We start from the raw sequence: 72,089 nt of genomic DNA, 5'->3' as shown, positions 1-72,089 counted from the left end.
TGGATTGGGGGAAGAACTGAAAGAACAGGATAGGAAAGGAAACCTAGACTCTTCTGAATGATGTTTTGTGTTTTGACTTTGGAATCGTGTTTTATGCAACTAAAAAGCAAATATTAAAGACAGGAAACAACAAGTGTTGTCAAGGACATGGAGAAAAGGGAACCCTTGTGCACTCTTGGTGGGAATGTAAATTGGTGCAGCCACTGTGGAAAAACAGTATGGAGGTTCCTCAAAAAATTAAAAATAGAATTACCACATGGTCCAGTAATTCCACAATTCCACTTCTAAGTATTTACCCAAAGAAAACAAAAACACAAATTCAAAAAGATCTATGACCCCTGTGTCTATTGCAGCATTATTTACAGTAGCCAAGATATGGAAGCAACCTAAGTGTCCACTGATAGGTGAATGGGCAAAGAAGATGCGGTATGTGCACACACACACACACACACTGGAATATTACTCAGCCGTTTTAAAAAGGGATGAAATCTTGCCATTTGCAACAACATGGATGAACCTAGAGGCTATTATGCTAAGTGACATAAGTCGGACAGAAAAAGGAAAATACTATATGATTTCGCTTACATGTGGAATCTAAAAAGCAAAACAAAACAAGTGAATAACAAAAAGCAGAATCATATCTACAAATACAGAGAATAAACTGCCAGTTGCCAGAGGGGAGGAGGGTTGGGAGATGGGCAAAATGGGTGAAGGGGAGTGAGAGGTACAGGTTTCCAGTAATGGAATGAATAAGTCGTGGGAACAAAAGGTATAGTATAGGGAATATAGTCAATGGTATTATAATAGCATTTTATGGTGATGGTAGCTACACTTACGGTGAGCATAGCAGAACATATAGAATTGTTGAATTACTGTGTTGTATACCTGAAACTAATGTAACATTGTGTGTCAACTATACTCAAATAAAAAAATATTAATCAAAAGGACAACAGAACAAAAACCAAGGTTAAATCAAAAATGAATTGAAACAAATTGAACCTAGCTAGATATCTAGTTGGTAGCATAATCACATGGAGAATTATTTTAGGTAACTTTAGAGTATACTGTTTTGACATTTCATCAGTGGAATAATTCCTGAGATAAAAAGAACCATAAAGGAATTTTAAACTGTATTAATTCATCTTATTAATAGTGATATCAATCTTTTTATTTTGAAACTAATGCATACTCGACTCATATTAAGAGAAACAAGTAAGTACTTTTGATCATATCATTAAGATCTTTAAAGTGAGAGAAAAGATAATACAAATATAAAATCAGAGACTTTAAAATTCCTCTAATCTTTAATTTGATTGATAGTATCAGCATGAACTCATATTACTTTTTTTTCTTAAAATATGCATTTCCTGTCCCACCCACTGAAAAAGCTGAGAAGCAGTGACAATCCAGGAACAGTGAAACCCCTGGTGCCCAAGTTACTGTCTTTAAACATCATTCCCCACTAAAAGCAGTCCGAGCCATTTGGAGAAATAGCTAATTTCAGGTCTTGGGCAGGAACTGTACAAGATGAGCCCAGAACTTCTTGTCACCCCTTAATTATAAGGAATCATATCAAAAGGATGCAGGGCCAACTTCAGGAGGTCCCCACTACCCAAAGGCAGAATAATTTGAGCAACAAAATATGAAAATGATTACATGGAGTAAAATATGTTAAATATACAAATATTCAGGAACTCATAATGCTCATCTTTGGATCAAAATTGACAAGTAAAGGGAAAAATTAAACATTTATTCTGCCTTTCCTGTACAGACTGTTCTTTACAGTCAGCAAGGGAAGTTCTTCACAACAGAGGAATCAAAGCTAATAAATGCAGGGAGAATAATAGAATTGCAAAATCACCATTTTGCAACATTAAGTGAAATAATGGATCTAATCAACAAACATTAATGTCTGCCAAAAACATTAAGTGAATTGTTGATGAAGAACTTTATAATAGGGCCAGGCTGACATCACCTTGGACCCACTGATCAATCTTAACATCTTTAAAATTAGGGGAAGCATGTCCCGATACTGTGTAATGGGAATTATGCAGCATCACCTATGATGTATCCTTGACCAAAAGAAATTGAACCTGAATCTTATCTAGCCTCTACACCTCACTATTGGTTTACACAAAATATGAGGAATAGAGGAACATGTTAAATGACATCATAAGAATAAAATCATCCAGATCTAGAATGTAGAAAATTTTCAAGTGTAAATGATCCATTCTCTTCAATAAATAAATGGCAATGAAAGGGAGGGCCTGAGGACTGTCAGTGATTAAAAGGGATTTAAGATACTTATCAACCAAGTCTAATGTGTGGACCTTGTTTGGATCCTGTTTCAAACAAACTACCTGTAAAAAGAAATTTTTTTTGGACAATCAGTGAAAATTAAACATGGACTCTATCAGATGATATTAAGGCATTATTGATAATATTGTTGGATGTGAAGATGGTATTATAGTTATATTACTGTTTGGTTTTTTTAAGTCCTTATCTGAAATGCCTACTAAATATTTAGGGGTGATATGGCATGATGTCTGGGAGGTACTTTTGAGTACTCCAGATCTACCCAAAAAAATAAAGTGACGATCAATAAATAAGTAACAGAGTTCATGACTATAGAAGCTGGTGATGGGTGCAGGTGGATTCATTGTGCTGTTAATTCCTTTTATATGTATTTCCATAATAAGTTTTTTTTTTTTTAAAGCCCTCCCATGAGATTAGCCCAGATTAGCTTGCATCATTATAGCAGTACCTTCTCAGCAATCTTTTATTAGGTTTTAGGTGAGAGACTTGGTGTGTAGGAATGTGTATTTGTGGATCTCAAGGGGAAAATAGTTTTTTATTAGAGCTTAACTATAACATCTTTTCATCCAGTTAAATTCCAGAAGTCATAAAATTACTTCATAGAAAGAAAGAACCTTGCTTAGAATACTGTTGTTAACAAGCTTACACACCAAAATACACTGACATCATACCCTTTTTTTTTTTTTAGACCAAGCCACCCTGGTTGAACAAGTAAAAAGAGTAAAAGAAATTGAAGCCATTGAAAGTGATTCTTTTGTTCAGCAGACATTCAGATCAAGTAAAGAAGTCAAAAAGGTAAGTTTTCATCCAGACATTATGAATAAGCCTTTAGAATCCCACTGAGGAGATGCTTTATTAATGGATTTGACTTAAATGTAAGTGCTTCTTCTAACAGATAGATGAAGTAGGGTGAGCGAGTGTCAGCGTGTTATTGAGAGAGAGAGAATGAATCAGTGAGAAGCAGTTCAAGTTTAACTTGTAAAAATGTATCTGATGCCATTTTTTATTTTAAAATTCACTGAGAAGACAAAGTAAAATGTCAACAGTTCTAAAGCAGTAATATGCATTTCATGAACATATAGTTTTCTTTTCAAGTGTCTACATCTACTTTCTGAATTGACACTGCTAGAGAAAAGTTAGAAGAGAGCTTTAACAATCCGATTATTACCCAAATAGTAACATGTGTCTGCACTCTTTGCCCAGATTGGTATCACTTATTCAACTCCAGTAAAAGGAGTTTTGATTGGCGTTTTATTTCTGTTGAATATTGCATGTATTCTTTCAATTATTATCAGGACCACCTTTAGGAATCTGTTCCTTTAGTCAGAAAAGGCATTCTACTGTGAGATACATGTATTCTTTAATAACATACATGTAGTAAAGACATGGTATTGTTACCCACTTATTCAAAAATATTCTACAGCTGTAAATATATTAATGACTGTATAGCATCCTGCTGACAAATTTATCATAATTCATTTATTTTTTTCCTCTGACACTAGATAATTTAAGTAGTTGTAAGCTTGAAAGTATTAATACATGTTTGTAAATATCCATTATTATCAATTTTTCAAGATGGAGTTACTCACTTAAGGTTAATATTATTTATTTCTACACATGTTCCCAAAATCATCCTCCACTAACATCCCAATCCAGATTCTGCCCACAAGTCCAAGGAGAGATCTGCCTCTCACACCATGGTTAACACCAAGTCCTTTTTCACATTTACTTACCTGCTAGGTGTAGTCAGGCAAAAATTGACCTTTTGTCCTCCTATTAGCATTTCTTTTGTTGCTTGTGACATGAACATCTTTTCAGTTACCATACACTTTTTAAATCTTCCTGGAGAAGTGACTCGAGCATGTGCTGATGCCTGAGTGTGCAGCACCAGCCATCCCTGGTTAACCCGTGGTCCCTGCCTTCATTTGCTGATTTCATTTGAACTTTTTGTAAAAGTTTGCCACCACAACTCCTAAAAAATGGTGGAACTGTAAAATGGACATCCATAAGTATAGTTGCTCATTTTATTTAATATCTTACTCTTGAATATCTTGCATATTAAAAGGTCATTCATATGCCCCCAAAGAATTGTAATTTACTTTTAAATTTACTTTCCTAATATTTGTTTTCTGAGGTTCACCCTGACTTCCCAGCTCTCACTGGACTCAAGATAAACAGCATTTTCTTTCTGTGGAAATACTTATTCCTCTCTAGTTAATATACCAGGTTTTCCTCTAAACAACTTTTTCCCTTTTGATACTAATTATTAATAATAAACTTATTTTTGGGCGCCTGGGTGGCTCAGTCAGTTAAGCGTCTGCCTTCAGCTCAGGTTATGGTCCCAGGGTCCTGGGATTGAGCCCCTGGGATCGGGCTCCCTGCTCAGTGGGGAGTCTGCTTCTCCCTCTGCCCTTCCCCCCCCTGCTCGTGATCTCTCTCTCTCAAATAAATAAAATCCTTTAAAAAAATTTTTAAAATAATAATAATAATATACTTATTTTTATTTCCATTGTTTTTCCTCCAAAATACTGGCAGCTTCTCCAATAACTAGCAAAACCAGCAATGAGCAAGGAAATTGATCAGAAGTGTACCTGATAAAGAGGAAGGAGGATGGGGCTTTGGGCTCAAAGAGATCTGAGTTTGAATCTTAACTCTCACACTTCCTGCCATGATTTATGGTCTTTAGCAAGCTTCTCAACTTCTTCATCCCTCAATTTCCAAATCCATAAAATAGAACCAATAATACCTACTTTTTGGAGTTGTTGAGGAGTAAATATAATGAGTATCAAATATCTAACATGGTTCTTGATCCCATAAATGCTTATTTTTAAATAACATCCTCTAGCACCTAAATTATTCTGTATCTAAGTACATTCTGTAAACTAAGCATAGCGCTTAAAAACTTCTACTGTAGGTGCTCAGTCTGTTTTTGTTTTTGTTTTTTTTTTAAGATGTATTTATTTGACAGAGAGAGACACAGCGAGAGAGGGAACAAAAGCAGGGGGAGTGGGAGAGGGAGAAGCAGGCTTCCTGCAGAGCACAGAGCTCCATGCAGGGCTCGATCCCAGGACCCTGGGATCATGACTTGAGCCGAAGGCAGACGCTTAACGACTGAGCCACCCAGGAGCCCAGGTGCTCAGTCTGTCTTAAGTATCAACACCTTACCCCATTTACATTTTTTAATATTCCCCAAGTTTCCATGCTCACCAGTAAGGCAGACCTCTTGCTGAGAAAACAGAAAATCTTTAGATCTGGTTTTACCTTAAAAGTCTTTTGAAAGGTATAAATGTAAAATATCTGTATATTTCAATTCCAGAATTAGTAATGTTTTCACCTCATTGTATCCCCTAGAAAAGTTTTGAAAGATTATTTCCCCTTAACCTCTGAAGGTTATTAATCTTAAGCTAACTGACTAAATCCAAGAGAAAAAAGTCTTCTTCCTCAATCTCTAATAAAAGCCTGTATAGTTAAATGGCTTTCCATGGGACCAATATAAAGGAATTTCACCTATATCTCTGATCAAAGGGACCATCATTATTAATTATTTTAATAACTAGTTTCTGTTGTTTCAGTGTTCAATGCCAAGTTGGAATTTTCACTCACCTTCAATATAGCTTTTCTTGCACTTCTAATTCAGATGCCACCTTTAGGGATAGAGAGGATTAAGATGAAATAGGGGCCTCTAGGGGCACCTGGGTGGCTCAGTTGGTTAAGCATCTGACTGTTGATTTCAGTTCAGGTCATGATCTCAGGGTCGTGAGATTGAGCCCCACGTGAGGCTCTACACTCAGTAGGGAGTCTACTTGAGATTCTCTCTCTCCCTTTCCTTCTGCCCCTCCCCCGCAACACATGCTCTCGCTCTCTCTAAAATAAATAAATAAATCTTTTTTAAAAAAAGATGAAACAGGGGCCTCTCAATTTCATAAGGAATGTTCATGAATCTGTGCAAGAAAAACCTATCTACTGTTTCAGCTGTCTTTTAAAAGAGGTGGCCCTTAACAATAATTCACACAAAGAAATAAAATCAATTCTGGAAGGCCTTGAGCTGGCTAGTTCTAGATTGGATAAGTATGAGGGAGAAGCAAAAGCAACCTAGAAATATTAATCCAGCACTGTGAGTTGAGCCACTTAAAAATGTATGTAATTAAAATATTTTACCAACATTTATTTCTTTCCTCTAAAATTAAAACCAAATAACAATAAATCTTAGGTTTAGCAGTTAGGAAGCAGTGGTCAAAAGCATGATATGTAGGGTCAGACAGATGCAGGGTCAGGTCTGATTCTGTCATTTACTGGCTATGTGTCCTTAAACCACATGATAACCCCATGGCTCTCTTATCTTAAAAGGGAGGTAATACCCCTGGCAGAAGTTTTTATAAGGATGAGCAAGATACTTTACATAAAATAGTTAGCCAAGCACCTGACACTCAGGAAATAAAAGCTGTTATTATTCTTCCTCTCCCTGCTTCTGCTCCACCTCTTCCTCTTCCTGAATGCTCAGGGCTGCATTTGTCTCTGGCTTCCTTAAAAGGAATTGGAGATGCAAGGATTCTCATTTTGGTTGGGTCACAGCTTGTTTTATGTAATTTTTTATGGTTTATAGACCCTACAATTCTCATTGGAAACTTGGTGACCTATTGTATTCCTAAGCAAATAATTTAAAAAGTACTTTACAGCTTTATGTAGTAGCTTACTGGTTTAGTGTACAGACAGCAGCTTTGAGCCAATTTGTTTCAGCCCAGCATTTGGAAACATTAAAGCATGAAGCAAATGTTGTAAAACAATGTTGTAACATAGCCCCATTTTGTTTTTTATATTTAAATAACTTGAAGTGACTAAAATAATAATAGCTACCAATAATACTAGACATTTAGCATATGTAAGTTATCTAAAATCCCAGTAACCTTTATTTAAAACTAAGCAAGCTGAGGCTCAGCAAATTTTATTACCCATGGTCAAAGTGCTAATAAATGACAAGAGCATCCACACAAAATTTATTCAACTCCAGAGCCCATGTTTGTTTTTACTCATCCAATGTCTCTCATAATTGTGAACTCAGTGCACGTTCCCTATTGAAGTATAAAGAAAGCATTCACTAACAGGGGAGTATGCTTAAAAAAAAAAAAGAAGAAGATGGCATTTACCTTGGTGAATGTACAACAGTCTAAAGTATTAGCCATCTAACACTGGACTTTTATTAGTCACTGCATTTCAAAATGATCAGAAAAGCAGTGATGGGCCAACAGTGAATAAATTTACACTCAACTGTAATATAAAACAGAAGGCCAATTTATTAGTTTAGAAAACGGTATCCCTTTCCAGTTTCTAAAATGTCTGTGTCTGCAATATAAGGTAGCGATTCAGGATGCCCAAGAAGCTGAATTATTTATCAGGAGATTACTTAGCAAAAGGAGGTAAATTATCTTGAGGACCATTTCACCCAGATCATGGGGAGATAGGAGCTATCCCTGATGCACAGCAAAGACTAACTCTCTTGAGGACTGAATTACTCATGACCCAGGTTTCAACATCTTTCTCTTCTGGACAGTTCTACACACATTGGCATAAATTTTATATCTTTGAAAAAGGCTTCTCTATACTAACCACCCCTTCAGTTGATAGAGTCTTTCTTCAGCTGTGTGAATTCCACTAATTAAGCTAAGGAGCGGTTACCAGAAAGTGGCTATTTCCAATAACATGCTAGACATGTGTCTCCGTCAACATATATAGATTTAACAGGTTAACTCTCTGCAATCATCTCTCTCTTGTGTGAGTAGATAATTGGTAGTTCCTGCTATATCATCTTCAAGAACCAAGATGCAGTTTGTTTCCAAACTTCTGTCCCAAATAAGCTTATTGCCAGTTATTCAACCCTAAAATAGTTGTAGCTGGCAGACACCCCGCTATGTTCAGAAAGAGGATAAATAACCCTAAAGCAGCAGGGTCTAACTTACTCTTTTACTTGAAGTACATTTTAAAACAAGTTTTCCAAACTGAACCACCAGGTGGCAGTGCTACTCAAAGCCAGATACTTGATAGTGGCCATGTTGTGGGTTTTTTTATAGTCAAAATTTCTCCAACAGTTTTCCTCACTTAAATAAAGAAGCAGGGCGCCTGGGCGGCTCAGTTGTTAAGCGTCTGCCTTCAGCTCGGGTCATGATCCCAGAGTCCTGGGATCGAGTCCCACATCGGGCTCCCTGCTCTGCAAGAAGCCTGCTTCTCCCTCTCCCCTTCCCCCTGCTTGTGTTCCTGCTCTCGCTGTCTCTCTCTCTGTCAAATAAATAAATAAAATCTTTAAAAAAAATAAAAAATAAAGAAGCAATTGATGATTCCTGTCATATATTTTTTAATTATCCACTTAAATAGTAACTTCCATGCTCTGGTCCTAATCTCTGAAAACTTTACCTGAAATGTACATAAGCACTTCTCCAAGAAAATGTTAATGTACCGTAGGTATAAACAGAATGAGACCAGTTCACTTTTATAATAGAATGTTATCTCTGCCGCCTGAATATGTGCGATCCACATCTTTGGCAACTAGAATAACAACACTCCACAATTCTTCAAGGCAGTTCAATACTGCCAGTCTCCTAGCTGAGCCCTATCAAAGCATGGCTAAGACAGGCAGAATGACATGCTCTTCTGTTCTCTGCATGCAGCATAGACCAAAAAATGATGTCTGGACGTCATTAGATTAGCATACTTCCCACCTTTCCCTATGCAGAATGTTGGGCTTTACTGATCTACGTCCTCCGTTTTATAAAGGGTCAGTATAATATCATACAGGGCTGTAGGCCTTCTAGGCCTAGTATGTTGGAAATATAGAAAGGTTTGACACCTGGGGGTGGAGGTGGGGGGAGTATTGGCTTCAAAATACAAGAAGAAAACTGCCAGATTTAACAGTTATTTTTTTAAGTATCTCTATGTCCCTTGTTACAATGTGATTATGTCTTTATTTTGATATCTATTTGTAAGTTATCTGTCGGTTCCATTAGCAAAATGTGATCTCCACTTGGTACAGGGAACATACCTATTTTACTCTCCCTTGTGTACCCAGTGCTTAGCAGTTAGTAGCACTCAATAAATACTGAAGATGGATATCCAGTTCTAAGATAAATCATTCTAAGAAAGGATTAACTAATTTGTGTAGGTTTCATTTTCTAGATGTTTTTCCCAGTGACATCTGTTTTACCCTTCACTCAGAGAAGTAGATGTTCAGAAGTAGCTACATTAAAAGAAAATGGAGGTTCAAAAAGTACACATATAGAACCAGTAGGTGTAGAAAAAAGGCCGAGTAGTGGAATTGATCTCCCAGTCATCTTGGGTTTTTTTATTTTAATTTCCGATTTCAGCTTCTCATCTAGTCCATTTCATGTCATTCCTGCAGCCTTGCTGCTGATTAGCCACTTCCCTGGCCTTTTCCTTTCCCAGACAGGGAAGTATGGGAATTAGCGCAAGAGAGCACAGCATGACTGGCCTCTTCCAGGCAGCAGCAGTGATTTCTCGGTCCTCGCATCCGCAGCCCTGAGCCCAGCGCCTGGCACTAGTATTCCATGATGGAATATTATCATTCAGCAATAAAATCGAATGACGTACTGATACATGCTTCAGCCTTTCATGGAAGAACCTTGAAAGCATGCTCAATGAAAGAGGCCAGTCACAGAAAACAAAACAAACCCACAACAACAAGAAACTACATAATGTATGATCTTTTGTATGAAGTGTCCAGAATAAGCAAATCCATAGTGACAAAATAGATGATATGCATAGGGATGGGGAGGCTGGGAGAAATGGGGAGCAGTGACTGCTAATGGGTATGGGGTTTTGTGGGAGGAGGATGAAAATGTTCTGAGGTTGCTTGTGGTGTTGGTCGCAAAATTCTGTGGATATGCTGAAAGCTATATGAATTGTGATATGTGAATTATATCTCATTGAGGCTGTTATTTAAAAAGCAAAAACAGGGTGCCTGGGTGGCTCAGTCAGTTAAGCGTCTGCCTTCAGCTCAGGTCATGATCCTGGGGTCCTGGGATCGAGCCCCGCATCGGGCTCCCTGCTCAGCAGGAGTCTTCTTCTCCCTCTCCCACTACCCCTCCGCCCTGCTTGTGCTCTCTCTCTCTCAAATAAATATTTAGAAATAATAATAATAAAAATAAATAAAAAGCAAAAACAAAACCTTTGAATTTGCTTTTCATCTCTAAAGAGACCAAATGAATGCTGGAGATTTGTTGCTTGTTTTGACTAATAGAATTTAGATTTATGAAATGTGTTTTTCTATAGTATAGACACCTAAGTCCCAATTTCTCAAGACAAACATGCTGATCATAAAAAAAAAAATCAACATTTTCTCCATGTTTTTGTATTTTTTTGCCTGTTTTCAGAATTTTTCTTACTCATCACCCAGGGTCTTTTTATGATTAGTATTATCTCAAAGGAGACTAAATGAACAATTGCTATTCCAAATAAAAAATATTGTTAAGGCAGAATTTTAATTATATATTGTGATCTAATTAATAAAACATTTATGTATCATGTTTCAGTCCGTGGAGCCTAGTGAGGTGAAGCATGCAGCTGCGACATCGGGACCAGCAACAGTAGTTCCTGACCCTCCCAGTAGTGAAAAAGAAATAGACCCCAGCAGCATCCCCACTGCCATCAAGTACCAAGATGACAATTCTCTGGCCCATCCGAATGTAAGATCCTTAGATCTGAAGAATGTCCACTGAAGTCTACTTGACTGAAATGAATTCAAACTGTTGTCATTTTGTGCTGATGACAAAAAGACTGTTGGAGGAAATGGATTCATATATTCCTATTTGCTAGAAATAGGCAGCTGACCCCCATCCCTTAGAGCAGTTACATGGATTTGAATCTGGTATGATCCAAATCGTGTTGTCTGACTTTTAGAAGTAGTCTTCCTATGCTTAACAAAAATAGGCAAAAAGAAGAGGTTGGTTGGTTTTTTAAATCTGGCACTAAAAGATCTACTTCTGCCTCAGCTCTCATTGGTTCATTGAACTGAGCCTGTCACGGACATCGTATTTTACCATCTACTCTGAAGTCGTGTCATTCCGCTGTGTCTCTGAGAAAAAGCGTAGGAAATAAACTTCACAAAACACGGCATAAAATTGTTAACAAACAATGTTGCTATTACACTTTTTCTCCAAGACTTTCTAAACATTATTAATTCCAAATAGATTATCTTCAGTTGAGAAGTCACCAAAAGTTAAACAGTATCCAAATCTTGTGCTGAAAGATGTTTTCTGTAAAGGTAATTTATGTTACATAAGGTCAAATCCAAGTTATTGGCAAACAATAACATTTTTCCTTTTTCTTTTTCTTATTTCAGTTATTTATTGAGAAAGCTGATGCTGAGGAAAAGTGGTTCAAGAGATTAATTGCTCTCCGACAAGAAAGGTTAATGGGCAGTCCTGTGGCCTAAGTAATATATATATGGTTGAATTAACAGTAACATTGGAAATGTAGGTTTTTAAATCCCAATATTAACTTTTTACTCTTAAAAAGTGGTTAGCTGATTATGTGAAAAGGTAATATTTCATTCATTTTTCATGTAGGCTTGAATATTTGTTGATTTGAACTTAATCAAACATTGTGAATATTAAAACTAGTGTAAAATTTAATGCATGAAAATATCATACTGTTAATAAAGTTAATCCTAAAAATATCAGTGGTAAAATAAATGGTACACAGTAGTGTTTGAGTAAAACTGGAAAAATATCAAGTCGTCATTTAAGGATACAATTTTGATTAATCATGCATATGTAAGAATCAAACTATATGCTATCCATGTGAGATTTCATCTTCCATGTATTATGAAACCATTTTTGAATCTTTTATTTCACCTTATTGTAAAAATTTAGGCAGAATAAAAAGCACTGTAAACAATCTAAGTAGAATGAGCATGTTAATCCTAGAGGAAAAAAATATTTTTTGAAAAACGTTTCTTGAAAATTAAATAAATTGACAATTTATTGCTTAGAGATCAGCATTTACTAAGTGTTCCTTTTAAAAATGTTAGCAGATCCCAGCTCATTCCTCTAGAAACCATATGTTCATGGTAGACCTCATCAGTTGACCAAATACCCATGATGGGGAAATCATTTCTGAGAAAGCTGGTAAGAGCTCTCACTTCAGTCTTACTTACCCAACTGCTATTCCCTACAGAGGAAGCCAGCTAATTGTAATTTTGATAAAGCTATCTGTCATTGTAGAATACCTTTCTCTAGTAGCTGAATGAAAATCAAGTATGCATTCCATACTAAACATGCCAGAGATAAAGATTTCTAGGCCTTGCCTTACGAAACTAGTTTTCAACAGCTGACATGAATATTTCCCTTCTCTTTTGTTCTGTTGTCTGGTCTCACTCTAATTTGGTCTCTATGAAGACTGTGCCTTGGAATACAAGATAAACCTGTAAAGTTTTTAGGAGATTACCAATATATAGGACAGTTTAAAGCCATCTTTGTTATATTTCTGGAACTACTAAAATTCTAATTTCTGTTAAAAATTTTTTAAAAATAGGGGCGCTTGGCTTAGTCAGTTAAGCATCTGCCTTCAGCTCAGGTCATGATCCCGGGGTCCTGGGATTGAGCCCCACATTGGGCTCCTTGCTCAGTGGGGAGTCTGCTTCTCCCTCTCCTGCTCCCCCTACTTATGTTCTCCCTCTCTCTCTCTCTCTCTGTCAAATAAATAAATAAAATCTTTTAAAAATAAGTAAAAATTTTTTAAATATAAAGATTCCAGTTGCAAAAGGTATGGAAAATAGACTGATGACAAAATACTTGTTTTCATATAAACATGGTTCACATTCTAAGTAGGTGCTAGTGGTCTTTTCTTTTCTTATCTTTTCTCTTCTTTTTTAGCTGTAAGTAAAAGTGCCCAGCATAAACTCAGGTTTATGTGATCATTAATATAGATACACACATTTTTAGTGACTAAAAAAGGGAAATATTTTGTATTTCATTCTTTGCATAACTTGTAAACAGTAAAAGGACTCTCACTCTTTTGGAAAGTGTATTTTACAAGAATATGGGTTGTCATTTGGGCCACTAGTTATTCTCCAGAGAACCTGGAGTAGGCATTTTTTTCCAGTATGCCTGATCCTCCTTACCTATAACTAGTGAAAATATTGTGATCTCTGTTAATTATATTTAACACCCATGTTCCTTTGTGGCAAGTAGCCCAAATACAGAAGTTTAAATTACAGTTGACTTGTATTTTAAAGCTAAGTTTTTCACAGAGATGGAGAATCAAGTTATTTTTTTAACTAACTAAACTTTAGTCCCTGCAGGAACTCAATAACTATTCCCCTCCTTCCTGATTTCCACTATGATTCATTTTAATGTATTATTAACTTCATTTGCCTACATTCCTGTTGAAGACTACAATATTACCACACAAGCCAAATCAAATTTAATGAGAAAGACTTCAGAGAATACTATCAAATCTATCACCATACTCAAGCTAGGTGATGCATGCTGGCCTTCTTTAATATCCTAATATAATGAGTCTGTAAAACACAACAATCCCTTCAATGTCACTTGACTAATGATAACAATTTGGACTTACATGAGACCTTGGTGTTTATTGAAATGTTGACTTCATACAAAATAATGAGTGCTCGTAATATAAGTTGGGTTTTCATTTCTGACTACATTCTTAGGGAAAATGGAATAAGAACATTAAGTCATTCAACCTTCTTCACTTCAGCATCCTCACCTGTAAAATGAAAATGCTAAGAGTGGACCTGCCTTCTTTGATTTTTCAGCAAAATAACATAAAAGAATGCCCTTCATAGAAAAAGTATTCCGTTTATGCCAAGATAACATTTTAGCATGCTAGCCATCTTAATGAAATATGGAACAAATAGTTGCACGGGTAGTGGTTTGAAAAGCTGCACCCCAACATCAGTGTACTCATTATGTATGCTCTTGAAATGCCATGGTCAGTGGATTCCATCCCAGCTTTGTCCCCAGCTTTCCCTGATCTCCCTCCCTGCCAGGAACACAGGAAACCCTATTTTCTCTGCAGTGAATGACCTATATCTTCTACTTACTTGAAGGATCTCAGGTCTTCTTCAAATTTACCTACTTATTCATTAATCTCTTTTTTTTTTTTTTTTTAAAGATTGGGCTGGGCACCGTAAGTGCAGTTGGGTATACACAGGTGAATCTAGTGGGGATCCTGCCTCCAAGAGGCTTAGTTATAAAGCCCAGACATGTATATAACATAAGAAATACAATACTTAGTGGCAGAGGAGAGGATATTGTTGCAGTGAAAAGAGAAATTACTCCAAGTTAGAAAATTACGGAAGACTTCATGGAAGAAATCACAACTGATGAAGAATTGAAGGATAAGATGGCTCCTGGAGCCACAAAGACTCACAGCCATCCTCCTCCATTTTCCTAATAGTCGCCCTAGAAGGTTGGGAACTATCACAGTTCTAATCCAGAGAAGAATCCCTCTTGTGAAAGACCCAAGTAGCCCTGTCTCTCAATCTTATGAAAAGTTCAGGCAAAATTTGAGGTTCCTGGTTACCCTTTGGCCTTCTCTGATCATTTCTTCCTTTTGGTGGAAAATTGGATGAATAAGCCAACCCTTCATTTGGCCACAGGCATCAACAATCTTGTATCACCACGAAGATGACGTGAGCCGAGACATGCAAAGGTAACTCAAAGGAGACTTTCAGGACCTCTGAGAAAGTATTGCACCTGCCAGTAAGGCCTTGCACAGCTTTGTGGATCCCTGGGCGCTCCCCGGCCCTCTTTGTTTTTCCACTGGGTACTGTGATAGAAAGCATCATTTTGGAACTAAAAGATACAGTCCACCTGTCTGTGGTTAGATCCTACCCCAAATTTTTCCTTTCATTTGGGCATCCAGTGAAAATCCGAAAGTGAACAAATAAGATAGTAACAAAAGCTGGAAATGAAACAAGACAGGTAACATTTTTGATCACTGAACTATGGATGAATTGGTCTGGAATTCTTGTCCCCATGTTACTCCTTCCTTCCCCCTTTTCCCTATCCCAATTCATTGTTGAGTATTACAGAAGGAATTTTATTTTTTTTTAAGAATTATTTATTTTAGAGAGAGAGCAGGGGGGAGTGGCAGAGGGAGAGGAAGAGAGAGTCTTAAGCAGACTTTGCTCTGAGCACAAAGACCCTGAGATCATGACCCTGAGATCTCGACCCTGAGCCAAAACCAAGAGTCAGATGCTTAACCAACTGTACCACCCAGGCGCCCCTACAGAGGAATTTTAAACCAGCTCTTGAGCGTTACTCAATTGATACAGTACTTGAATTATTTAGAAAGTGTTTAAATGCCATCCTTTAAATGTAAGCCTGACTCCTTGGAACTCCGTCATGGAATAATGAAAAAGCATGTCATCTTCACAAGAAAATACTTGAGTCTTTACCACAGAACAGGAGTAAAAATAAAGGTAAGAAAGAACACTTTGTGAATTCTCTAATCATCTTCACCCTTTATTACAGGGATGGACATTGGTCAGTATATTTAACTGGTGGGGTTTTTTTCCTAAGTCAAAGAAAATGCTCTTATCATTTGTATTTCCAAGTTATTTTTGCTATCATTGTACCCCCAGGATCTAGCCCATTCTTGACCACAAAGAAAGCTCTCAGTAAATATTTTCCAATGAAAGAAGAATGAATTTGCCCATGTTGAATGAGCAGTCTATTTAACAGTCTGGTTATTTAAATTACTTAAGCTATTTGGAGCCAGTATAAAAAAATAAATAGGTGTCTACGTATATACCAAAAGAATTATAAGTACAGTCTCAAAGAGATGCTTGCACACCCATGTTCATAAAAGCATTATTCACAATAGCTAAAACATGGAAGCAACTCAAGTGTCCATGGATGGATGAATGGATAAGTAAAATGTGTATACATACAATGGAATATTATTCAGCCTTAAAGAGGAAGGAAATTCTAAACGAAATAAGTCAATCAGAGAAAGAAAAATACCGGGGCGCCTGGGTGGCTCAGTCGTTAAGCGTCTGCCTTCAGCTCAGGTCATGATCCCAGGGTTCTGGGATCGAGCCCCGCATCAGGCTCCCTGCTTGGCGGGAAGCCTGCTTCTCCCTCTCCCCCTCCCCCTGCTTGTGTTCCCTCTCTTGCTGTGTCTCTCTCTGTCAAATAAATAAAATCTTTAAAAAAAAAAAAAAAAAGAAGACAAATACCATATGATCTCATTCATATGTGGAATTTAAAGAACAGAACAGATGAGCAAAGATTAAAAAAAGAGAAAGAGACAAACCAAGAAACTCTTAACTATAGAGAATAAACTGATGGTTACCAGAGCGGAGGGGTGGGGGGGGGAATGGGTTAATCAGGTGATGCGGATTAAGGAGTGCACTTTTGATGAGCACTGGGTGATGTATGGAATTGCTAAATCACTATATTGTACACCTGAAATTAATATAACACCGTATGTTAACTAAAAAAGGAGGAAGGAAATTCTGCAGTACCCTACAACATGGATGAGCCTTGAGGACATTATGTTAAGTGAAATAACCCAATCACAAAAAGATACAAACTATTATGATTCCACTTGTATGAGTTACTCAGAGTAGTTAAACTCACAAAGACAGAAGGCATAATGGTAGTTGCGCAGGCTGGGGGAGGGGGAAATAGGGAGTTATTGTTTAATGGGTAAAGAGTTTCAGTTTCATAAGGTGAAAAGAGTTATGGGATTGGATGGTGGTGATGGTTTCACAACACTGTGAATGTATTTAATAACACTGAACTGTAGACATAAAAATGGTTAAGATGGTAATTGCTATGTATATTTTACCACAATAAAAAAAATCTATCCTAAATAAATGTCATGGGTAAGTACAGAGTACATAGTACCTTTCTGTTGCGTTTGGGGCTACAACAGTGGGGTAGAGTTTAAGCAAGGATCTTACTAGTTCTACACTAGACCAGACTTTCTGGTGTAATTTTTTTGTATTGCTTAAATAATATTTCAAATGGTGTGGCTGTGGTCATTAAGGGTCCGCTGGCTCCTATGATTGCTGTCCTTGCAAGCTAGAGGCCAGTGTTCAAGAAGTAAAGGCTACCAGTATAGTAATACACCACTGTAGACTCAATAGTGTACCATTTTATTTTTAGATCTTGAGAAGGAATGGCAAAATGATCCTGCTACAGCTCTCAGGCAGAATGATGAACTGAACTGACCCTCTCTTAGCATCTTGTAACTTGATACGTGGGCTGAAATCCCACAGTGTAAAAAATGTAATAGAGTGGAGGCTCCCTTCATAATCTTTTTAAAAATGAACCGCTAAAATCCCATGTCTTATGTAAACTCCATAACTACAGTCTATCTACCTGTGAATGTTCCGCAAGAATTATGCCATAAATTAAAATGGAATTGAAAACATAAATGAGAAATAAATGTTTTCCAAATACCAGCACAATGAATGAATGACTACTGTGAAAAATTCCTAGATTTTTTAAACAAATCCCGTAACTGGATTATTTATTTAGCACCATTGTAGCTTCTCTGTCTTCTCTTTCTGCTATAGTACGTCTAGTTGGCCTGGAGAAGAAAACTCATACTATTAAGAGTTTGAAAAAAATACTCTTTTCAAAATGCTGGTATTTGAATCTGCTGCAATCTCAGTACGTGAGGTGAAAATGGAAAGTCATCCAAAATGATCATCTCCCATAAATATAGTTTTCTGCATGTTTAAAATATTTCATTAAAATTTGTGGACCTGCCATAGAGCATAATCAGCACCCCAAGTCCTGTGTTACTTAACAGCTGTTCCACCGGAAACACTTGAAGGCGAATGCCTATTCACATTAACACTGTTCCTACAACCACGCTTGTGTTTCAGAGGTCATGTGGGCTGCTTTCAGAAAAAGATGCTCAGAGACTTTTAACTTCCCTTCTTTATAATTAATAAGAGGGTAACGAATATGTTAGCATTCACCATAGCTTAGAAAATACCAGAGACTCCATTTTTATTTGTTGTCCTTAAGTTGAAATTCCAATCTCTAAGTATTCTCATCTTGCTATAATAACTGTGCAATGTAATTCCCAAGAGATGTTGTTCGATTAATTTCTAAATCCCTTTGAAAGGCATTTAAGCGGGGATGGGGGGATGGGTTAGCCTGGTATTAAAGTATTAAGGAGGGCACGTACTGAATGGAGCACTGGGTGTTACATGCAAACAATGAATCATGGAACACCATCAAAAACTAATGATGTATGGTGATTAACATAACATAATAAAATAAAATTTTTTTAAAAAGGCATTTAAACAGACCTTAAACAGCTTTGGAACAGTTATTAAAATATGCTTTTTCTCTTATTTTTTTAAAAGCTACCTTAAAATTCTCACAATTTATGATAAAAATTTCTGTCCTTTTGCCAGCAAAGACAGCAGAACATTAAAATGTGTTTTTAGGGGTGCCTGGGTGGCTCAGTTGGTTAAGCGGCTGCCTTTGGCTCAGGTCATGATCCCAGGGTTCTGGGATCGAGCCCCACAACAGGCTCCTTGCTCAGCAGGGAGCCTGCTTCTCCCCTGCCTGCCATTTCCCCCTGCTTGTGCTTGCTCTCTGTCTCTCTGTCTCTCTGTCTCTCTCTCTCTCTGTCAAATAAATAAAATCTTTTAAAAAAATGGCCTTTCATTAAAAAATAATAATAAAATAAAATGTGTTTTTACTTGGGGAGTTAAAATATCAATCTAATGTTTAAATGTCACTGGGAGATTTAAATATTGGATTCTAGTTCAAATGTGCAATGTGTATATTAAATGTGAATGGCCACTATTTTATTAAACTAGTTCTGTTTCTCAATACTTCAAAGTGTACTCAATCTTCATGTATATGTTCTCTATAAATTATATAATTTAAATATGCCAGCTAGCAAATGGTCACATAGAATTTATTAAATGTGCTCATTTGCTAGCCTTGTATAAATACAGGCAACATCAGCCTGATAAAAGAATAACGAGAGGCAACCCACAGAATGGGAGAAGATATTTGCAAATGACACTACAGATAAAGGGCTGGTATTCAAGATCTATAAAGAACTTCTCAAACTCAACACCCAAAAAACAAATACTCAAGTCAAAAAGTGGGCAGAAGATATGAAAAGACACTTCTCTGAAGAAGACATACAAATGGCTAACAGACACATGAAAAAATGTTCATCATCATTAGCCATCAGGGAAATCCAAATCAAAACCACATTGAGATACCACTTTACACCAGTTAGAATGGCAAAAATGGACAGGGCAAGAAACAACAAATGTTGACGAGGTTGTGGAGAAAGGGGAACCCTCTTACACTGTTGGTGGGAATGCAAGTTGGTACAGCCACTTTGGAAAACAGTGTGGAGGTTCCTCAAAAATTTTAAAATAGAGCTACCCTATGACCCAGCAATTGCACTACTGGGTATTTACCCCAAAGACACAGACGTAGTGAAAAGAAGGGCCATATGCACCCCAATGTTCATAGCAGCAATGTCCACAATAGCCAAACTGTGGGAAGAGCTGAGATGCCCTTCAACAGATGAATGGATAAAGAAGATGTGGTCCATATATACAATGGAATATTACTCAGCCATCAGAAAGGATGAATACCCAACTTTTACATCAACATGGATGGGACTGGAGGAGATTATGCTAAGTGAAATAAGTCAAGCAGAGAAAGTCAATTATCATATGGTTTCACTTATTTATGGAACATAAGGAACAGCATGGAGGACATTAGGAGAAGGAAGGGAAAAATGGGGAGGGGGAATTGGAGGGAGAGATGAACCATGAGAGAGAGACTATGGACTCAGAGACAAACAGGGTTTTAGAGGGGAGGGGGGATTGGTTAGCCCAGTGATGAGTATTAAGGAGGGCACGTACTGCATGGAGCACTGGGTGTTATATGAAAACAATGGATTGTGGATCACCACATCAAAAACCAATGATGTATGGTGACTAACATAACATAATAAAATTTTTAAAAAATAAAAATAACATAATGGAAGTTGTATCAAGAATTAACCTTTTTCTTTTTTTTAAAAGATTTTATTTATTTATTTGACAGAGAAAGACACAGCGAGAGAGGGAACACAAACGGGGAGTGGGAGAGGGAGAAGCAGACTCCCTGCCGAGCAGGGAGCCCGATGCGGGACTCGATGCGGGACTCGATCCCGGGACTCCAGGATCATGACCTGAGCCAAAGGCAGTCGCTTAACCAACTGAGCCACCCAGGCACCCAAGAATTAACCTTTTTCTTAAGTGATATCTTCAACATTTTTGTGACTTGAGGTTATTTCATTAATTAAAAAAAAAAAACAAAAAAAAACCCAAAACCAGGAAAGTCAAGTCATCCATATGCAACCAGTTTTTGTTAGGCTGCTGCCCTGCCCCTCCCCCTCCCTGCCAGGTGGTCATTATTAACAGTCCTTCCCAGCCCTGCCCTATGTTTAAACAAATACATCTCTGTAGAGATACTGATATATGGGCTCTCTTTCCAGACCATGGAAACAGATTGGTCTGCAGTTAACTTTTTCCCCTGATATTATGCCTTGGATAACTTTCTGAAGCTGTACATCTGTGCGCCTCATTCTTTTTGAACGGCTGCATAGATTTCCTAACAGTGGACCTGCTAAGCCATAGCGTACGTACCTTTTGTATTTATACTGCAGTAGCCACAGTAAATAAACTTTCAAATTAGATTATTTTACGCAAATTAAGATTGCATCACTCTCTTCTTCAAATCATTTAAGAACTGAAAAGTCACCTTATAATTAGGATGCATTTTATGCAGCCAGTTCCCTCCATAGTCCCCCTAAAATCATTGGTCACGGTGTCCCAGGAGGCTGACCTTTATAGACTGCAGCACCCGGTTTCCCTTGCGCTCCAGCCTTTGGCTGGGTTCAGCCAATAGGCGGCACTGGCAGGAAGTCAGAGGAAGGAGCAGAAAGAATTGGGTATCTGTACCTTTGCTGGGCCATATAGCTGCTTTCCTAAAGTCACAGCTCTAGGAGGCTAATCCCTTTCCCAAGGGTGCATCTCTCACCATGTTCTAGTCACAGCTCCTTCCTCCTGCCCCTCAGACCTGGGGGCTGGAAGTTTCCTATAGCTACTGCTCCCTGATTGGGGCCCTTAACCCTGTCCACATCCCTGTATTTAATACCTTCATTAAACGCTTTTGCCTATGTCATCTGTTTCCTGCTGAGACCAAAGCTGATAAAATTATCTTCAAGGGCAGTGTATCAATTAGGATTAATTAAGTATAGCCATTTCATAACAATAGCATAACAACAATAGCAGCAACAAACAATGGCTTAAAGAGGAAAAATGTTTCTCTCTCAAGGAAAAGACATTTAAAGGCAGTTATGATGGAGTCATATGTCAGGGACTGGGGCTCTTGTTCCACCATCTTCGGTCGATGGCCACTACCACGTGCTTCAGTCTGACTGAGGCTGTAGCTAGCATTCTCACATTCCACATGCCCACAATGCAGGCAGCAGAAAGGATGTCCTCCCTGCCTTTTAAGAAGACTAAGAAGTTAGGGGCGCCTGGGTGGCTCAGTAGCTGAGCATCTGCCTACGGCTCAGGTCATGATCCCAGGGTCCTGGGATCGAGCCCCAGATTGGGTTCCCTGCTCCGCGGGAAGCCCACTTCTCCCTCTCCCGCTCCCCCTGTTTGTGTTCCCTCTCTCGCTGTGTCTCTCTCTGTCAAATAAATAAATAAAATCTTAATTAAAAAAAAAAGACGAAGTTAACAGAGACCTGGAAGTTTATATCAACACCAACTGAAACTTAATCAAATGACTGCTCTCCTGTTGCAAAAAAGTTTGGGAAATGTAGTGTTTTAGCTCGTCAGAGCAGAAAATACCCTGATAATTATGAATCAGTCATAAGATAATATTTCCTTTAAAAATACAGTAAAATCCTGAAACAGACTTAACTTTAGAGAAGAAATTGATGGTTACCACAGGGGAGGTGGGTGGGGGAGGGGGGGAAAAGCTGATGGGGATTAAGGAGGGCACTTGTCATGATGAGCACTGAGTAATGTATAGAATTGTAGAATCACTGTATTGTACACCCAAAACTAATAAAACACCGTATGTTAACTATACTGGAATTATAATGGAAACTTAATTAAAAATAAAAATATAGCTAGCAAAATCCTGAAGAAACCCAGCTACATAGCCCATCTACTCATTCAAATTTCCACTAATTCAGAAAACAATTTCAAGGAATACTGCTGGGTGGCATGTTCCCTTTCCCAGCTCTCCAAAGGCTACTAGACACCCTTTTCATGAAGTTATATTAAGCAGGAACAGCAATAGTTTATATGTAAACATTTCAAACACCACGTGAGTGGCATTTAGATGCTGAGAATTCCTAATCACTACTGTTCTTTAGCTTTATTCCAGGCTGATACTAATCAGTTAGGGGTGGTTCTCTGAGCCTGCATGTATCACCTTTAGAGAGATGTGGCACGCATGTTTCAGCTTGACTTTATGTCGTCCTGCTATGATCTCTTGGGTGAGGATCCAGGGAGGCACCAAGTCATCAGTATAACTCTCTGGTGCCTGACCACCTCTTTATACATGTAAGTAGTTCCCATGTCTTTATTCAACTTTGTCTCCTTTAAAGGAAAGGGAAAAAAGACCCTTTCATTCATCTTATATTGTAAGCACATGGAAAATGCTGAATTCAATTCTAATTCTACATTTACCAAGCAACCTTTGATCAGTGGTTTCTGTCTTCACCAGCAGGGGCATGTCAACAAATATTGTAATTTGCTAAAGATTGAATTAACCAGGTGCATGATTGTGTATGAGTGAAGCAATAAATTTGAATTTTTTAGCCTGCTCTTACTCCTGAGGAGCCAAGAAAAACTAAGGTAAATGAGAGGCATAGTCTGCATCTTTCTGTCTTTAGAAGAAATGGTTGAAAACAGGTCTCCTAATGCTTGTATCAAGGTAGCAGATCAGCTAGAAATTAGGGGCAGAAGCCCCAACTAGTAACAGAGGTACATTTGCGTGGAGCATGCCCTTGCTTATATTTCTGGGAACCAAGTGAGTCAGCAGAAGGGGATGACAAGAGAGATAGATGAGAACCTCAACTCCAACATGTAAGCCAGAGATAGCAGTAGGTAGTAGACTATTTGTTATATGCTGTGATGGCTTTAAAACATGTCTGCAAATTCTTTGATACTTTTCCCATTGATAGGTGGGGGGTCTAAGTCCCCTTCCTTGAATCTGGGTCAGTCTTAGTGACTTGCTTTTAACCAAAGAATGCATCAGAAGTGGCCAGCATAACTTCCAAGGCTGGTTCAAGAAAGGCCCATGCCTACTTCCCAGGATCCTAACCCCTGGAGCCCCGAGCGGCCATTAGAAGAGGACCAACTACCCAGGAGCTGCCCTGTTGTGAGAAAACCCAGGCAATATGGAGAGTCCCCAGGTTGGTGTTCGGGCTGACAGTCCCATCTGAGGTTGCAGCCAACACCCAGCATGTGAGTGAAGACATCTCCAACCTCTGAGTTTCCCTAGCTGAGGCCCAGAGGTAAGCCATCATCATTCCCCTGTCTAAATTCCTTACCCATGGACTTTATGAGTGTCATAAAATGGCTCTTTTGTACCACAAAGCTTGGGGGTGGTTTGTTGCACAGCAATAGTAGTCAGAACACCAACCCTATGGAGCCAGTGAAAATCTGGTTGAACTAAGCACGGATCTTTACATGCAAGTCTTCTGGAAGCTGGCTGATTGCCGCTGTTGAGGCCACGTGACATGGTATGGGCTTGTGTTGTCTACTGAATCGACTCTACTTCCTGAATCTCTGTTCCACCACCTAGTAAACAGAATTGGGGAGGGCGCCTGGATGGCTCAGTCCATTCAGCAGCAGACTCTTGGTTTCAGCTCAGGTCATGATCGCAGGGTCATGAGATTGAGCCCCAGTGGGGCTCTGCACTCAGCGTGGAGTCTGCTTGAGAGTCCCCCTCTCCCTTTCTCTCTGCCCCTCTCCCCCAACGCATGCATGTGAGCCCTCTCTCTCAAGAAAGAAAAAAAGAAAGAAAAGAAAGAAAAATTTAAAAAAAAACAAAAAAAACCCAGAATGGTAATTCTTATCTTGCAAAGTTCCTGTGTGGATTAGAGTTGTATGTAAAACACTCAGCACAGTGCCTACCAAAGAACTAGAATCAATTAAAAAATAGTTTAAAATTGCAATGCTATAATTTTCTGATTTTGTGTTCCCTGTCATTTCACTTAGAATGAAGCTTTACTCTCTTGTGAGTGACGTTATCCTATAAAAGCCACCTCACCATATCACCATATACAGCTGAGTCGGACAGACAAACCTATAAGAGTGTTTGTGTTAAATGATAAGTATAATTAGAAAATGAGAGTGCGGGTGCCTGGGTGACTCAGTTGTTAGGCGTCTGCCTTCGGCTCAGGTCATGATCCCAGGGTCCTGGGATCGAGCCCCTCATCGGGCTCCCTGCTCCGCGGGAAGCCTGCTTCTCCCTCTCCCACTCCCCCTGCTTGTGTTCCCTCTCTCGCTGTGTCTCTCTCTGTCAAAAAATGGATAAAATCTTTAAAAAAAAGAAAAAAGAAAATGAGAGTGCCATGTAAAAACAAATACAGGGTTATTTAGCACACTTAGCTAGAAATCAGCGTGTCCTGTAAAACTGACTGCCATGCAGAAGATTGAATGAACCATAATCATCAAAATGAGAATTAAAAAAGAAAATTAATTCCCAAAGGAAATCACTGTAGATCTCATTAGTTCAGGAATAACCTACCTTAGGACTTTAATTAAAAATAATATTTATTCCAAATAAATGAGTGCTGACAGGTTTCTGCAGAATCCATAATCTTGGTTATGCTAAACCTTCTTATATTAAGGCAGACATCGTTAATCTCATCTGAGATGCCCTCCAGTCTGACAGCTCTTACAGCACTGGGGCAATGTCTTGCAGCAGGCCTTTTTATCTTCACAAAGGAGTTCTAACTCATGCAGATACCTAATGTAAAAAGGTCTAGGCAATTAGAGACATCACTCTGAGATCTACACTGGCATTTTATCACGTTGGAAAGCATCGCATAATGAGTTTGTTTTCAAACGGAGGCCAATATCCCAACCCTACCATCAAATTAACAGTGGCTATTTTATTATTTTCTTTATTGCTACAATTCTTTTCTTCCAGAAAATCATCAGGTGTTTTATAAAAATGCATAGAATATGGCAAGATAAAAGAGAAATTTTAACAAATCGATGAAGAAAATAGGGCAAAGGAGGGAATGAGAGTAGAAAACGTAGGAAGAAGTTAGAAGGAATCAGGTTAATACCCAAAAAGCCTACTGTAAAGTTTATAAAGGTATGCACTTTCAACCAGTTTGTTGTACTCCATTATGACAGCCCTGAGAAACTTATAACAGCTCTTAAAGATGGTTTCTTAAGAGCCTAGAATATATGCCCAGAACGAATATAAAGGCCCAAAGGAGAAAAAATGAAGTAAAAGAAAGAAAATTCTAAAAATAATGCCTAGTAAACTTTTTGTCTAAAACCTATGGCTTGGGGCGCCTGGGTGGCTCAATTGGTTAAGCGTCTGCCTTCGGCTCAGGTCATGATCCCAGGGTCCTGGGATCGAGTCCCGCATTGGGCTCCCTGCTCGGTGGGAAGCCTGCTTCTCCCTCTGCCACTCCCCCTGCTTGTGTTCCCTCTCTCGCTGTGTCTCTCTCTGTCAAATAAATAAATAAAATCTTTAAAAATAAAAAATAAATGGATGAAAGACCTAAATGTGAGACAGGAATCCATCAAAATCCTAGAGAACACAGGCAGCAACCTCTTCAACCTCAGCCGCAGCAACTTCTTCCTAGAAACATCACCAAAGGCAAGGGAAGCAAGGGCAAAAATGAACTATTGGGATTTCATCAAGATAAAAAGCTTTTGCACAGTGAAAGAAACAGTCAACAAAACCAAAAGACAACCGACAGAATGGGAGAAGATATTTGCAAATGACATATCAGATAAAGGGCTAGTATCCAAAATCTGTAAAGAACTTATCAAACTCAACACCCAAAGAACAAATAATCCGATCAAGAAATAGGCAGAAGACATGAACAGACATTTTTCCAAAGAAGACATCCAAATGGCCAACAGACACATGAAAAAGTGCTCAATATCGCTCGGCATCAGGGAAATCCAAATCAAAACCTCAATGAGATACCACCTCACACCAGTCAGAATGGCTAAAAATAACAAGTCAGGAAATGACAGATGTTGGCGAGGATGTGGAGAAAGGGGAACCCTCCTACGCTGTTGGTGGGACTGCAAGCTGGTGCAGCCACTCTGGAAAACAGTATGGAGGTTCCTCAAAAAGTTGAAAATAGAGCTACCCTATGACCTAGCAATTGCACTAATGGGTATTTACGCTAAAGATACAAATGTAGTGATCTGAAGGGGTACGTGCAACCCAATATTTATAGCAGCAATGTCCGCAATAGCCAAACTATGTAGAGCCAAGATGTCCATCGACAGATGAATGGATAAAGAAGATGTGGTATATACATACAATAGAATATTATACACCATCAAAAAAAAAAAAAAAAAAACAAACCGAAATCTCCAGGGGCACCTGGGTGGCTCAGTTGTTAAGCATCTGCCTTCAGCTCAGGTTCCTGGGATCAAGCCCCACATCAGGCTCCCTGCTCAGCGAGAAGCCTGCTTCTCCCTCTCCTACTCCCCCTGCTTGTGTTCCCTCTCTCACTGTGTCTCTCTCTGTCAAATAAATAAATAAAATCTTAAAAAAAAAAAAAAAGAGGGCGCCTGGGTGGCTCAGTTGGTTAAGCGACTGCCTTCAGCTCAGGTCATGATCCTGGAGTCCCTGGATCGAGTCCCGCATCGGGCTCCCTGCTCGGCAGGGGGTCTGCTTCTCCCTCTGACCCTCTTCCCTCTCGTGCTCTCTGTCTCTCATTCTCTCTCTCTCAAATAAATAAATAAAATCTTTAAAAAAAAAAAAAGAAATCTTGACATTTGCAACAATGTGGATAGAACTAGAGGTATTATGCTAAGCAAAATAAATCAATCAGATAAAGACAAGTATCATATGATCTCACTGATATGAGGAATTTGAGAAACAAGACATAGGATCATAGGGGAAGGGAGGGAAAAATGAAACAAGATGGAACCAGAGAGGAAGACCAACCATAAGAGACTCAATCTCAGGAAACAAACTGAGGGTTGCTGGAATGGTGGGGGGTGGGAGGGATGGGGTGGCTGGGTGATGGATACTGGGGAGGGTATGTGCTATGGTGAGTGCTGTGAATTGTGTAAGACTGATGAATCACAGACCTGTATACCTCTGAGACAAATAATACATTATATGTTAAAAAAAGAAGAAGAAGAAGAAGAAGATAGCAGGAGGGGAAGAATGAAGAGGGGGTAAATCGGAGGGGGAGATGAACCATGAGAGACTATGGACTCTGAGAAACAAACTGAGGGTTCTAGAGGGGAGGGGGCTGGGGGGATGGGTTAGTCTGGTGATGGGTATTAAGGAGGGCACGTTCTGCATGGAGCACTGGGTGTGATACGCAAACAATGAATCATGGAACACTACATCAAAAACGAATGATGTAATGTATGGTGATTAACATAACATAATAAAATTTTTTAAATAAATAAATAAATAAATGAAGGCAAGCTATGGCTCCCCTATACATGCTGGCCGGTGACAAATATTAAGAGGGAAAAGAATCTTGGAAGCATCCAATCACATTTAGTTTACCAGATTATTTTTATATGGATAAATGGGTTTTTGAAATTTTATTACATACATTGCTAGATTCCAATTTTTCCAAAGCAGTACAGGGAGGACAGTCTTCAATAAATAAAAAATTGGAATACAAGCGGATAGGGCACAGACAAGATGATTTCAGGTCCACTTTAAGACTGAACAGAATTAGAAAGGTAATATAGCACCCAGAACCTGATAAATTTACACTAGACTTTCACAACCCGGATGAAAACATTAATTTGTAATCTAAATATCCTGTAGAAGGAAACTACTGCCTCACGGCCCTGATATTTTAAGATCCGGACAGCCAGCGATGTGGTGGTGACTGGTGTCCATTCACAAAGGCCTTTTGTGAGGAGTCAGGACACTTCTCAGCTCTCACCACACAGGACTCACTGTCAACACAGTCCTGAGGTACGTTCAGAAGCCAATATGTGGATGTCGCTGGGCTCGGGTGTCCTTTCATGCCATGAAAACTCACTCTCTCCGTAACTAGATCACAGACCGAAGCCTGGGGGCCAGATTCAGCCCACAGGCTTGTCTTATTTGCCCTGCTCAGGTATTTTGTTTTTAATTAATTGCTAACTTTTAAAAATTGGGAGATTTCGTGTGAAATTCCGTTATTACCAGTGGGCATGAATTTCTGAAGCGCAATCATCTGGAGCTGAATAGCAGTGTCCCCCTTTGCTGGAAGCATGTCCCACCAGTGCCCTGCTGTGCACCCCTGCAGGAACCCATAGCTATCCGGCATGGGGACAAGAATGCTGGTCCTTGGGCCAGACTCCTGGATGTGTGACCTTGAGCAAGCCCTTCCTCTTCTGTGACCCTCAGCTTCCTCTCATGTAAAATGACCGTAATCATAGTGCCCATCTCATGAGATTGTTCAGGGGATTGAGGGCGTTAAAACATGTAAAGCACTTAGAGTTGCCAGACACACAGTGGTAACCAATAAACGTCTGTTGTTCTTTTGATTATTAATTCTTAGCATCTTACCGATCCCACTTCCCTCATGCATATTACTTGCCTGGCCTCTATTGTTGTTTTTGACCCCAGCTCTAGGTATAACCCCGCCCTCAACTGGAGGGAAAGGAGACAGTCCTACTAAGTGCTAGCACAGGTTCGCCTGGTGTATTAATAAGAGCCCAGAGTCTACAGTCAGACAAGCTGGTTGTTTTTTTGTTTTTTTGTTTTTTTGGTTTTTTTTTGACAGAGAGAAACATAGCGAGAGAGGGAACACAAGCAGGGGGAGTAGGAGAGGGAGAAGCAGGCTTCCCCGCGGTGCAGGGAGCCCGATGTGGGGCTGGATCCCAGGACCCTGGGATCATGATCTGAGCTGAAGGGAGACGCTTAACGACTGAGCCACCTAGGCGCCCCCTGACAAGCTGGTTTTCAACCCCAACTCCACTACTTCCGCTATGTCCTTAGATTACTTAACTCTCTAAAGCCCATGTTTACTTACTTCTGTAATATAGTAATGGAACTGTCATGAATCAATGGGCGTAGCACATAGTAGGTTTCAGCGTTTCAGCTTTTATTATTAAGAGCAGCAGACCACAGCATCCTCCCCGGGCCTGGGTCACTCAGTTTCTCCCAGTGGGCTGCCAGGGCCAGTCAGGAGTGTGAGCCTGGCTGGAGACTGTGTCCCGCGGGGGTTGCCAGGTAAGGGAGATAGGAATTAGGAGAAAACCAGGTATAGCTTGGAGCTACTCATAACTAACCCCCTGTTGCCCTTTATATTGTTACCCCCAAATATATACCCCAGATAGCATTAAAACTTACATGGCCTTGAAATTAAAAACAATTCGGGCGCCTGGGTGGCTCAGTTGGTTGAGCGACTGCCTTCGGCTCAGGTCATGATCCCGGGGTCCTGGGATCGAGTCCCACATCGGGCTCCCAGCTCGGCAGGAAGCCTGCTTCTCCCTCTCCCACTCCCCCTGCTTGTGTTCCTGCCCTCGCTGTCTCTGTCTCTGTCAAATAAATAAATAAAATCTTTAAAAAAAAAATTAAAAACAATTCTTCTAAGATGGAAGCAGATTTTTTTTTCTACATTTCAAATAAAAAAAGCGTCTAAGCATATGACAAAGGGATGAAGGCATTTCAAGTTCTTAATGTTTTCCAAAATAATCCCTCAACCCCTAGACAGACTTCTCAAATCATTGCCTTCACAGCGGGACATCCACCCACAGCTTGAATTCTCTCCAAATCTTATCAAAGATTTAAAAATAACTTTTAAAATAGCACTGTAGACAGTCACATTAAACAGTGTCTGAGAACAGATGACCTCAACAGTATTTCTTAAAGAATACTTTCTACTCTTCAACTTGTTTTAGGCTCAATGATTCTAAAATTTTTCATTTCTTAGAAGAAGCAAAAAAGTGTTTCTTCTATCCACAAAAGAAACAGAGACAGTCACGAACATGAAAGTGTTGACTCAATAGGAAAATCCTCCTTGTGAAATTATTGCCTGTAGAGAAAAGTTTTCCGAATCTCAATGACAATAAGATTAAAAAATAGCTGAATGTTAAATCAATTTTTAAATTTTTTTTATTTTATTATGTTACATTAATCACTATACATTACATCATTAGTTTTTGATATAGTGTTCCATGATTCATAGTTTGCATATAACACCCAGTGCTCCATTCAGTTTTTAAAACTAATCAAGACATGGACAAGAATGATCATATCAGCTTTATTCTGAAAAGCCAAAAAAAAAAAAAAAAAGCTAGAGAGAGAGGGGGGAGGGAGGAAGAAAAAGGAACAAAGAAAAGCAACAAAAATTGATCAATAGTAGATAAGTAACTTGTGGTAAATTCATATAATAAAATACCACACAGCAATGAAAAAGAATAAAGTACTGCTATATGTAACAAGATGAATGAATTCTGCAGACATAATGTTAAGCAAAGGAAACAAATCTCAGAATACTGGTTACCTTTGAGAGAGATTGGGAGGGAGCTTGAGGGAATTTTCTGGGGCACTGGAAATGCTTTATATCTTCAGCCAGATGGTATTTTCATAGGTTTATTTGTACATAAAAATTTACTGAGCTGTACACTTAAGATTAGTGGACTTTATTACATTTAAATTATACCTCAATTAAAAAGTAAATTTAAAAAGTGAATCAGGCTTTGGATGTGTTTATCAACTACACGTGGGTCCTTTATGGGCTCTGTAGAAAGTTTCAGTTTTGTCACTAAAAAAAAAATTAATATAACATATTTGTATTTTACATTGTCATTAAATTTCTTTGTCTTTGGAGTAAAAGTCTGTGTTTTATTCATTAAGTAACACTTTGGGGGGGCCTGGGTGGCTCAGTCAGTTAAGTGTCTGCCTTGGGTTCAGGTCATGATCCTGGGGTCCTGGGATCGAGCCCCGCGACAGGCTGCTGGCTCCCTGCTTCTCCCCCTCCCTCTTCCTCTGTCCTTCCTTCCCACTCGTGCTCACTCTCACGAGCATGGTCTCTCTCTCTCTCTCTCTCATACATAAATCTTCTTCAAAAATTAATATTTTTGCTGTTTTTCAGGAAAATTAAAAAGTCTCTTCGTGTATCTAAACCAAACAACCTATGTCAAGTTTGAACAATCCTGGAAGCCTCATGTTTCCATAATTCCATATCATCGAGTCCTTTTTTGTATGAGAGTTGGCTATGGGTGCAGGGGTAAGAAAATGGCCTTGAAATGGTTAGATCTGAATCAGAATCCCTGTTCCACCGGTCACCAGCTAGAGGACCTTGGAAAATCACTTCCCCTCCCTGAATCTCTGTGTTCTTATCTGCAAAATGGAGGCGATTCCTCCCTCATAGGGTTATTGAGAGAATCCTGTGACAGAAAATTTGTAAAACTCTTGGTACACACTTTTTAAGTGGAAACTATTGCTAAATAAAAGAGAGCATTTAGCAGTCTTTATTTTATTTTTATTTATTTGAATTTTTTTTTTACTTATTTGAGAGAGAGAGAGCACAAGCATGGGGAGCAGGAGAGGGAGAAGCAGACTTCCCACGGAGCAGGAAGCCCTATGCGGGGACCCCAGGATCATGACCTGAGCCGAAGGCAGACGCTTAAGGACTGAGCCACCCAGGTGCCCCCTCTAAGTGTTTATTTTAAAAAGAGCATGGCACACGCTCCAAAGTATCCAAGCCCCAAAGATTTATATCTAAGAAATGTAGGAAAAGCCAAAACTTTTGCCCATTTTTATTAACAATAGTATAATCTTTGGTTCAGCCCTGACCCTACAGTGAGTCTTCACTCTCTCTGCTGCCTATTCTAATATCTCCATCCTCTCTGGCCTTCCATCACTACAACAGAACATTCCTTTGCTTTTCTCCCCAGAACTCCCTGTCAGCCACCTGAAGGTTAGTCCCACTCCAAGGCCTGGAGCTTCCACTTCTCCCCCAGGAGGCTGCCTAAAGCATCTTTCCATAAAGGCAGATTATTGTTACCAAAATCCCAGAAGGTGACATATTCTCTACATTTTTCCAAATAAAATAACTCAGTTATGGTTTGTGGAAAATAAACAGCCAGCCATGAACATACACATCCACAGAGATGGAAAATAAACATGACTGAGAAAGTCTGCTGCTTGTTTATAGTTCAGTTGTGAATAAAACTCCAGGCCCTAGCCTCAGTAGCAGGCACCAAAAAGAAGTTAATATTGGAAAAGTGCTTCTGTAAACTCAAAGTTGCTTTGAATTTCTAGGTCACTGGAAGACAAACCTGAGTGTATTTCTCAAAGGGAGAGGGCATTATGGGCATTTAGGGACGACAATTCTTCCCTGCACGGTTTTGTGCTGTTGCACGTTCTGAGATGCTCAGGGGCCTTGGCTCCACCCAATGAGGGGAAAACAGACCCCTTCAGGGATACAGCATGCTTGGCAACCAACTACAGCCTGGCATCCTCTCCCTGGTTGGGGGGTGGGGGCGGTCAGTGCCAATGGGATGGGAACCCAGAATATAAATTAAGTTTAGTTGCAGGAAAATAAATCGACATTTCTTACAAGGATGTGGCTGGAGCTTGGTACTCATTAACTCCTGTCTGGTGGGAAGCATTCAGGCTGGAGAGTGGGGCTGCCATGGGCAAATGTGTAACACCTAAGGGAATGCCAGTCATATCATACATACTGTAGATTTGTATGTTTGTGAAACAATTTTACCACTGATGAATGTATCTTGAGAGAGGGACACCTTTACTAATTTGGACAATGATGCCATAAAGACCAGAGGTGGCCCTGACAGGGATTTTGAAGACCTTGGGATCTATGCTCTTATTAGATGTCACTGGATCACTATGCACCATCCCCCCACCTTTCATACGGGGATAATGCAAACCTATTGTAGGACTGGTCAGACGGCCGGCTGAAAAGAAGATAAGCACTAAGAAGAAAATGAATCCTATCATTAAGAGCTTGTTTATTTCTCTTGGGCACTTGAGATAATGTCTTTGAAAGCATTTTGAAAAGTCTGAAGTACTGTAACAATGGTAATTGCAGAATTAGCTGCTAAAAGAGCTGCCCGCTAGAATGCAAGCTCCAAGAGGCCAGGGAGTTTTGTATCCTCAGTGCCTAGAATAGTGCCTGGTATATAATTGGTCCTTAATAAATAGATGATGTATTAATAGATGAAAGAAAAGAGGACTCATTGACACTTGAACTCTTGGTGTTTTTAATAGAGTTGTAAGGTTGACGTGGGTCTCATGCTTTTCTCTGTATTTTCTCAACTCAAGCAGTGATCTTCCAAATGAGACATAAGTTGTGGTATAGTTAAAGATTATATATGTACGTGGAGGTGCTCAGCAAATGGTTAATTTTTTATAGGGAGGCAGAGTAGGGTGGTGGCAAGAATATAAGCTTTGGGGTAGGACTATCTGGATTTGAACTGATTGGACAAATTTCGATGGGCCTCAGCTTTTTCACATGTAATATGGGATAAACATCTTAGCATACAGGATTGCTATAAGGATTAAATGAGAAAATGTATGTAAACCACTTAATGCAATGCCTGGAACATAGGAAGTATATATAGGAGATATTATCCCAATATATAATTTTCACTTTACTTAGCACATCTCCTTCCTCTGAAGGCAAATTTCAGGATATAAGAATAGACTGTATATTATATATACCAGGGACATGCTACCTCAGGATCTTTGATTAGATCTGGAATGTTTTCCAGCAGATGTCCATTTTCTTCCAGTGAATCTCCTCAGATTTACCTTCTCAAAGTAGGCTACACAGGATTTCCCATTCATAATTCACAAGTCCATCCCCCTTACCCTACTCAGTTTTTTCCCCCAACACCTATCACCTTTTAACCTACTACTTTCTATGCCATTTATTTTTATTCTGCACTCACAAGAATATAAACTCCAGGACAGGGATTTTTGTCTGTTTTGTTCACCAACACCTTAGTGTCTAGATCAGTGCCTGACCCAAGGTAGGCACTCAATAAATATTTGTAAAATTGAATTGTTAGTTTAAATATATTCCCACTGAATTTTATGCTTTTTAGTTTGGACCCATTATTTAGTTCGTCAACTTGATTTTGAGAAATGATTACCTGCTTTCATCCTGCATCTTTCAGTGTGGCCCATCACCCACATTCCATGCAACCAGCCACACCAGGGAAAACTCCAGGCCTCCAACCCTTTTCAATAACTAGCTGTATGAACCTTGGAAGTTTACTTAGCGTCTCTGTGTTTTGTTTGCATCACTTATAAATGAAGATAAAAACCATCTCCCCTCCACAAAATCTTAGGAGTGATTCAATGAGCCAATGCACATGAAGACCTTACAACAGTGCCTGGCACACAATAAATATTAGCTATTGTGATTCTATTTACAGCCAAATCCAGGACCCTATTGCTCCCTGTTGGGGTATTCATCCTCTCTTACCTCTTCTTTCATTTCCCATCAGATCTGAAACTATGCTGTCTCTTCAACTTCAACTCTCCTCTTTCTTCCATTAAGCCTTTTGTTTTTTAAGCATTTGCTATTAGACCCAAATTGTTTTTGGGATCTCCAGGTAACTCTGTGACTAACCTGTGCCTGGACTAAAGCTTTCAGGTTTCAGCACTGTGGGTCTAAGAAAAATATCCATGGGAACAGGGGGGGGGGAATTTTCCTTACAAGTCGCTTTATTCAGTGTTAATCCAAAACTTTTTTTTTTTTTTAAGATTTTATTTATTTATTTGTCAGAGAGAGCGAGCACAAGCAGGGGGAGCGGCAGGCAGAAGGAGAAGAAGCAGGCTCCACACTGAGCAGGGAGACTGACCGGGGACTCAATCCCAGGACGCTGAGATCATGACCTGAGCCAAAGGCAGCCACCCAACTGACTGAGCCACCCAGGCGCCCCCAAAGCTATTTTAATACTGTCATTTATCACCAATAATCTACCTCATTTCATTTAAGAATGCTTTTTTTTTTTTTTAGGGGGTGGTTAGGAGCAGAGGGAGAGGGAGAGAGAGAAACTTAAGCAAGCAAGCTGCATGCCCAGCGTGGAGCCAGAAGTGGGGCTTGATCTCAGGAACCTCACTGAGATCATGACCTGAGCCTAAACCAAGAGTTGGACACTTAACCAATTGCATCACCCAGGCACCCCTGTTTTTAGTTTCTAAACAATGTGACCCTCAACATCTTGAGTTGTACTATTAAAGAGAAAATAATTTCAAGTCTTCTAAAACAATTTTTTTTTTTTTTGCCTTGAAACTAATTTAGAGATCCCTAATATGTGTATGCTCTCTGAACTTATTCTGATGCCAGAGGAGAAGAAAATAGCCTATTCCCTGGAAAGGCTATGCTATCTTAACTTGGACAGTGTAAAATCTGCCCTACCTCACACTACCAGGCTCAGGAAAAGGAGGCTGCCAGCAAACTTGGCTAAAGGTGTGGAGGTAAGAGGTCCAAAGGATTAAATTTCCAGCTCCCAAAATAACCTCTGAGTACTCCTGTCACCTCAAATCAGGTCCTGCATGCTTCTTCATGCTGGAAGAGTGCCACCTCTCTGGCCCAATCCCAGGAGGCCCTGTGGAGCCCTGGATGGCCCTCTGTCTCCAGAGGACAGCCCCCTAGAGAAGCTGGGGAGCCCACTGTATTAAAGGTAGACATACAAGGTCCATCTTCTCTCTTCTTATACTCTTATCATTCTTCTCTTTCTTTAACGTCCTCTCTTCTACCTTCTCCTCCACCTGCCTTTAGACTAATAGAAGGCCTCAGGACAGAGTTTTCCAAAACTTATTAATAGGAGTACCACTGTCATATATCCTTCCCTCGCACTATGTCCAAATCCCACCTGTACTATTTCCTTAAATTAGCTCACTTTTTCACTTACATTTGTAAAGACTAGTTATTGATGTATAGCACTGCTTTAAATTTAAAACAATTTTCACTTGCCATAAACAGAAGGCTCACACATAAATATAATTAAAACAAAACTATATAGTAATGGAATTTTAGTCGGATATGGTGCAGGCCTTGTGTCTGAGTCCTACTGTATTAGGTTAAGGAATGCTGGAGAAGTGTACAAGACGGACTGCATCAAAGTGAGATTTCTTCCTTGAAATGGAGACTGGAAAGAGGACCAAAAAGAGAGCAACTTGCTCATCTTGTTTTTAAATATCATGTCTATATAAAACTTAAGCATTCTCACTTTGGGAAATATTGCTTTGAATCTTAGACTCACATAAGGCAAAGAAGCTTGTGAAATTTTATAAGCCTCATTTCCTTCAAGCAAGCACTGAGTACATTATTAACTGTACTCAAAAACTTGTTGCACATTTATTCTCAGTATTTGTGCACAGCTTTTGACCAACTACCACGGAAGTGTTTTGGATATAAGACTTTCCCGTGGATCACGAATTGCGGCATATGAATGCATCTTTGGAAGCCATCTAGCCCAAATCTTGGCCCATTTCCACTTTCCCGAAAAGAGAGTCGGGGTTCGAGGCCGAGGGCGATTTGCCCAAGGTCACGCAGAAGGTGGTCTAATTTTTGTGCTCCTGCAGCCCCGGGAAAAAGCGATCTCGTCCCTCAGAACGCTTCGTCGCCTGGCTGGCGGGAAGCCAGACCTCTCGCCTCCACTGTTGACGGCAGTTGCCATGGCAGCGGCGCTTTATTCCCCGCCTCGTCCTAGTGACGCCAGGAGACCAGCGCCCAATGGGAAAGCAGCTCGGCGCCACGCATCGCCTTTCGCGGCGGGCACCGCCTTCGCAGCCGGGCGAGGAGCGTTGGCTGCGAGGGGAAGGCTGGCTCGGGTCGCGGCCGCGGCGAGTCGCACCGTTTTCCAATCTGTCCGCGTCCGCCGCCGCCCGGGACAGAGCCACGATGTTCGGGATGCTGAGCAGCAGCTTTGAGGATGATCCCTTCTTCTCGTGAGTGTGGGGGGACGGGAGCCCGCGGTCGCGCGGGAGTTGAGGGATCTTGAAGGGAGCTATTTTAAGGGAAAAGTGCGCGAAAACTGTGGGGAAGGCGAGGGGGAATTTGAGTAACTTCAGGAGGCGGCTTGGGGGGAGAAGAGGACTTGAGGGCGTGCGAGGGGGGGGGAGGAGAGAAGTTAGGGGTGTGGGAGGGAGGGGAGCGAAGGATTGGGGGGTTGAGGAGGGAGAGGAAGATTCAGGGGTGTGGGAGGGAGGGGAGCGAAGGATTGGGGGGTTGAGGAGGGAGAGGAAGATTCAGGGGTGTGGGAGGGAGGGGAGCGAAGGATTGGGGGGTTGAGGAGGGAGAGGAAGATTCAGGGGTGTGGGAGGGAGGGGAGCGAAGGATTGGGGGGTTGAGGAGGGAGAGGAAGATTCAGGGGTGTGGGAGGGAGGGGAGCGAAGGATTGGGGGTTGAGGAGGGAGAGGAAGATTCAGGGGTGTGGGAGGGAGGGGAGCGAAGGATTGGGGGGTTGAGGAGGGAGAGGAAGATTCAGGGGTGTGGGAGGGAGGGGAGCGAAGGATTGGGGGGTTGAGGAGGGAGAGGAAGATTCAGGGGTGTGGGAGGGAGGGGAGCGAAGGATTGGGGGGTTGAGGAGGGAGAGGAAGATTCAGGGGTGTGGGAGGGAGGGGAGCGAAGGATTGGGGGGTTGAGGAGGGAGAGGAAGATTCAGGGGTGTGGGAGGGAGGGGAGCGAAGGATTGGGGGTTGAGGAGGGAGAGGAAGATTCAGGGGTGTGGGAGGGAGGGGAGCGAAGGATTGGGGGGTTGAGGAGGGAGAGGAAGATTCAGGGGTGTGGGAGGGAGGGGAGCGAAGGATTGGGGGGTTGAGGAGGGAGAGGAAGATTCAGGGGTGTGGGAGGGAGGGGAGCGAAGGATTGGGGGGTTGAGGAGGGAGAGGAAGATTCAGGGGTGTGGGAGGGAGGGGAGCGAAGGATTGGGGGGTTGAGGAGGGAGAGGAAGATTCAGGGGTGTGGGAGGGAGGGGAGCGAAGGATTGGGGGGTTGAGGAGGGAGAGGAAGATTCAGGGGTGTGGGAGGGAGGGGAGCGAAGGATTGGGGGTTGAGGAGGGAGAGGAAGATTCAGGGGTGTGGGAGGGAGGGGAGCGAAGGATTGGGGGGTTGAGGAGGGAGAGGAAGATTCAGGGGTGTGGGAGGGAGGGGAGCGAAGGATTGGGGGGTTGAGGAGGGAGAGGAAGATTCAGGGGTGTGGGAGGGAGGGGAGCGAAGGATTGGGGGGTTGAGGAGGGAGAGGAAGATTCAGGGGTGTGGGAGGGAGGGGAGCGAAGGATTGGGGGGTTGAGGAGGGAGAGGAAGATTCAGGGGTGTGGGAGGGAGGGGAGCGAAGGATTGGGGGGTTGAGGAGGGAGAGGAAGATTCAGGGGTGTGGGAGGGAGGGGAGCGAAGGATGGGGGGTTGAGGAGGGAGAGGAAGATTCAGGGGTGTGGGAGGGAGGGGAGCGAAGGATTGGGGGGTTGAGGAGGGAGAGGAAGATTCAGGGGTGTGGGAGGGAGGGGAGCGAAGGATTGGGGGGTTGAGGAGGGAGAGGAAGATTCAGGGGTGTGGGAGGGAGGGGAGCGAAGGATTGGGGGGTTGAGGAGGGAGAGGAAGATTTAGGGGTGTGGGAGGGAGGGAGAAGAACTGGGGACGTGGGAGGGAGGGGAGCGAAGGATTGGGGAGCGTGAGGTGGGGAGAGGTGCGAGCCGGCCCCAAGTGCCCGCTGCTCTCGACTTGGCCGGACTTGGGGTGTCCGGGTTGGTTCCCGCGCTCGGAGGCCCGCCTTCGCAGCCGCAGCGCCTTGCAGGTGACGGTAACTGCCCTCCAGGTGGAACTTGTGGTGAGAAAGACGCTGACGGGACCCTTTCCACGCCCGTTTCAGTTCCAAATGAGAGGCAGGGAAGGTCTTCTGAGATGACAACTGTTTGAAAAGGAACACATTTTTAAAACAGCGTTTTCATAAATACGCACTTCTGAGAGCGCAGCAAGTTGGAGAGTTGTGCTGTCACGTCGAAGTGGTTGAGGTTGCCGAGTGCACTGTTTGTTTTCTTTGCTTGCTTTGTTACAAAGCTAGTCCTGTTTGTAAAGGGACTCCTCTCTCCGAAGTGCAAATAGGGCAGGGAAGCAGAGAGTGGGGGCATTTAACACCTCAGGTAAACAAATGCCAAATCTGTGGACAGTTCCAAGTGAATTAACGTGATGCCTTAGGAACAAGGCATCCAGAACTTAATTAGTTGCTTCATTATAATCGAGTTTTCTTGTGTGGGGGTGTGGGTGTTTTTTTGTTTTTTGGGATTTTGTTTGTTTGGTTTTTTTTGTTTTTTTGTTTTTTTTCTTTTTTTTTTAATTTTTTTATTCTTATGTTAATCCCCTTGTTTGTTTGTTTTAGTTCTTGCTTTGGCGGTTATATAAAAATGATTACAAACTAGTTGGATTCCTAAGACGGGAAGCTTTGTGCTACTTTTTTGCCCAAGTGTTTTGCCAGTTTGAACTTTGACTTGGTGTCCTAATTTATTTTGATCGATTAAATTCTCCATCTATGCAACTCCTAGACATTTTTTTTTTTAAGTTTAAAATGTCAGTAGTTTTCTACATAGTATTGTTGTTTTTAAAGGAAAATATTGTGTTGGCTTACATGTGTTAGTATTATTTTTAAACCAAATAACATAAAAGTGACAATTGAAAGGATAATTAATGGTAAAAAGAGATGAAATAATTAACATAGAAAAATAAAATGATTAACATTTCATTCTAAAGGTTGTAAATTACAATTAAGGGGTGTATGGATTCAGGCAAATTTATTAGGCTGTTTTAGTTAACTTGTTTAGGAGCTTTTGGGACATTTACAATTAATGCCATTTCAACAAATTTTAAATTTTGTGCTGTATTCCGATTTGCTCTTTTAAAAGTCTCAGAGTAGGGATTAGTTGAGCTGTTGAAATGATTCTTATGTAATTGTGACCACTACAGTGGGTAATAGTTAAGAATTCTTGATTATGACAACTTTTGAGTTGCATTATGTCCTCAGTATATCAAAAACAGCAATGGCCTTAACTAAACTGTGAGAGTATAATTAGTACCTTTTTAAAAACGTCTAGCAAAAGTGTAATTTAAACTCTTGGGTAACTGAGCAAAGGCAATGAACCCAAGAGTCAGGATCAGAAATAGTAACAGACCACAAATAGTAGGCATACATCAAAGAACACTCTTCCCTGTGCTTAGGAGGGAAAGGACCGTCAGTTATATGTCAGTGGGTCTTTCAGTCATCACTCTTCGTAGCCTTCTTCAAATGCAGACAGCCATGTCATAAAAATTTAGGATAAAATTATTATAATTAACTTTATAAAACAGATGCATGCTTATAATTTCGTTGCTCCACAATTAACTGTTGAGAGAGTAAACACGATGGAGGGGGGAGTAAGGAAGAAAGAGAATGTGTGTTTCTATTTATTTCAAGTAATCTGTCATTTGACTAACCCCAAACAAAGTGAGTATCCATTACTTAACATAAATCCAACATAAGATATTCTTAAAGGTTACAGACTCCTTATCAAATCATTCATTGACCTTAAAGAACACAGAAGGGTTCCATGCCCACCATCTTTTGTATGAATATTAGCCCTATTGCTAACATAATGTGTCACTGGGTTCCTTTATTGCTAACTTAATACCTGACATTTAGAAAGTATTCAGTAAATATTGTTTAATGATAATCTGGTGTCCTTTACACTCTGTATTGTAGTTAATTTGGTATTTAGTTAATTGCTGAAAGTATTTGCACTCAGCATATGCTGTTGTTGATGTTGACACTTTCTAATTTGAACACTACCATTGTCTAAATAACCATCAGTTCAGTATATCAAGGATGTCAATATAAGCACACTCTACTAATTTACAAAGTATTCTAAAGTGGGCAAATACTTTTTGGATATAAACTTAGAATTATTAAATAATTTGAGATGTAAAATACTGTAATCAAATAGTCAGATGTTTAAAAGATTTGAGTAAAAAAACCAATTAAAATCTATAGTCTTGAATTCAAATATGTTCATTTTCAGTGTTTACTGTAAATGTTGTACCTCAAATGTTTCATCAGAAAATTAAAAGGAAACTTTAAAAGTGATATGTTGAAGTTTAGTGTTTTATTGTATATTTAGAATTTTTTTTTTGTACCTGATGTTGCAGAGCTGAAATTCAGTGAAAGTTGCCATACAGTATATCCTCATATACACCTTCTTAAGTAAATAATACTTGTAATTTCGTTGAAGACACAAAAGCTAAAAGCTGGCACTTCTGGCATGCAGTTTACTCTCAAGAATACTACTTTCCCTTCCCATTTATATTTGCTTAAGAAGAAACAGAAATACATATGTATGGGCAGGAAAATTAATTTGAAGTTCAAGTGATTTTGACATCTATCCTATATCCTAAAAACATTGATTATTTCGTATTAAAGTTTACCTATATCTGGTACAGTCTAAAAATTTCTACTTTGTGCAGAATATGAACTTTGAATCTTCTGACCTGCAGAAATGAAAGTCTGATCATGCGAGCTACAGAGAATAGCTATGTTACCACATATCAGGTATTAGATATTAAAGGCTCAGAAGCAGGTTGGCAAATCTATCAGCCTTATTTTTTATTATAAATCGTTAACATTTCCTTAAGGGCAACCTATGTATGATGACTAGTCTTTGGTCAAAGAACCCCTACATATATTCACAGGATGTTATTTTTCCATCTCTTTGGTCTTAGCAGGAGCTAAAAATTGCATATCTATAATCTTTTTAAATTAAAAAAAATTATTTTGCCCTTTGGAGGTAGTTCAAGGACACTGGCTTTGACTTACTCACTAACTGAGTTGAAAGTGAATATATTCCTTGTACAAGACAGGCCTTGACTGATATTTTCTTGATTGAGAATATTGTCATAAAACAGGAAATAAAATCACCTTTCTAAATAAGCTTTTGTGAACAATGAAATGTTCAGGGTTACTCACATACTTGTTTTCAGACTTAAAGTCTGAGGTAGGGTCTTCCATCAAGATGACATAGTTTGGTGCTAATTAGTATTCTGCCACATAAACCTCCCAATTTTAATCATTTAATAAAGGTGGCTTGAGAGTACTCAGCTAAAATTTAAGGTTTTGATTTTCAGGATTTCATTTTATGTTAAGACACCTAACAGCTTCTGTGACTATTAGCACCTAGAAATTTGTTCTCGGAAATATTTTAATGTATATGTTTCTTATAAATGAACTTTGCAGATTTCAAGATCATATTTGATAGAATGAGGCACTATGAACTGAAAGAATTTCTAAGGTAGACTTTTGGGGCTTTCTGTGTAGGTATAAACCATTGAATTCAGAGCCAAGGAGCACAGCATGAGTATGACATAGTTGCTGGATCAAGGAATGCCATTTGGTAGCATCTAATCATAAAATGCTTAGTTCTATCCCTGAACATTGTAAATATCCACAAAAAAGTAAGGGAGTGCTTATAGGATGAGAGGGGGCCATAGTCATTCCTACAACCCTTTTAATATAAAAGGCTTCTGCCACACCACCATTTTAAACTGTGCCTCTAAACAGTGGGGAAATAAAGAATTGCCTGTGGAAATTAATTCGTTCAAATATTTCTTGGGTTTCTATTATATGCCTAATGCTGTGGACTCTATTATAAATTTGTAGAAGTTATGGCCCATGCCCTCAAGATTCTCTTATGAATGTAATATGCATTATTTCTAGTGTCAAAACTTGGATCACCTAATGAATGTATTTTCCTTATGGACCTTTACACCTCATTGGAACTAAGAACATTTCTTTATGATCAAGAAAGCCATAACAATCTGCTGATAAGCTTTTTGCCACCACTATGTATAGTGGAAGGAAGGAATTTCTCTTGATGACTGGGAATGCCATGTCAATTATCTGAGACCCTTATGTATAAAGAATAAATTGCTTTTTACTTTATTGTACTGGCCAAATAAAATTGTAACTGGTCAATATATTTATATATTTGAGAGAGTCTTAAAAACAGGACCTTATTTGGAAGTAAAGCTTACTATCCCTTAAAAAAAAAAAACCTTTTATGTTGAAATTATTCCCAATCTAAGAGTTAAGTTTTTTTTTTTTTTTGGTGGGGGGGGGCAAACTTTATTTTTCATAGCTTGTGATAGATAAATAATATGGAGTAGAAAAGGTACATTTGGTGCCAAATATCGTTCTGTTTGGTTGTGGTGCAATCCTAAAAGAGATAGTATGGCTATCATAATAGCATAAGTAAATTTTTTCTGATTTAAATGAAAATGCATCCTCATGGAAAATCTGAAAACTATAGAAAGTTTGGTAAAGGAAATCATGCAACCAAGATTTTATCATTTCGGTGTATTTTGTTTCCATTTTCCTTATATGAAAAATATTTTCTAAAATCAGAACAAAGCTTTATGATCATAAATATACTATTTTCCTCTACATATACCACAATCATTTTCCTAGTCTTTAGATATTCTCCAAAGTATGAGTTTAGTGTCTGCAAAATATTGCATACTGTGGATGTATGAAGAGTATTTTTCATTTAAATCTTTAACCACATTTCAAATTATTACTTTAGACTAGTTTATATATATGAAATGACCGGTATATAATGTATGAAGCTTATAGAGCCTAGTCATATTTCCAATTTATTTTCCTAGAATGAAACATTAATTTTCAAGAGAATAATATGAATAGGTAGAAAAATATAAAAATGATTGACTTCTCACCTGAGAAAAGAAACTGCATTAGGTTAATTTTAAAAATAATAAAATTGTTCCTTGCTACCACAAGAGATTTTTGGCTTTGATAAAAAAGAATTCAAGCTTGAACTAGAGAAATTTTAGTCTTATCTTTGAGCAGCTGCTGTTCTGGGTAGACAAGAATTGAACTTACTTCAGGGCCCAGGCAGATTTCTTCCTGAATGGTTTAGACAGGTGCAAAAGCCAGACTGTGAGCACAATTTTGTCTTAATGCTTTTTCCAACAAGCAACCTTTTGTTCATGTCACTCAAAAAATAAAAACGTTTTTAACAGTTGTTCTACATATAAATATATACCTACTTCTATTTAAATAAAGAAAAAACCTGGGCAACACAGTAAATGGGCCACATTTAGTTGTTGAATTTGTAGCCCAATTATAATGCAATCAGAAAAATAAATCTCACTAAATTATGTTTCTATAGGAAAATAATAGCTGCTGAATACTCACTTATTCACAGAACAAAATCTAGTATTCTCTGAAGTATTTTTGTTCTTTGCAGTTGAATCTCATCCACGTATCTAAAGGGAAAGTTGACTGGTTTTCTTAAGTGACTGCATATCAATAAGAATGAACATTTTAATCTCTACACTGCTACCCATATTCTAAGCTATAAATGTCCAGTGAATATGGAGCTCTAAGCAAAAGGTGAGGATGCCTGGGTGGCTCAGTCATTGGGCGTCTGCCTTCGGCTCAGGTCATGATCCCAGGGTCCTGGGATCGAGCCCCGCATCAGGCTCCCTGCTCCACTGGAAGCCTGCTTCTCCCTCTCCCACTCCCCCTGCTTGTGTTCCCTCTCTCGCTGTGTCTCTCTCTGTCAAATAAATAAATAAAATCTTTTTAAAAAATTAAAAAAAAAATATCAGGTGGTATGAAATCCTTTAACTCCACATAGTTCTATTTCTTTTTGTTCTTTAAAACTTTTTAATGAAACATTTCAAACATATACTACAAAAGTATAACAATTGTGTATCTGTCACCCAGAATTTCAAAATTTATACTTGTTTTATCCATCTCTATTTCTGCTGATATCTCAAATGTATTTTAAAGCAAATCCCAGATTTCTTGTCATCTAACCCCTATGTATTTCCAAATACATTTCTGAAAAAATATGGTTATCTTACATAACCACAGTACCATATCACATGTAATAAAAGTTAAAATAATTCCAATTGCTTGGCATCATTTGGCATTAAGTATCATCTAGATATGAAATACTTTGGAATAATCTAGTTTTTGAGGTAAGAATTAAAAAATTGTTTCTTAGACAACTCTTTATGGGTCTTGGAATTACTTGAAATTCTGTTCCTTTAAGTAAAAAGTGGGAGATCCAGACACCAAATTCTGATTCCTTAATTATAAACTAACTTGATCTTCACATCTTGATTTTGAAAGCATAAAACAACTCCCTTTCTGCTCTCCAGTGTGTTCAAACCTAAGTTTCTCATTCTGTGCCATTGATCCATTAATTTTTAAATTGTTACAACTTCCTTATAATGCTAGTTGCCTACAATTCTGTTAGAGTAGTGATTCTGAAACCTTTAACAGGTGGTAAATTTAGGAATAGTAGTCTGTTAAATTTTCTGCACCTGTCACTCTTATCAATAAGACAAAAATCCCAAACTAAAAATCCCACAAGAATTCATGGAAAAATGACTTTATTTATGATATTTTTCTGTATCGTATGTATAATATCTTTACTTGTTTTTTTCTTAATATGTTAGAGTTTGTTTTTAGTTGGAAAGAATGAGGTATGTATAATACTTAAATAAAGCTAATGTCTGGTGTCTTCATTTTATATTTCCTGAGTGAATTTAGTACAATTACGTTTTTCCAGTTAATACCCAACATTTATCTAAAGCAACTCTTCATTCTGAGAGATTCAGTTACTAATTCGAATAAGAATAATTTTCCTGTAGAAATTTTTGTATTCAATTGCAGTAAGAGTATCTTCAACCTGCACCCACACTGGAGAGAGCACTTTCCTTTTATGACTTTGCATAAAATTTGTCAGTGAGCAGGACAGAGGCTGGAAAGTACAGCAGTGTTCCTAAGTGGGTTGGTTTGTAGAGGACAAGAGAGTTACGGCAGGAGTGCAAACGGAGAAGTGAGAGTACTGACATGTTACAATTTTTTAGAACATGGATTTGTCAAACAAGTGATTTGTAAAGTGGTTATCAATCATCCAGACCAGAGTGGTCCTTATGCGGAGGTGGTTGGAAATTATCACGTTGGTCAGGTATGCAGGTGACCTATTTATATTTAAGTCATTGTTAACTACATTTTTCTATTTAACAGTTTCCGTTAAAACAATTGATATTGGACAAGAATAAACAGATCTATAGAACAAAGCGGTCTAGAAACACTCTCATATACAGCCTCCCTATGAGATTTATTTAGAGAATACCCATCTTTTTATTTTTTAGTACTTTCTTTTTTTTTTTTTTTTAAAGATTTTATTTATTTGAGAGAGAGAGAAAGCATGAGGTGGGGAGGGTCAGAGGGAGAAGCAGACTCCCCGCCGAGCAGGGAGCCCGATGCGGGACTCGATCCCAGGACTCCAGGATCATGACCTGAGCCGAAAGCAGTCGCTTAACCAACTGAGCCACCCAGGCGCCCTTTTTAGTACTTTCTAATATCATCAAGTGTACCTGGGCAATGGCACTGCTTTCTGAGAAGATTAAATTGTGATTGATGAAACTATTGACACCTTGTTCTTTATTTTTAGCAAAACTTTACTGCTGAGATACTGTGTTTCTGAACTGCAAAGCAGTGTTAGTTAACCACAGTAGTTTAAAAAAAGTCTTTAAGGTAAAAACCCTCACCTTTGCACCATATATGGTAGACGCAATCATTCAAAACAATATAACAAATTTCTACATTCAGTTCTCAGGAATTTTGTTCCAAGTTTAATCACGGCAATAAGGCCTCAGAACTACACAGTGTTTTTGGAGTACAGTTTCTGCCTTAGCATATTTTTAAAACTAATGCGTAATTAATAACGGGAAATATTACTTTATTAAAACATAAAATTTAGTAGCGTCTCACCACAAACTTTGACAAGCTAATATACTTTAGGGTTTTCACAGAATAAGATAAATTGGCATAATTTTAGTGGGATTTGCTGAGATAAGCTTTATTACTATTAAGAAAGAAAAACACATTTATACAGCCTGGAGTGAACATTTGCATATGATTTGGAATTCCAGAACTCTTTTCCCATATCAATTTTCCATATTTACATGTGCACTAGAAGACTTTAAAAGTTTTTTTTAAATCTTAAAATTCAGTAACATCCAATATTTGGTAATTAATACCTTATTTTATAAGGTATCAAGGTACTTTACATTTTCAAAAGTGTGTTTTTGGAATATGTAATACATGCTTATGGCCAAAACAAAACCTACAGAAGAGGTTAAAAGACTCCCTTTCCACAACAATGTGAGTATACTTAACACTAAACTGTTCATTTAAAAATGCTTAAGATGGGAAAAAACCTCAGTGCGTTATATGATTATGATCTGTACACTTTTCTGTATGTTCTGTACTTCAATAAAAGAGCTTATTGAGACAAAAAAAGACTCCCTCTCACCTTTAGCCCTCAACCATCTAGGTACCCTCCCGAATGCAACCACGGTGACCGGTTTGCTACGTAGCTTCCTAGGGATATGTTCTATACATTTATAAGCATATATACATGAATTTTTTACACAGATGGAGATTTACTATATATCTTGTTAATCCTTCCATGTCAGCACATAAACATCTGCATTGCTGTTTTAAAGGTGACATAATATTCCATTTAAATTCTTTTAAAAGTGCTGAAAAGTTTTTAATGGCTTTTTTCCTATCCTTTTTCAGTTACTGTTCCATCAGTCAGTAAAGAAACATCTGCACGCTAATTTTGGGTAGTGGATTGAGCAAGAGAGATATGTTCCTTTTCTTCAAGAAGCTTTTAATTTAACAGAAAAGACAATATTTTCTGTATGCTATTTTATTATCAATAGTCAATAGCAAGACTATTTTTAACTTGAATTTTAAAAAATTTCCCCTTTGACTCTCAATAATGGTAACCTATGCCTTCCTTTTGAGGGAAAGAAAAGAAAGTAGAAAACAAGATAGTGGGGCACCTGGGTGGCTCAGTCGTTAAGCATCTGCCTTCCGCTCAGGTCATGGTCCCAGGGTCCTGGGATCGAGCCCCTCATCGGGCTCCCTGCTAGGCGGGAAGCCTGCTTCTGCCTTTCCCACTCTTCCTGCTTGTGTTCCCTCTCTCGCTGTGTCTCTCTCTGTCAAATAAATAAAATCTTAAAAAAAAAAAAAAGATAGTGAAGAGTACTTAAAAGAAAATTGACAAAATAGTTTGAATAGTCAATACTACTTAAAAGTGCTGGAATGGGATTAAAGCTGACAAACGTAAATGTGTACTTTCCTACTTACATCGGCTCAGTTGCAGAAAACAGAATTTACTGCTTTAGGCAGAAAAGAATTTATTACAGGACATTAAACAGCTTAGAGAATCTTTGTGATGGCCTAAGAAACAGACTCTAGATTGAACTTTCAGGAATGCCTCCCAAAGCCACATCAGACGTCCAGACCATGGAGGGAGCAGTGGCCACTTCTCGCACTAGGAATTGTTGAATTGGGAAGCTGCTGCTACTGCTGCTGGCTCTGAAGTCATGGTGTACCTGTGGGGACCCATACCAGCAAAATGGATTTCCCTTGTCTGGCCCCCAGTACCCATAAGCTCTAGTGATGGACTTCCGATAGCACTGCTACAGAACGACTGTGTACCTCTGTGATCATGCTTACCAAATAAGAGAAGTAATAGTACTTACAGACTCTGCCACACTTCTACTTTCCAATTCTCAAATAATGGTCCATAACTGGCAGATCCTAAATCCAGAAACTTTGCTGCAGTAGAGTCTAGGAAACTAAATCTTAAACTTTCTAGTGTCTGCAGTGTAGAAAGTCACATCGAAAGGAGATTGAAATGGATTAAATGTGAAAAACTTTAGAGATGTCGGAGGATAGTGCATTCATTTTGGAAAAAACTAACCAGAGATACCAGAAATTAAAATTTTGATTTTAAAATGACAAAAAAAATGAGTTAAGTAGAATTTTCACAGTCAAAGACTAAAATAATAACCTGGGAAACTGAGCCAAGGCATTTCTTCCAATATGTAGGACAAAATCACAGAGGGTTCAAATTCTACAAAGAAGGAACAGATAGAATAGTAAATATGCAAAGAAATATTCTAAGAACAATTTCTAAAACTAACCAAAGACTGAAATCCTTAGAACACACATTGGAAAGGGAAATTTGAGGGTTGTCAGGATTTTTTTTTTAATTCTATACCTAGACGCATGATAATGTAATTTTGATACATTAAAAAGAAAAGAATCGTAGATCATAGATCTTCCAGAGAGTGTAGATTCTTTTTTTTTTTTTTTTAAGATTTTATTTATTTATTTGAGAGAGCATGAGCAAGGGGAGAGGCAGACTCCCTGCTGAGCAGGGAGCCCTGATGCAGGGCTCAATCCCAGGACCCTGTAGTCATGACCTGAGCTGAAGGCAGATATTCAACTGATTGAGCCACCCAGGGGCCCTGAGAGTGTAGATTCTTTAGAAAGAATGAGAACCAGATTGTCATCACTCTTCTCTTAACACTAAGTAAGGAAGATAATGAAGCAATATAGATCCTCAAAATAGTGAGGAGAAATGATTTAGAATTGTATGCCCAGATAAGCCACTGTTTCAGTTCGGGTGTGAAAGAAACTTAGACATGACTACTAAAAATTTACTCTGCTCAAATTACTAGATGTTAGAATCCAGAAAAGAAATAAGATATAAGAAGTAATGATAATTCAGAAGTAAACCAACCTCAGCTTTTCTTGATAGAGGGAGATTGAACCTAGAGCACTTGCCATCTCCTTTATTCTACCCATGGAACCAGAGTTCACCTGTTTCCTCTCTTGAAGCTAGTACAGGACAGATTAAAACCCAACTAACATCCAGCCCATTCCTGAAGTTTTGAGTTTGGATAACTTGGAGAATAATGGCTGTGCCCTTAATAGAAAAAGAGACATAAAGAGGAAGAGCTGGCTAGGGAAACAGACAGTGTTGGAAATGTTAAAGACTTACTACAATGTAATAGGCAAATGTCCAAAAATTACCTTATTGTTATTTGTAACTTATACTCTGAGTATTTTAGAAAGTATTACAATTTCTATTGTGAGATCAGGGCTCCATTCCCACTTCCTAGCACAGTGCCTTTTACATAGGTATCCAGTAAATATTTGTTAAATATTTGTTAAATAAATGGAGACCGTTTGTATCAAAACAAGCAGAAATTGAACTAGAGGTCCCTGACAAAATGGTTGAAGAGGATTAGTGTTTATTCATGTGAGGTTCTTGGAATGTCTGCGTTAGGGTTAATAGAAATGCTTGCTTAAATGCAGATTAATTGGGCCATGCCCCAGATATAGTGAATCAAAAATCCTTGGGTGTATGTTTCAGGAATCTGAATTTTAATAAGTGCCTCTGGTGATTTTTAAGCATGTTCAAGTTAAAAGGAATCAGCCCTACAGAGGCCAGGGAAAACAAGAACAGATCTCCCTCAATTTAAGCTGGAGTTACATCCTGATAAACCCACTGTAAATTGAAAATTGTGTGATTTGAAAGGCATTTAATCCACCTAACCCACTGAACATGATAGCTTAGCCTAGCCTAGCCTAGCCTACCTTAACGTGTTCAGAACACTTACATTAGCCTATACAGTTGGGCAAAATCATCCAACATAAAGCCTATTTTCCAGTAAAGTGTTGAATATCTCATGTAATTTATTGACTACTGTACTGAAAATGAAAATCGGAATGGTTGTATGGGCACAGAGGTTATCAGTGTATCAGCTGTTTGCCTTCACGATCCCGTGGCTGGCTGGGAGCTGAAGCTGCTGCTGTGGCTCAGCATCACCAGAGAGTGTGGTACCACATATTGCTAGCCCAGGAAAAGATCAAAGTGCAAAATTCCAAGTACAGTTTCTATTGAATGTGTAGCATTCTCACACCATCATAATTCCAAAAATCGTAAGTCAAACCATCATAAGTTGGGGACTGTATGTCTTTAGGAGACAGTACTTTTTAATATTTTAATGTCACTCACAGTTAGAAAATATTTGCAAAGCACCTTGGGGTACAAGAAGGAAAGACCGAGGTAACCAGCTCCAGGGGCTTTGGCTGGCTCAGGCCCCAACCGGCTGCTTCAAGGCTGAGCATGTCAACATTTTGACACACCAGTTATCTATCTGTGACACTCAGGAAGCTCTGTCAAGGGTGAGAAGGAAATCAGAAGGAGAATGAACAATGAAAGGAGAATTTAAAGGAGGCATTTATCAAACAAGGCTCCGAACAGTACATTGCTCCAAAGTTAGAGATGCTGAGTATTCAAGGAACAGGAATGACTTTGGGTTTGAGTAATTGGAAGGTTAAGGGAATCCTTGGAGTTTTAATGCAGAAGTGAAGGGAAGGAAAGGGGCATTTGTAAAATAAAGTGAACGCACTCCAAGGAAATAAAGGATACAAGTATAGAAGACTACTGGAAGATTTTAACTGCTAAAGGGAAGGAGACAGTAGCTCAAAGAGTGTCGGGAAATGGGTTTGGTGGGATGGGGAGTATAATAGATGTCTTACTTTGCTACATAAGAACAGAAAGTAGTTTTCATTGGTATGGATTTCATAAGTTCTTATTTACTTTTTTTTTTAACTTTGTAATCATTTAGCATTCTAAGAAAGGATCTCAAAAGTCACCTTGAATTATAAGAAGAAATAATGGTTACAAATCAGGCCATTTAGTGCAGAGGGAATGCTGCCATTGAGGTGGATACTTCAGGAGCTGATGCTTTCAAGATCTCTTTTGGCTTGTAAAATAGGTTTATGTTCTTTTTACTGTTTTAATCATCAGTCATAGAAATCCCATTCAGTGTTCTAGTGCCAGGTTAATTACAGGCTGTATTTTATAGCATTTCAATCTTCTAAGACTTTTATGCAGACTGAGAGGAACAGTTGGAAATTGCTTTAAATAATGTGATTTTAGGAATATATCTGTAGTAGGTGGAATAATTCCCCTTCTCCCAAAGATGTCTATGTCCTAATCCCCTAATCCCCAGAATTTGTGAATATCTTAATTTACATGACAAGGAGGAATTAAGGTTACAGATGAAATTAAGATTATTAATCACCTTAAAATAAGAGATTAACCTGGAGTACACAGGGAGACTCAATTTAATCACAAGGGTCCTTTAAATGTGGGAGAGTTAGAGATTTGAAGATGCTATGCTGCTGGCTTTGAAAATAGAAAAAAAAAAGGGGGGGTCACAAGCCAAGGAATATGGGCAGTCTCTAGAAGCTTGAAAAAAGGCAGGGAAGAAACAGATTTCCCCCACAGCCTCCAGAATGAACCAGCCCTGCCAACGCCTTGATTGTAGCCCAGTGATATCCATTCTGGGCTTCTGACCCCCTGAACTGTAAAAGTGTAAATTTGTTGTTTTAAATCACTAAATTTATGGCAATTTCTTACATTAGCTAAATTAATATCCAAGTTTTATAATCTCAATTTTAAAACATATGTCTCATTTCTCTGTCAGACTATAAGTTCCTCTAGACCAGTAATCACCTTCTGTGCTTGACACACAGTATACATGATAAATGTTTATTGAATTTGAACCATTCTATATATCAGATGGTCTCTCCATCATTTTTCGGGAGAGTTGCTTCCCATTCTTAAAGTCTCTACTCACCTGGGTACATGCTACATAGAGAAGCAGCTGCATTGCAATCAGTATCTGCAGTTCTGAACCTCTTCCTTAGTGACTTTTGATTGGAGAAGGGGTACTCATTTAAACCAGTTGGTTTTCTCTGGCTCAAGTGTTTTAATACATGAGACTTACATCTTCTAATCAACAGTTTCATGGGCTTCTTGTGCCTTAGTTTCAACTGCTCTAAAGTAAGACTACCTGTCTGAGAAACCCCATCCTCCTGAGGTTTATAGAAGCTTATGTTTTAATTTGTACCATCCCAAACAGTCTCAAAATTTGGTGAAAATCTAAAAAAATTTTTCTCACGATGCTGAAACAGACCTACAGATAAACTACTGATTTTTAAAGATTTGCATTCATTTCCCTCCCAGTCTTTAGATAAAAACCAGTAAAATTGAAGACTTAGAATGGGAACAGTTTTAGATGTGTTATGCATTGTTCCTTGGGATGTAATATGTATTAGTAATCTATTGCTGCTGTAATTTAGTAGCTTAAAACAACAAACATTTATTATATAATTTCTATTGGTTAGAAATCCAGGAGCAGCTTACCTAGGTGGTTGTGACTCAGGGCTTCTTAGGAGGCTGCATCAAGTTGTGAGTCAAGGCTGCAGTCATCTCAAGGCTTGACTGATAGAGAATTTACTTCCAAGTTCTTTCACGTGGTTGTTGACTGGTCTCAAAACTCTGCTTCTAAACTGACTTACGTAGGCCTCACCAGGCTGCCTAATAGCACAGCAGCTGCTTGCCCCAGAGTGAGTCATCTTGCTAAGACAATGCCCAAGCAGAAGCCACAGTCTATTAGAGACAAGTCAGGAAATCCAGCCCATACTTAAGGGAAGGGGATCATTGGGGGCCATCTTAGAAGCTGGCTACCACACATATAAATTAGTGAGTTCATTAGTTTACCAGAGACTAGATAATCATGTTTATAATATTCCTAACTGAAATTAAATTTAATAATATCAAACATTTTGTGAGGAAACCGCAAATAAATTTCTCATATTAGAAGATAAAAAATAAAAATGGAAGCCTTTTAACTCTCACAGGGTAAATTCAGAAGGTACATTAAAATAACACAATTTACTTTTTTTTAACCATACTTCCCTCAGATTGTCTAATTCTGACTTCCTATTCCAACTTGTCCCTTCATTTTAAAAATTGTACTTCCCCTAATCTCCTAAAAACAATTGAAAGCAGTTTATAGAAATATGTAAAATGTTATAAGAATTGAAATTAAACAAGATGAAAGACAGAGAAAACTCAGAAATAAAACTACTACACAAAGGTCATAGTCTGGTGAAAACTGAAGATCCATAGCTATGTGGCTGAATAAGTTGATGTTAAGAAAATGAAAAGGCAAGACCAAGACTAGGAAAAGAATACTTGCAAGACAAATATCTGATAAAAGTCTTATGTCTACAATATATAAAGAACTCTTATAAGTCCATAACAATAAGACAGACAACCCGGTTTTTTAAAATAGGGAAAAAATTTGAACACATATTTTATCAAAGAAGATCTATGAATGACATACAAAATATGAGATACTATTACATCACCACTCAAATGGCTAAAATTAAAAAGACTGACAATACCAATTATCAGTAAGAATGTAGCACAACTAGGGTGCCTGGGTGGCTCAGTTGGTTAAGCGACTGCCTTCGGCTCAGGTCATGATCCTGGAGTCCCGGGATCGAGTCCCGCATCGGGCTCCCTGCTCGGCGGGGAGTCTGCTTTTCCCTCTGACCCTCCTCCCTCTCATGCTCTCTGTCTCTCATTCTCTGTCTCTCAAATAAATAAATAAAATCTTAAAAAAAAAAAGAATGTAGCACAACTAGAACTCTTAGTTCACATTTTTTATAAAGTTAATCATACAATCCCACTCCTCGTTATTTTGCACAAGAGAAATGAAACAAATAACAAATACAATGCTCATATTCCATAAATAAGAGTTAAAAAATAAATAAGCTAGCATTCTTTATTGGTTCTTACTAGAATTTATATTTTTGGCTGCCTAAAATGACCTCTACCTGGTAGCAGTATTTCTCAGTCCTTTTTTTTTTTTTTTTGCCATTTCCCTTACTGCTGGCTTAAGCTACCTGAGATATGTTACTTTGTATTTGTCATTTTTATACAGTAAGGGATAAATAAAGGTGTATTTTTATTATACATAGATTAATTATAGTAGATAGCAAATGAAACAGTTTTTGTATTCATGAATAATGGGTCTTTGTGAGATAATTCCATTCACCTAAACTCTTCTTTTGTCTCTTTAACAAGCATATCAACCCCAAATAATTCTTTGTAGAATTTAGTTGCCTGCTTATTATTTAAATTCCAACCCTTACTCTTGGATGATTATATGTATTTTCAACAGTGATTCTTTTATTGCACACCGAGAAAGTATGCGACAGATGATGAGAAGTTTTTCTGAACCTTTTGGAAGAGACTTGCTCAGCATCTCTGATGGTAGAGGAAGAGCTCATAATCATATGAGACATGATGATGGCGAAAATTCCTTGACTGTAAGTTCTTTATTTTAAGTTAGTGAGAAGGTCCTATAGAATTTGAAGAAAATTATTACAGAAGAATATATCTATGATGTTAGGATATGAATAATGCTTATGTTATAGAAATAACTATTATATAAAAAGGTGGACTTGTTGGAAAGCTGAATCCTTTAACAATGAATTGTTAGCTGTATGAAATTCCACTGCACTACCAAAACTTTAGGACCATACAGTTATATATTATAAGCCAAACTTAAAGCATTATTTTTTGTAAGTGTCTATAAGTTTCTTCTACATGGCTACCTTGGACCTTCAAAACTTAGATTAACTTTTAACTGTATTTAAATCTTTGCATAACTACAGAATATTTTCGTTTTATCTGAGAGCAAAACTAGAAGGTTATAAACATATTCAACTAAAAAAAATCCAGGATGCTAATATTATCTTAATTACTTTCTTCTCTTTTCATTTTATTTCTATTGCTTTTTCAGCCTCAGGAATGGCAGTTCTAGAATAAAAATCCACAGGAGTTTCTGGTTTTGTTTTCTCTTAATTAGTTAATTAATTTTTGCTATTACCTAAGTCTTTCATACTTAGACATAAATATGTCGTATGTATCGCAACCTAGGGAAGAAAAGGTGAGCCATATCTCGCCAGTATAAATTATAAATATACAGGAAAAAAATAAGTTTTGGCTAAAAGAGAGGCTGAATATTTCAAATACTCCTAAGAAGTTTGGTGGATAAAATTAGATTTACCATATAAATGAAATTTTCACATTCTTTTTCTTAGTATTCCAATATGTATTACTCATATTCCAATTGTTTTCTTTCAATTAGTGAATAGTGGTATTTATATATATATATTTATATATTTATATATATATATATATATATATTTTTTTTACATTTAGGGCTATCAATTTCCAAAGTCTAAAATCAAGATCTAAGGAAAAATTATCAAGGAGGGCAGAAATATCACTTATAAAGACATTCTGAAATGTTATCTTTCACATGAGCATTGAAATATTTTGTCTGTCTGCTATAACCATAGCAGGGCAGAAGTAAGGCTCTATATAGTACTTTGTATTTATGTGCGTAAATGAGCTACTTGTAGCTTTTGTGGAAGAAGGAAGAAGTGACAATTTTATTCCCAATGGAAAAAGAGACATTAGAGGCGCCTGGGTGGCTCAGTCGTTAAGCGTCTGCCTTCGGCTCAGGACATGATCCCGGGGTCCTGGGATCGAGCCCCACATCAGGCTCCCTGCTCAGCAGGAAGCCTGCTTCTCCCTCTCCCTCACAATCTCCCTCTCTCGTATGTCTCTATCTGTCAAATAAATAAAATCTTAAAAAAAAAAAAAGACATTATACTGTATCAACTATCTTAGAATGCTAACACCAATGCACTTTTTTCTTGTTCAAGCTGTATGAAAACCCTTTGCCAGCCAAGAGTACTGAATATTGTCCTAGGGCAGTAGTAATTTTTAAAATATAGATTTACAGCAGAGTTACAGCAGATTTTCCAAGGAACATTCAGCCTCTCTTTTAGCCAAAACTCATTTTATAATTTATACTGGTGAGAAATGGCTTTTCTTTTATCCCATAGGGTGTGATATGGGATATGTGTATGTCTAAATGTGAAAGACTAAATGTAATAGCAAAAATAAATAAATAAAAATTTTAAAATAAATTAATAATTAAATTTTTTAATAAATTAAAACAAAAACAAACAAACAAACAATAGCAACAAAAGACCTCTATGCCAACTTGAACTTTTCTAAGTCAGTGTTTTATAACTAGATGTGAAAGTAGGAACAGAAGTTAGAAATTGACTGCAGAAGATGGAAAGACTGCTGCTATTTGAAAAGAGCACAGCCAAGAGAACAATAGGCTTTTTTGCATGCTAGCTGTTCTAGTCCATTTAAACTAATAAAAATCCATAGAAAGCTTCTTTCTCCCTCTAGTGAAGCTGTAAAGTTTTCTTAAAAATTTTTAAAGATTTTTCTTATTTGAGAGAGTGTGTGCATGAGTGTGGGGAGGGGCAGAGGGAAAGGGAGAGAGAGAATCCTAAGCAGACTCAGCGTGGAGCCTGGTGCTGAGCACGGTACTGGATCCCAGGACCCTGAGATCATGACCTGAGTGGAAATGAAGAGGCTGAAATGAAAGAGTCCGAAGCTTAACCGACTGAACCACCTAGGTGCCCTAAGCTACAAGTTTTTAAATGAGTGGTTTTTTTTGTTTTTGTTTTTGTTTTTTTTTAAAGATTTTATTTATTTTTTTGACAGAGAGAGACACAGCGAGAGCAGGAACACAAGCAGGGGGAGTGGGAGAGGGACCTGAGCCGAAGGCAGACGCTTAACGACTGAGCCACCCAGGCGCCCTAAATGAGGGTTTTGATTAAGCAGTGAGCCATTATGCTGTTGACTTTAAGCATAGTGGATGAAAATCTGTATTTCAGATAGACATCTTGATAATTTTTTCTTTATTTTTGGCCCATTACTTGACATTTGTCTTTTTTTGGAGGGGGGAGGGAGAGAGAGAGAGAATCTTAAGCAGGCTCCATGCCCAGCGCATAGCCTGATGCTGGGCTGGATCTCATGACCCTGAGATTGTGACTTAAGCTGAAATCAACAGTCAGATGCTTAACCAACTGAGCCACCCAGGCCCTCTGACATTTGTCATCTTTGTCAGCCATTTTATGAAGGAAAACAAAGACTCCTACAAAAGTAGGGGAAACATCAGCTATGCTCTTTTCTTGTTTATATTATTAGCATTTTCTTCAGTTCACGATTTCTTTATGGGGATATTTTTAAGCCACTTTTCCATTTTGGGAGGATTAGTTTTGTTTATTTTGTTTATTTTATTTTTTTAAAGATTTTATTTATTTATTTGCGAGAGAGAGAGAATGAGAGACAGAGAGCATGAGAGGGAGGAGGGTCAGAGGGAGAAGCAGACTCCCCGCCAAGCAGGGAGCCCGATGCGGGACTCGATCCCGGGACTCCAGGATCATGACCTGAGCCGAAGGCAGTTGCTTAACCAACTGAGCCACCCAGGCACCCAGGATTAGTTTTGTTTAAAACTAGATAATTTTTTTTTAATTTTTAAATTTTTTAGATTTTACCTATTCATTTTAGAGTTAGAACATGAGAGGGAGGAGGAGCAGAGGGAGGAGCAGAGGGAGAGGGACAAGCAGACTACGCACTGAGTGCTGAGCCAGACTTGGGGCTTGATGCCACAACCCTGAGACCATGACCCCAACCGAAATCAAGACTCTGCTGCCCAACCAACTGAGCCACACAGATGCCCCTAAAACTAGATAATTTAATCTGTAAATATATTAAGCAGTTTATAATTCAAGGTATGACATGCGACCTAATATTTAGATTGAGTGATGGCACCAGAGTCAATCTACAATGTTTTTATTTTCAGTGAAAGGAAATAGAGAAATTGTATTGATGCGTCCAATACACTTTGGAGATTACTGTTCTAAATATGTAGTATAAATATATATCATCTGATATAATTTATTATAAAATTTAATATAAATACACAGTTTTCTCTATTTTTCAACAAAATTTACACAAGGAGAAAATTATCACTGAATGATGGTAAAATTTTATATATACCATTTACCCAAAAATTTAAATTTTATTTTTAATATTTGAAACTTCCAAGTAATGAAAGTTTTTAATTTGTATATATGTCTGTCTAAAATTTTATTTTTACTTATCTGTACCTATTGAGGAATACAATTTGTGAACTATTAGATAATTCTGTAACATTCTTTTGCCTATCAAAGACCCTACAGGGGCGCCTGGGTGGCTCAGTCATTAAGCGTCTGCCTTCAGCTCAGGTCATGATCCTAGGGTCATGGGATCGAGCCCTGCATCAGGCTCCCAGCTCCGCGGGAAGCCTGCTTCTCCCTCTCCCACTCCCCCTGCTTGTGTTCCCTCTCTTGCTGTGTCTCTGTCAAATAAATAAATAAAATCTTGAAAAAAAGAAAAAAGACCCTACATATTTTTAAATCTGTGTGTGATCCTTTCTGAAGTTTTTTTTTTTTCTTATTCCATGTATTAGTTCTTAGGAGGTATTCATTAATTTTTTTGCCCAATATCTCTACTTTTGAAATGTTATTAATGTAGATAATTGCTTATTTTTAATCAGTTATAAATAAGTTTAACTCATCTTTTAAAAATATGGAATAGTTGAGCAAAGGAAAGATGAGATCTTAATCATTGTACCTTATGTTTTAATTAATTTTGGTGTGAATTTGCATTTCCATTGAGAAATGTTTGTATTAATCTATAGCAAAGACTTCTTCTTTCAACTACCTTTGGTAAATACTACAGTAGTCATATTTAAAAGTGGTATATGGTCTCCCCATTTGTCTGCCAGGCTCCTGTCAGGTTCTATGATGAATAATAAGTGGATAGTTTTTAAAATATATGTTGAGGATTTTTTTATTAAATGATTTAAAACTTTGTCAGCTCTGAACTATGTTTCTTTTTTGGGGAACATTTCTTTCTTTTTTGGGGATTACTATATAATAAATATCATAACCAAAATTAACTGGATTTTTTTTTCTAGGCAATGAATTCTCTTGTGCCTTTTGGCAGTTTTGGTGGTATGGTTCGTATCATGAGACACAAACCATTTTAGCAATATTTTCTGACAAATATTTGTTTTTCATTAACTCAAGCAAAGTGAATTGGCATGCAGTTTCACTTATTTTCAAAATAGCTTTTTAGAATTTGTAGTGAAACCTGTTTATGTATTAATCTTAGAGTATTCAGGCATGCATATATCAGCATATATAAAATCAGTCTTCAAAAAAGAAAAAATACAGTTTAATAGATGAATATTCACTTGATTAAGGGATCCCCATAGTTTGTTTGAAAGTTTGGACACTTCCACATGCTTATGATGACTTTCCAAAAGATGATAAAGCACCAAACTGTAGCTAGAGGAGCACATTTGGAGAAGCTCAGATTTTCTGCTTTTTCTAGGACTCTAAAGTTAGTTTGTTCATGCTGCTTTTCCGTTCCCACATCTAAGTATGGCTATTCTACAACTAGCTTTCTTCCCACTCCTCTTTCTTTTCTGTGATGCTAGTTTCTAATACACTTAAAAGCAGCAGCCTGAGGAGTAGCAGAGAATAGCATGACTTTGGAACATTTCCTATGGATGCATCTATTCTCTTATGAAAAAGTTTCTTTTTATTGTGTTAGACTTAAGCCATTTGTCTCCTTAAAGTTTGACATGCCACATTTGTCCTTTCTGACCAGAGTTTTCAGTGGGACAAATGACAAATTAAAAAAGCAGTTATAGCACAGAGTTATCAGTAAAATGATCAGGAAGTTCCACATGCTATGGAAGCACAGATAGAAAAAAACCTATTACCCAGACCTTTTGATGTGTTAGGGTGGTGGTGTGAAGGTTAATCAGAGATTTCTGGAACCTTAAGGTTGAATAGGAATTAGCCAGGAAAAGAAGGGAGAGGAGAAAAAGAGTGTTCAACACAGAAGAAACAGCATGTGCAAAGACCTGGTGGCTAGGGAGCTCAAAGATGTTAGGATCACTTGGCCCTGGAGCATGAGTTAGAGAGTAGATAAAGATGGGATGGATGGTAACCAGGGACTTCTTTTGTCCTGGTAAGGACTGTGGACATTATCTTAAGAACAGGGGAAGCAGTTGATGAATTTTCACCAAAATGGTAATAGAGGCAGGTTCTCATTTTTGAAATATTATTGTGCCTTCAAGGGAAGGAGAGATTGGGAAGGACCATAGTTGAGGCAGGGAGGCCAGGAGGCTATTAAAGTGTTCTGGGAAATACTAGTAATGGCTTCTACTTGGGCAATGGCTGTGGTGTCTCATTTGAGAGTTAAAGAGGTGAATGGGTAAAACTTTGGGGTTTACTGGGTTGAAAGGAACGTAAAGAGGGAAAAGGAAAGTATTATGCCCATTTTTTGGCATGAGGAATTAGCTAGATGGTAATGCCCCTGAGCTAAGGAACAGTGCATTCATACAGAATGAGAGCAGGGGCGGTCAAAGGATCATTTCAGTTTGGGGTATTGGGCATTTGAGGCATCCATAGTATGTCCAGGTGGATTTATCTGGTGAACAATTGAATATATGGGTTTGAGCTGAGCTAGAGCTAATTTGTTCATTCATTCAGCAAATACTTATTGAGCCCTCCTTATGTGCCAGGAATTATTTTAAAAGTATTGAGAATATAGTAGTGAATAAGACAGAGAAGATAGCCCTGCCTTCTTCACAAAGGTGATTTCTACAGAGTGGAAAGACAGGCAATAAACAACAAAATAATTTCAGATAAAGTACTTCAAAGTACTCTGAAGGAGATGAAGCAGGGCAAGATATAATGACAGATGGGAGGTGAAGCAGAGATTACTTTTGCAGGTGGCCCTTTTAAGGAGTTGGTACTGGAATGATGAGAAGAAACTACGCTGAGAGTCAGGATAAAAACATTCATACAGAGAGAAGAGCATGTGTACAAAGTTCCCAAAGACCTTAGGAGCCCACTGGAATCTTACCTCTAATTTGTACCCACACTTTTTGTCACTGCAAGGTGCTGGGCCACCCCACAGCAAGTACAGATACATTTTGATTTGACAGTGAATTGAGAAAAGGGCAGAATATACCCAAACATCTGATCTTTTCTTCCATCTTCTCCTCTTCTTATTTGGGCTAGCCCTTCCAACTTTCATGAATTGTATCTCTTATATGGCCCTGATTTCTCAACCTGGTGTTGAAACAAAGTGTTCAGAATGTTTCCTGAATTGGGTTGAATCTCTGAAATGCAGATTAATTCTACTGCAGTCCTTTGTGTGCCCAAAGATATATCAGTATCTCCTAAATGTGCCTTTGTTGTTCCCTGTGGTGTTAAATGCAGGTTCTAAAGGAGAATTTGGTTTTCCCATCTGTTTCCCTTTGTTACAAGTAATAACAACCCATTGGAAGGCAGAGACATAGACAGGCCTTTGATAATTCTTTATTGAGTCCCAGCTTGGCATACAGCAAAAGAATCTCTAGAGGGGCTGAAATACTGGCATTGAACTACAGTGCCTTACAGGATTCAAAAGACTCCTGTTTGAGTAGAGGAGTTCCTTGAATCAAATGCTCCTTCTGTTTTATAATAGTAAACAATGCATCAGGTGGCACACTAAAAGGTGTGCTTCACTTTTTAATTTCTCCTGAGTGTTCTAATGGTAAAACTTAAAATCAATAGGAGATTTTTCTAGAGCAGAGCTTCTCAGCCCCTGACACCATTGACATTTTAGACTAGATAATTCTTGTTCTAGGGGGGCTGTCCAATCTTTATAGGATTTTAGCAGTGTCCCTGACCTTTTCTCAGCAGATGACAGTCATACACCCTCCTCAGTTATGACACACAAAAATGCATGTAATTATGAACAAATGTCCCCTGGGAGTCAAAATCAATTGTGACTAAGAAACCACAGTTCTAGAAGAATTAACTATTCTTCTAAAGAAGCGTATGCTGTGCCTCAAGGGAATGTTCTACTGAGCCTTCTGTGGTAGGCAGCAAATTCCAGGCCTACCAGTAGAGTGAATTAACCTCTCTCACTTGGATCCTTTTATGTAAAGGAGAGCTGAAGATCTCAGAGGCAGTTTCTATCAGCTGTGTCGTACTGGTGGAAGTGACGTTGGTATCTTATACCCAAGTTTTATTGATTTGCATGGTGAGATTCTACTGAGAGGAAAGAAGGAAAAACTTGAAAACTAGTCTATGCTAGAGTTGTCCCAGCCCAGAATACACCATTCAGTATTTAAATATTAACCAAATTGTGTTTTGAGAAAGTTGATAAATGTGTTTATATGTTCATGCATGTATATATGTGTGTATATACACACATGTATGTATGCATGTATTTATAGTGTTGCAACTCCCTAATCATTTGTATAATGACTGTTTGAGATTTTGTATATGCTTCCATTTTTTCTTTAACAAATCGCTTTTTTGTATAGTCCTTAAATTATCTTTGCCTGGTCGATTGCTGCATGAGCTCCCACTGCGTAAATCAAGAAAAAAATTTCAGCTGTTTTGGGAAGGTTGATTTGCTTCTTTTGTGTTGTACTAATAGTTAATAACATACTTCCTAATATCCTGTAGCGTACAGATGTCAACCCTTTTCAGGCAATGGACCGAATGATGTTAAATATGCGAAACAGTATGCAGGAATTACAAAGAAACTTTGTAAGTACTAAAAAATTGATGAGAACATTATTTTCAGTTATTGATACCCTATATTATAGTGGCTTTCAACTTTTTTTTAATCGTGGTCCACAGTGGTTGAAAAATATATCTTAACAGTATGACCCAGTACATAATACTTGTGTACTGTATAAATAAACCTGAAACAATTTTTGTGAGAAAATGATCATACTATTTACAGTGTGTGTTTATATTTTCTATTTTAGTTCATATTTTAAAAATCCTAGTCACAACCCACCAAATTGATTTCACAACCTATGAGTTTGCATTAATTAACTTTCAAAATTAAAAAAAACACAACCTCAAAAACATTTACCCTGCTGAAGGTCACTATTGTAAATGCACATTTTATATGAATTTAGACTTTTTAATTATTTTTAGCTTGTCTACTTAAAAGGATTTGTAGCATCTAGGAAATTAAGTTTTAGTGTTTTCTTAAAAAAAGCTGAAAACAGAAATTTCAGGAATGATGTTTAGGCATTGGATTAGATCCATAAAGTCCAAATAGTTATAAACTAGTGCTAATACTCTTACTTTTCTACTCAAAATATTAACATTAAAAAATTAACTTGATTCAATATGAAGAAGACTCATTTTAGTCATCCAGTTTAGAATCTAAGGATTGTTTCAGAATGTCCAAATCTAGGGCATTATTAATGATTTTCATAATCTAGCAATCTGGTACCCACAGGAGGTATAAAACTTCTTGGTATATGGCTAATTGGCTCAGCATTGGCAAAATTGCACACAAGGGTCAACCACTGACTATAAAAGCATCATAGGCTTCAGGGCACAGCATCTATATTTAAATCTAAGCTGCAAGTCTTTGATCACAAAGACTTAAGGATCTCTGAGTGAGTCACTTCCTATTATTCCTCACAAGAAGAGTGAGAATTGGTACCTAAAATGGAAGGAGGTGAGGACCTTCCTGGGGCTGCCATTTGGATATACCATATTGATAGTATGGTATCCTTAGTAGAACTTTAGCTAGTATTGTTACTTATTTGAATCCTCTAAAGTCAGTTCTTCATATCTGATTAAACTCTCTGGATTGACAATTTATATTTATCTCTAGGGTCACCTTTCAGTGGATCCAAATGGACATTCATTTAGTTCTTCCTCAGTTATGACTTATTCCAAAGTAGGAGATGAACCACCAAAGGTTTTCCAGGCCTCAACTCAAACCCGTAGGGCTCCAGGAGGAGTAAGTATTTTCTCAGCATTTTTGGAGCTTTATAAAGTGGAATTGTGGAATGTGAAATCTATCAATCACCTATATCGGATTTTAATTATTTAAGCTTGATCTGGTACTCTGCGGGTAGAGATGAGGGAAGAAGACACATATCACTGTGAAACACAATAATGCTAACTGTATTTACTTAGTTTAAGGCATTTTTTTCTCCCCCTCCACCTCAGATGCCTTTTTTCATGTAAATATCTATTGATGTTTATTATTACCTTTACATGTTGACCAGATAAGTAGACATTAAAAGAAGTCTTTGCTTCATGAAATAAATATCTATTTTTAATTTGTATCTGAAGTAAATGAATTTTTTTAAAGATTTATTTATTTATTTATATTTATTTGAGAGAGCGAGAATGAGAGAGAGAGAGTACATGAGAGGGGGGAGGGTCAGAGGGAGAAGCAGGCTTCCTGCTGAGCAGGGAGCCCGATGCGGGACTCGATCCCAGGACTCCAGGATCATGACCCGAGCCGAAGGCAGTCGCCCAACCAACTGAGCCACCCAGGTGCCCCTGAAGTAAATGAATTTTTTAACTCATGAAATACTTCAAGTGTACAGAAAAGATATAGAAAATAATGTAATAAATACCCACATTCCTTCCACCCAGTTTAGTCAACTCATAACATTTTTCTCTATTTGCTTTAGGTTGTCCCTTATTTTTTTTGTTTTTAAGCAAAAATATTAGATGCAGTTAAAGCTTTCAGTGCACTCTTCCCTCCCTGGTTCCTTTTTTCCCTTTTACTCCCTCCCCACAAAAGAACCATTTTCCTGTATCTGGAACTTATCATTCTTATGTATGTTTTTATAATTTTATTACTTATGTATGCTTCATAAGCAATATAATGAATTATTTTATGGGTTTCTAAACTTTATATAAATGATTTCATGCTGCATGTGTCTTCTGCAGCTTGACTGTGCTCAGTAATGTTTCTGAGATTTATTCAAGTTTATACATATAGCTCTGTTTATTTGACTTCTATATATTAACCAAAATATGGATACACCACAGTTTTTAATCTGTTTTTCTGTTGATTGATTTTTAGGTATTTCTAATTTTTCATTTATCTTTATACATGTCTCCTTGTGCAAATGGTTTAGGAATGGTATTGTTGGTTTGTAGGAGGTGGATGTCTTCATCTTTACCTAAAAATTACTAAGTTACTATCACACAGTGATTGAAACAGTTAGCTCCCATGGAGTCTAGTATGAGAGTTCCTATTTCTACGCTTCCTCATTAGTACTTATAGTAAAAAAAAAATTAGGTTTGCCTGTTTAATGCATGTGAATAGTCCATTTTTTAGTTTTTACATATAAAGACATACCTTTTAATGATGCTCTTGCCATAGTGCACACATTTTCATCTTAACTTGCTGTAAGTAACATACATCTTAAATGTAAACAATTTAATTGTTGACATCCCACAGCAAACCATGCTAATATTAATAGTCTTTGGCTATCATGAATATTCTCATAACCCATAGAGTTGATATGTAGGAGCCATGAGATTCAAGGCCATCAACATGACTGCTAAATAATCAGTTGCCCTTACTTAGAGGGATGTACTCCCAACTATTACACTATTAAGGACAGTGTTGAAGGCACTAAGTTTTATATAATTAGGTTATTATTTGTTATGTCATTTGATTACAATTTAGAAAAAGTTTAAATTGTATTGGTTCATTTGCCCTAGACATTTTAATTTTAAGCAGTTTTTAAAATATCAGAGAACTATTACCACAATTTTACTGCAAGTTGGTAGTGGAACTGAGTACCCAGTTTTTTAGAGCTGTAGATTTATGGTCTTACCTCTATAAGTAAACAGGTCCTGAGGAGTTGAGAATTATATCCATCCTCTATATATTTAAATAATAACTAATTTTTATTTACTTCATTTTTACAGATAAAGGAAACTAGGAAAGCGATGAGAGATTCTGATAGTGGACTAGAAAAAATGGCTGTTGGTCATCATCTTCATGACCGAGCTCATGTCATTAAAAAGTCAAAGAACAACAAGACTGGAGATGAAGAGCTCAATCAAGAGTTCATCAATATGAACGAAAGTAAGTTGTCACAGAAAATAGCATTCTTCCTCTTAAAATACTGGTAGAACTTGATGAATGTTTTTTGTAGAAACATTCCATAAGATGTCATTTCAAGGTAGTTTATGAATAATATGTAGGGACTACCTTATCAAAGTAATAAAATTGTGGTTTCATTGTTTCATAGTAGATTTGTTTTTTTATAGTGATTTTTGGTAATGTTACTTATTTTTTGTTTTATACATGGAAAATGGAATCTTTTGGAATTGTCATTTAGTAAGACTGCCAGTAGGCAAAATGAGTTTTTAAATATTTCTAAGATATATTTGAAAAATATGAAAAAGAATAAAGAAAACTAAAATTATCCATAATCCCACCCCAAAATAACTATTAATGTTTTAATGTATTTCTTCCTAATAGTTTTATGTATATATTAACACATATACTTTTTCTCAAAGTTAGTATTTTACTATCTAGTTTATATTGTGCCTATTTTAATTCACCATTATAACTGTGAAAACAGTCACCTATGATGTTGTTTTTCAAAAACATTCTAAATGGTTACCTAAAAGTTCTCATGAATGGGCCGTAATTTATTTAAATCATTCTGTATTGTTGGGCACTTAAGTTTTTGTATAGATAAGATTTTAATTTCTTGTATTGATTTGTATCAAGTATGTCTTTCCATTTTCTAGGTTTGTTTGTTTTTTTTAAGATTTATTTATTTATTTATTTGACAGAGACATATGAGAGAGGGAGATTGTGAGGGAGAGGGAGAAGCAGGCTTCCTGCTGAGCAGGGAGCCCGATGTGGGGCTCGATCCCAGGATCCCGGGATCATGACCTGAGCCGAAGGCAGATGCTTAACGACTGAGCCACCCAGACGCCCCTCCATTTTCTAGGTTTTATATTCATTCTTCAATGCATTTAAGTCCTTCCAGTGGCCTAACTCTTCTCATTGTAGTTTTTGGGTTATATTCATCTCCTACTTTCAAAAAGTATTTTGAATAAAAGTGTTTGTCACTTTAAATTTAAATTATTTAAATGGAAATGGTTTAAATTATCATATCATTTCAGAAAAAGAAATTCTCTTAGGGTTGGCTTGGAGAAAATTATTTTTATGCAATGAGATGGAAGCTACAACATCTTAACCTTTCTTTAATTTTAAACTTTGTAGTTTTGTCATAGTTAAATATATACAGAGTACTTCACAATAATTAACATGTTGAAGAAAAATTCAGTGAGGAAACACATTATTATTATAAAGGCCATCTGATAGAACAAGTATTACCATTTACCTATTGTTGTTATTGAAATTAGATTGCCTACTTCATAACAAATTGACAGTTGAGTAAGCTGTTTTAGGAAATTGACAACAGAAGCTTGCGAGGTAGGCCAAGTTATTATGTAGGAAAACAGTGAGGTTAATAGGACATGTTAGTTACAGTAGAAGTGCCCAAGTACCGAGGAAAAGCATGATCACCAGGAAGATGACCCAGGAAGAAAGACTATAAGTGTAATTGGGTCAAAGGGTTCATTGGCTAGAATAATATGATATCCAAGCCAGGTGCATGAAAAACCAGATCATCAATAATCAAATTATCAATAGGAATAAAAGAGGAACAGACAAAAAAGGAAATATTACTCTGAATCAAAGACCTTTATATTTGGAGCAGTTCCCTGCCTCTGTCTGAAGCACAAGGCCAAAATCAAGTATGTGGGAGCCAAGGCAGTTACTGACAGTTGTATCTTAATACTTGCCCCTTTATTTTGATATTTCATGTAGGTGATGCTCATGCTTTTGACAATGAGTGGCAAAATGAGATTTTGAAGTACAAACCAGTGGGGCCTTGGCGCAATGTAGAAAACCCTAGGATGCAAAGTGTTGGTCATGAGAATTCAGGCTGCCGAGAACTTAAAAGAAGGTAAAGTTATTTCTAAAATAAATTGTGTTTTTTAAGAAGAATTAGGAGAAAAATTACATAATTTTACTTCTGTATCAGGAAGTTTTTATTAACATCCATTTTTTGTATCAGCAGTATCTTTTGTGAAGGATGTAATGATTTTACATTGTATCTGAGCATTCCACACAAATTTAAATTTGTATCTAAAAACAAATAATATTTTAAGATTGTATGATTAGTAACTCACTAGCAAATTATGCTTCAAAAGATAGGGGCTAAAATCCTTCTAAGGAAAAGTGAAATACCATAATTTAGTTATTCTTGTAAAGCGGATTTTAATCTGGATATAGTAGGAGTCATACATTTCATGCCAGGTAAAGATATTGGTATCTAGAGATATGATAAGGAGAGAGGGGCTCTATTTGAAAGGCTTAACAAAACTCTCCTCATAAGTCAATGGCAAATGCATTTTTAGATACTTGTATAGTATATAACATTATCTGCACCTATATTAGGCATTAGATACTAGCTATTTTGGAAGAATTTTTCTAAAACTTTAGCCTCCTTTGAGATTACCTTTGGAATAGCTGTGCTGAAACCACATCTTAAAGATTATAGAGATTTTTGTACATTGAATGTATATTCTAGAGTTGGAATTTAATTTGGTTCTCTGGGGTAAAAATGGAAAACAATACCTAGTTCCTATTAAGTTTACACTTGAGAGAGAGAGGCCTCACCAGGCCTTAAAACAGAAATCTGTTCTAGGCCATAAGAGAGTGGAGGATTGCTGCAGAAGGTGGAAGGCTTCACAGAACCAGCGGTGGACAAGTGGGTGTCAAGTAAATCAGAAGACTTGTGCAGAATTTCATGAGCTAGCATCTTTTATTTTAAAATACTTATTTAGGAATTTAGAACCCTAATTTCTGTAGAAAATTAGCTTCTGTATTACTTTTAGACAATATTTATCTAACTTTGAAAAGTTTATTGATAAAAAACCTTACAGTGCTAAGTTTGACTATGAAATCCAGGTCCCTGTTAGAGAAAGCATGCTCTTTATAGACGATCTGTAAATCTGTGGCCCTATCAGTGGCATTTTCTATAAACCAGCACTGTCCGTTAGAACTTTCTGGAATGATTTTCTGTAATAAAGAAAAAGTTATGTATCTATACTGCCCAATATGGCATCCACTAGCCACATGTGGCTATTGAACCACACTTAAAATGTGGCTGATGCAACTGAGGAACTGAGTTTTAAACTTTATTTTAATTAATTTAAGTGTTAATGATGTGTCTAGTGGCTGCCATGTTGGATGACATGGTTAAACAGTTAAATCTATCTCAGGAAAGCAGCTGTTGCTTTCTTAAATGTTAATGAAATAATGTCCCATATATTTTTCAAAGCTATTATGGAAGTTTTAGATAAAACTCTCCATAAAGTACAGTGTTTTTTTTTTTTATCATGTTTGTATTGATTTGTAAACTACTGGCCATTTAAAAAATGGTATTTATGTTCATTTTATATTTCTCAGGGAGAAACCTCATCAGAGTCCAGCCATTGAACGTGGAAGAAGATCAAATGTTTTTGTGGACAAACTCAACATCAAAGGATCACCTGTGAAAATCAACAAAAAATAAATAGCCTTGCATTTGATTTGTTTAGTTTTGATTGTTTTAACAGAGAAAGTAATGGTGCTGGGTAATACACGTAAGACCAATCTCTTGTTAAATCACTGTTAAATGTACTGTACTTAACTTTCTTCTGATATCTGAATGTTCTTGGAAGTGCTAGCTTTATATTGTCCATACTTTAGGAATAAAACTTTGATTTTCAACACCTTAAGTTGCTAAACATTCTATAAAACTCTTTTCTTTAAAACATACTAATTTTTAAAGCTGATTTTGCTTTCCCAATTATCTTCCTATTGGCTATGTTTTCTTTTATATATTCGATTGTAGAGCTAGTTTTATCATATGTATTAGTTATAAGAAAGTAAAATGTTAAAAAATAGTCTGTTTTCACTAACACAATACTACAGTGATGTTAATAAAGGTAAAATTATTTAAATCAGATTTTATGTGTTATATAGCCAATAGCTTTATTTTTTTTTTAAGATTTTATTTATTTATTTGACAGAGAGAGACACAGCGAGAGAGGGAATACAAGCAGGGGGAGTCGGGGAGGGAGAAGCAGGCTTCCTGCTGAGCAGAGAGCCCGATGCGGGGCTTGATCCCAGGACCCTGGGATCATGACCTGAGCCGAAGGCAGACGCTTAACGACTGAGCCACCCAGGTGCCCCAGCCAGCTAGCTTTAAGTTTAAAAAAAAAATAAAGCAAAATTATACTAGTACTATTTTATGAGAAATTAGTTATTATTTTGGTAATAACGAATAATCAAATAATTCTGAATTTTAAGGAGATTTTAAATTGCTAATATATGAGTTTTATTCTTTATAATTTCTTTATACACTGTATTATTTTTTGTTCCATATTACATTCTTAACATTCATCAGACTTTACATTGACCTTTCTCTTTAACTTCTTAAGGTAGTATATTTCTCCTCTCCTTTCCCACAAACAGCTTAATCTGTCTCCACAGTTAACATTCTAAAGTTGGAGTGTCCTTGGAGAAACTCTGCTCAGCCTTTTTGTGACATTTAGAAAAATGCATTTGGTATTCTGTAAACCTGAATGATTGATTGTCTCAAAATTTCTTAGACAGGTGATATGTGTGTTTGAGCAAGGTACTTAGTAATTCAGTTGTTCCTTTTATACCATTTAAAAATTCAGCTTTAGCTTTTTTATTCTAGAATTCAAGCATTAATCCGTTTTTAGAAAGTTTAAAGTTTATGAGAATATAAAATCTTAACCCTTACAGGAGGAAAAAGAACATAAAATCCACTATCACTTTATAATCCTAATATCTTGCTTTCTTCAGTTTGGAAACAGAACTATGTTATTGTGCTTATACTTTCCTAATTTTCCATATTATATCCTGTTAATTTTATTAGTCAGTGTGTTTCAT

The 72,089-nt window shown here is 38.0% G+C and overlaps 2 protein-coding genes across 5 annotated transcripts in view; both read left to right on the top strand.

Annotated features, from left to right (window-relative positions):
- RSRC1 (arginine and serine rich coiled-coil 1) overlaps positions 1–13,013 on the top strand; it is a 412,972-nt gene extending 399,959 nt beyond the window's left edge. The window contains exons 8-10 of the mRNA XM_064585904.1: positions 3,005–3,111; positions 10,854–11,006; positions 11,663–13,013. Of these exons, the coding sequence (XP_064441974.1) occupies positions 3,005–3,111; positions 10,854–11,006; positions 11,663–11,755 (353 nt within the window). The 3' untranslated portion in view covers positions 11,756–13,013. The remainder of the gene's footprint in view (positions 1–3,004; positions 3,112–10,853; positions 11,007–11,662) is intronic.
- A 24,282-nt stretch (positions 13,014–37,295) lies between these two features.
- On the top strand, positions 37,296–71,134 carry MLF1 (myeloid leukemia factor 1). Of its 4 annotated transcripts, XM_064585889.1 has the most exons (9): positions 37,342–37,475; positions 44,808–44,953; positions 55,498–55,645; positions 60,217–60,258; positions 63,779–63,862; positions 64,956–65,084; positions 67,025–67,184; positions 68,949–69,087; positions 70,596–71,134. In XM_064585889.1, the coding sequence occupies exons 2-9, from the start codon at positions 44,922–44,924 to the stop codon at positions 70,699–70,701; spliced, it is 840 nt and encodes a 279-aa protein (XP_064441959.1). In that variant the 5' UTR covers positions 37,342–37,475; positions 44,808–44,921; the 3' UTR covers positions 70,702–71,134. The 4 variants fall into 4 exon arrangements, with proteins under 4 accessions (XP_064441953.1, XP_064441956.1, XP_064441949.1 ...); XM_064585883.1 differs by lacking the exon at positions 44,808–44,953 and having other exon boundaries at positions 37,296–37,475; positions 63,803–63,862; XM_064585879.1 differs by lacking the exon at positions 44,808–44,953 and having other exon boundaries at positions 37,297–37,475.
- Positions 71,135–72,089: the final 955 nt, after the last annotated feature.

This window comes from Mirounga angustirostris, unplaced genomic scaffold (assembly GCF_029215605.1).
Source record: "Mirounga angustirostris isolate CCGP_5_RB_7025 unplaced genomic scaffold, mMirAng1.0.hap1 SCAF_1, whole genome shotgun sequence".
Lineage (NCBI taxonomy): Eukaryota > Metazoa > Chordata > Mammalia > Carnivora > Phocidae > Mirounga > Mirounga angustirostris.
Note: the sequence above shows the minus strand (reverse complement) of the source record. Positions and strands in the feature narration are given on the sequence as shown.

Coding starts and splice junctions, on each gene's coding strand:
- MLF1 (XM_064585879.1), top strand. CDS start 37,429: ATGTTCGGGATGCTGAGCAGCAGCTTTGAGGATGATCCCTTCTTCTC. Junction 63,863..64,955: donor AGGAATTACAAAGAAACTTT/GTAAGTACTAAA, acceptor ATTTATCTCTAG/GGTCACCTTTCAGTGGATCC. Junction 69,088..70,595: donor TGCCGAGAACTTAAAAGAAG/GTAAAGTTATTT, acceptor TATATTTCTCAG/GGAGAAACCTCATCAGAGTC.